Genomic DNA, 71,184 nt, shown 5'->3' with positions numbered 1-71,184 from the left:
AAATCAGATTATAGATTAAAAAAAAAGAATTAAATGAAATTAAAAAGGGAACATGAAATAAAGAAATTTTAAAAAATAATAAAGTAGAAAAAAATGAGTTAGAATTAAATATGAAATCGGATTATGGTGAAAAAATAAAATAAATAATAATGTGATTTAGAGAAAAAATAAATGAAAAAAAAGGAGAAAAAAGAAAAGGCGAAAAGAAAGAAAAGAAGAAAAAAGAAACAATTACCTATAAAAGCTATAATGGGTAAAAAGGGTAATTACTTTTGGTGTAGAAAGGTTAAGGGGTAGGGCTATGTAATTAGTTTGTGTTCTGTGGATATTTGTGTTCTTTTCCCAAAAACGTCCAAAGGAATTTTGATTTTCCATTAAGGGAGTGTTCGTATGGAGGAAAATGTGTTCTTGAAGAATAAGTGAATTTCTTACTTATTTTCATGTTCAATTGGTTAGCGGAAAATATTTCTTTGAAAAATACCCAGCTACGCCATGCCCACCCCCACCTCCACCCAAACTCACCCCCACACTCTACCCCACCCCACCCCACCCCACCTACCCCAAATTTCTATTTCATATTTTATTTCAAAAAGGTCAAAAATGTCTTTAAACTATGAGAAATTGAATAAAAATGCCCCGTTACTAGTTTGGTCCAAAAATGCCCCTGTTGTTACTAATTTGGTCCAAAAATGCCCCTATTGTTACTTAATTAGGTCAAAAATTCCCTTTTACTAATAAACATAGTGCTTCTTTTCCTAATATTTTTTCAAGGATTTTCTTGTTTTTTTCTTTTAAAATCTCTTTAACAAATAAAAAAGTGGCAAGTAATCTTTTTCTTCTTCTTAATCTGTTTTATTAAAATACAATAATATCATGTACTTTTTTGATTGATAATAAAGTCATATGTATAAGATCATAATAACTCTATCATTAATTTTCATTTAGATAACAATAATAAAATATGTAATATTTTATTTTCACTCATTTTCATTGTTTGAACCTTGATATGTATTCCCTTGTTTCATTTTGTTTGTCTTGACACAAAGTTTTAAAAAGTAAAGTAGAGTTTTGAATCGCGTGGTTATTAACTAAAGATATGTAGAAGGTATTAAAATGTTCGTTAATCTTGTGGTCTTAAACATGTCATGTGGAAAGTTGGAGTAAAAAGAAGGAAACATTATTTTTGGAAAGAACTAAAAAGAAAAGTAAGAGAACAAATTGAAACAGAGGGAGTATTACTGGAAGTAGGGGTGTACGTGGATCGGGTTGGTTCGAGTTTTTCAAACACCAAACCAAATCAACCGTGTCGGGTTTTTAAATTTATAAATCAAACCAACCAACAAAAGTCGGGGTTTTCGGGTAAAGTCTTCATACAAGACACATTTTTTGTGCTTCAAATATTTCTTTAGTTCTAACAAGATACAACTATCTAATTAAGACGTTTCTTAAAAATATAACACAAAATGTGACAAAAAAGATAATGAAAACCCTAAGCCATAATGAAAATGATCATAATTTAAAAGTACTAAGTCATGCTAAAATAAGTATTAATTACACGACTAAATATTAAAAAAACTAAATTAAATTGTTTATTTTCTCTGTCTAAACCAATAAAACTAAGAATAGATATCCAACATTATTGTTCTTCCTCATGTTAAAATTTAATTTCTATGTTAGTATTAGTATCAATTTAGTTTTGATTTGAACTTTAATTGATTTAATAATATCTATGGGCTATAAAGTTTATTGAACCATTCAAAGTTCTAAGTCAAATCTTGAAATAATATGTTAAAACTATGTAAAATTTAAAAATTATTTATAAGTTACATTATAAATAAATGTTTTATGTATAAAATATCTTTTAAAATTGTATACATGTAATGTAGGGTTGGTTTGGTTTGATTTTATTTTAGTTAAGACCAAACCAAACCAAACCAATTATGCTCGATTTTTTTTTTAATTTTAATACCAAACCAAGTTGAACCAAATCACTAGTCGAGTTTTTTTCTTAATTTGACTCCGATTATCAGTTTGGTGCGCTCTCTCGGTTTTATTTGTCCACGCCTAACTGGGAGATATGCGATAAAAATATGTGTTCTGCAAAAGAGAGGGATAAGACACTATTACCCTCCTGAACTATACCCGAAGTTGCTACGATACACCTTACCTTTTCTTGGATTTTATTACCCCCTAAACTTATTTAAAACGGAATAATTACCCCCTTAACGCCCATGCCCATTTCATATGAGAGAGTGACATACACTGACTCTCCTTGCTATATGTGTATTTATTTATTTCTCTCTATTTTTTTAAATTTTTTTAGCTTACGTGTCAATTGTTTTTTAAAAAATTTGAATTTTCTTTAAAAAAAAATGATTAAAAATTGAAAATTTGTTTTTTTTAAAACAAAACTAAAAACATGGATTAAAAAATTTTTAAAAACTGAATTTTCTAGAAAAATGATTTTTAAAACCCGTTTTAAAAAAAAAAAAAATTGAAAATTTGTTTTTTTTTAAAAACCCATTTGATTTTTTTTAAAAAAAAACAAAACTGAAAACATGGATTTTTTTAAATTAAAAAAACTGAATTTTCTTTAAAAAAGATGATTTTTAAAACCCGATTTTTTAAAAATATTTAAAAAATCTAAAAATTTGATTTTTTTTAAAACCCATTTTTTTTTAAACAAAACTGAAAACATGATTTTTTTTTTAAATATCGAAAAATGGATTTTTAAAAATATGGAAAACTTGATTATTTTTTTAAAATGTCTTAAAAAATATTGATTTTCATGATTCCATTTTCTTAGGACACTTTTATTTTTCAAATATAATTAGGAAAAAGTGTTTTTCTTGTCAAAATGTGAAAAAACGGAATTTTTATAAATCTTTTGAAAAATTAATTATTTTTTAAAAATGTGGAAATCCCGTTTTTTAAAACTAAATTAATTATCTTTTGAAAAAAGCGTTTTTCTTGTCAAAATGTGAAAAAAGGGAATTTTTATAAATCTTTTGAAAAATTAATTATTTTTTAAAAATGTGGAAATCCCGTTTTTTAAAACTAAATTAATTATCTTTTGAAAAAAGCGTTTTTCTTGTCAAAATGTGAAAAAAGGGAATTTTTATAAATCTTTTGAAAAATTAATTATTTTTTAAAAATGTGGAAATCCCGTTTTTTAAAACTAAATTCGGAAAAGTAGATTTATTTTAAAAATAATCAGTTTTATAGATTTAAAATATGTCCAAATTTTTAATAAGAACACTCAGTTTTCCAGATTTGTTTTCTAAAAATCGGATTTTTTAAAATACAATTCAGTTTTTCATATATTAAGAAAATACAGATTTTGTTTTTTAAAAAAATTAAATTTTCTCATTTTTTACGTTTGTCACTCTCTTTAAACACACACGTTACCCCTAGTCATTATACTATTTTAGATAAATTTAGGGGTAATAGAAGCCAAAAAAATTAAATGTGTCGAAACAGTGCCTTATCCGAAAAGACAAAAAGGATTTTTCCACTTTACTTGGCAAACTCTCCCCATTATTTTGAAGTCAAACACAGTGATGAGTTTGCACTGTTATCATCGTTGTCTGTCATTGCTGTTGTTGGTCACAGCGACGGCGGCGGAAGATCCGTCTACAGTCATATCAAGATTCCAGCAGTACCTTCAGATCAACACAGCCCAACCTCACCCCAACTACTATGAAGCTGCCCACTTTATAAGATCGCAGGCCGAGTCTCTATCCCTCGAGTCCCGGACCCTGGAGCTCGTCGAGGGCAAGCCTTTGATTCTGCTCAAATGGGAAGGCAAGGACCCCAGCCTCCCTTCCATCCTCCTCAACTCACATACCGATATTGTCCCTTCGGAGCATCACAAGTGGACTCACCCGCCTCTCTCCGCCCACTTAGATTCCACCACCGGCAACATCTACGCCCGGGGTTCTCAGGACATGAAGTGCGTGGGGTTGCAGTACCTGGAGGCCATTCGAAAACTCAAGGCTTCTGGCTTCCGCCCGCTGCGCACTGTCTACCTCTCCTACGTTCCCGACGAGGAGATCGGTGGAATTGATGGTGCCGGAAAGTTTGCTGATTCCGATGCCTTTGCCAAGATGAATGTTGGGATTGTACTTGATGAAGGCTTGGCTTCTCCCACCGACAGCTATCGTGCATTCTATGGAGAGAGGTCCCCCTGGTGGCTGGTCGTTAAGGCCGTGGGTGCTCCTGGACACGGGGCTAAGCTCTATGATAATACTGCCATGGAGAATCTGCTTAAAAGCATCGAAACTATAAGGAGATTCAGAGCTGCGCAGTTCGATCTAGTTAAGGCCCGACTGAAAGCTGAAGGCGAGGTCATTTCTGTTAATATGGTCTTCTTGAAATCTGGCACCCCTTCTCCCTCTGTAAGTAAGCCTAGCTCTTTCATTCTCACTTCATGATATTTTAGCACTTTGTGTACTATTACGAATTCGTGCAGTCTTTGTTTGAGCTTATTCATTCAATGCCATCAAGTGCTGAGTACTAGCCTGGAAAATACTCGTGTACTGAGATAAGGGTTTAAACGTTTTTTACAAAGTAAAGAAGACTTCAAATGGGTTTTATTGAACAGTTTAAATGTTAGTATTGACGTAGTTAAGCGAATGGAGATAAAGTCAACTCCTATGTGAATTTGAACTTTTTATTACACAGTTTGTCTTGATATGCGTTTATCCGAGGTTCAGTCTAACAAAAATTTGAAGTAATATAGCAGATTTAGGGTGTTTTATGGAACAAGCCTTTCTTGTAAATCAATGGCCCCTTTCCCTACACTTGAGAATCAGAATTGAAATAAGTTTAAAATGTGGACTTCTTTATTTCTGTGGCAGGGTTTTGTCATGAACCTGCAGCCATCTGAAGCCCAAGCAGGATTTGACATCAGAGTACCACCAACTGCAGATCAGGCATCCTTAGAGAGGCGAATAGCTGAGGAATGGGCACCTGCTTCACGCAACATGACTTTTGAGGTATTAGGAATAATCCTTGCTTCTCCTTTAATTTTAGAGCTGCGGTAAACGACCTGTAATGCGGTGACTACCTCAGTCCTTTTCCAAAGAAAACGGCCTAGAACAATTGACATTTAACTGTTTTCTTTGTGTTGGGTGCGGAGAAGAGGTGGATACACCAAACAAAATTTGTCTCGTACCTTTCTTTTCCTCATCCAATTTGGCATGAAGTGTTAGCATAGTGAGCCTATTGACCAGCAGTTTATCTGAAGCTTTCATTGAGTCTCTCTTTCAAGCTGCTACAGTTTTTTAAAATAAATAAATAAATCAAGTAAAGGTATTTTTATTCATAAACATGGCCAAACTAGCCGTATACAAGGGATATACCAAAAGGTAAAGCATCTACACAATATGATTCTCTACAAACTCCGGTCATCTACACTACGAGGAACTTTCTGGTTACACCAAAAGAAAATAAGTGAGCGGATACTCTCCTCAACTGAGAGAAACTCGACTCTACTCCTTCAAAAGCTCTCCTATTTCTCTCTCTCCAAACCACCCACATTAACTGTTATGTTTCCATCAACCTTTCTTCATTACCTTTCTGAGGGCTACAACTTGTTGTGTCCTTCCGTGTACATGCGTATGCTGTATCTTTCTTCTTTAATATGTGCATGGACGCATTTCTACTTCAATGCCTGCTACGCTTGAGCTGTATTATGTGAAATGCTAGTTACATGTGGATGTCTCATTTTAAAGGATATCCTTGCAAGCACAGACAGCCAGAGTTTTTGAAAGAGCATGAAAAACCCCTGAGTACATCTAGATTTGAAACATATAATTGATGTGCATGCTGAGGAAATTCGTAAATGAAACCACTGTCCTCGCGTGCATACTCTTTGAGATTTCATCTCCGTTCATTTCCCCAACCTCATCAATCCAGGATGCTGTTAAATAGGTAAGATTACGCGCCGCTTTATGGCTGCAGTTTTAATCATTTTCTGAAGGAACTAAAAAGAGTTTTTAGACTAAAGTTGTAAATGGAAATTCAATCACGTATTTAACTCATCTTGAGGTTGGAGACTGGTTGCTTCCTTTAATACATCTCCCAGAAGTTTACGATATTATGTCGTCATGTTACTAGTATTAGTTAACTAATTCTTATTTGTTAGATAACATGCTTCCTTAAAAGGTTAGTAAAAAGGATAAATCACCTGATCTGTTTTTCCTGTTTGTTTTGGAGAGGTGAATAAGTATCGTTGCGCTATGTTTTACAAAAAAAAATTGAAATAAGAAACTTTGCAACTTCAATTTTTTTAAGAGACAAATTAATGAGCTCAATCTTACTAGCGAAGTTGGTCAAATAGCCCCTCCAAAAGTGGAATGCGGGAAACAAAGCGGGATGGGTGGAAATCTCATGTCTGAAACTCTTAGGCTAGCTAATGTGAATGGACCATACCATCACTGCCTCTTCTAAAGTTTGTAAATGGATGGAAAATTCCTTGCCACTGTGAAAATCCACGTCCTCAACCATTCCAACCTTCTGAATTCTTTAGGTGGATAATAATAGTTTCTAAATTATCTTCAGGTATACTACTTTATAGAATTCCTCGCTGGTTATTGTTTGATTTCTTAAATTCCTTACCTGTTATTGTTTGACTTCGTGTCAGCAGTCTATTTGAACAATATTTGGATGTGCTGTATGTTAATTTAAGTGACTGGACAATGCCCTTGCTCTTGGACAGTTCAAGCAAAAGGTGTCTGTGAATGACAAGTTCGGAAGGCCAGCCGTTACAGCTGTTGACAGTTCCAATATTTGGTGGGCACTGCTTGAAGATGCTATCATCAAAGCTAATGCCAGACTTGGGAAACCAGAAATATTTCCTGCATCAACAGATGCACGCTATTTTCGGGAGCTAGGCCTGCCAGCAATAGGATTTTCTCCGATGGCAAACACTCCCATTCTTCTTCATGACCACAACGAGGTGAGCATTACTTAATATTGCTTGCTTGTTGCACATGGTAGTTTTGTCTCTGCATAAACAGACATACAGTTTTTCGAACCTCTTAAATATAAAGTTTTACTATGAGAAAGCCAAAAGAATAAGTTGAGAACTCCAGAAAAAAGGAAGCAGAATGTAATGCAATGGTACATGGTTACTGTTTACCAGATCAACTGTTTGGTGCATATAAGCAAACATTTACAGGAGGCCATGATCCAGAAATGATGTAAATTATGACCACAGCAGCTGAGAATTCACCACTTTTCCATCTTATGCATGTGATATAGTAACTTTGACTGGACTTGAAAATTGTGTTCACTTGTTTAAATAGTTTTGTTTTATCTGACTTTGGCCTTTAGTTAATAAACATTCTCTTTTGCTGCAGTTCTTGAACAAGGATGAGTATTTGAAAGGTATTGATGTTTACGAGTCAATAATCAAAACATATGCATCTTATATTCAGCATCCAAGAGATGATGCTTCGAAAGAAGAATTATGAGCAAATTCTATTGAAGAAAACTTGAGCCCCGTCTGGCCTTGTATTATATCGGTGAAGGTCGTAGAGCGGTTGGAAGACAGGGCCGTCTTCCCAACATCTTTCTGCTAGAATAAGTAGCATGGATATTTCACAATCATTGATTTGACCAAGATGATCAATGTGTAAAAACTCTTCTATGTGTGGCATATATCTTCCCGTATACCATATGGAGTTTCTCCGCCTATATGGGAAATAAAATATTGCAAGCAATGACGAGAACAAATTGGGTAGACAAACGAAATGTCAAAGCTTAGCGTGGCTTGGAAATGAATGAAAAGGGAATAAGAGGAAATGGAAGAACAGCGCGTTTATCAAAACGACTAAATATCAAACTTTTTTTTTTTTTTTGGCAAAAGTCATAGATAGCTCTCAAAATTTCCCACATTTTTCTCGTGGCTATTTAATTCTAAGATTGTTCTAATTTGATACCTAAACTATTCTGAATTTGTATCACATAAGCATCTTTTGCCCTTTTTTAAATAACACCTGGGCACGTGTATATACGCCCTGCTTACGTGTACTTTCGTTCCATTTAATGTCTCCCACATGAAAAATAAAATCCATTTTTTTTAAATGGTTTCCTAAAGTAAATGGGCCTACCACTAAAACCTAATTCTCAAATTTACACTTTCTCTCTCCTCGATCCCTCTCTCTTTCATGGCGATATAGTCGACTGTGATGATCACCGTCGATTAAGGTGTTTTTTGAATAATATCTTACGTGTAAGTGTCTTACACCTTTGTATCTCTCTAGATTAGCTGTTAATCGTGTTCATAATGGCTGTTTAAGCTTGTTAGGGTTTTAGTTTTTGAGATTAATTTAGTTTTTTTGGGGTTTGTTTTTTAAATATTTTGTCCCTTTCCGTTACTATATTTGTAGTAGTCGTTTCTCGGTGGTGAGTGGATTAGAAAGTTAGGATTTTAATTTTCAGATTTGGGGTTATGTGTTTGAGAATATTCCCTGCCCCATTTCTGTAAAATATGCCTTAAAAGTGTGCCCCTTTGGTCATTTTGTTGAAATTAATTCATTTTGTGATTTTTTTTCCAGGTTTACCTTACTAATTGATCATGGAGGAGGTCATATTTACACACATTCACTACGGTGGGACCTTTGTAGAAAATCCTGACCCTAATTACCATTCCTTTTTAGTGCCAGTCATCAGGTATATCGAGAAAGACTACTATTCCCTAATGGAATTGGTTTATTATACTAGAGAATTAGGTTATTTAACAGTTGATGTTTTTTTTTTTACCAAGATGCAAATACTAGAGAATTCAACGTTATTGAGTCTGACCAACATCTACTGGACCTAATAAAAGACTTAAAAAATGAGGACCCCTTTCATGTATATGTCCTTCATTCATTGGATACTACTGCCTTGGCTGAAAATGATGGGCCTGTTGGTCTCTTAAAAGGCCCAGAAGTTTTTTCTAGTCAAACTAGGTCATCAAAAGGGGTTGGAGCTGCTGATAACTTAGATGAAGAGGGTGTTGGGGCTGCTGCTGATAACCTAGATCAAGAGGGTGTTTGGTCTGCTGATGATAACCTAGATCAGGAGGATGTTGGGGTTACTCCTGAGTTTGTATATGGGGCTGCTAGTGACAAGTTAAGTGAAGAAGCATCTAATCTAGTAGATGTTGATGTAGACGGTAATATATATGATTGTGTGAGTAGTGATTCAGATCTAGGAAAAATAGCACCAGAAGATGGGTCAGATATAGATGAGGAGTTGAGAGCTATTAAACAAGAAAGAAGAAGTAAACAAATAAAGAAACAAAAGGCTGCTGCAACTCAAGAAATTCCAGTTGGAGAGGCTGGTGGTATAGATAGAGGGTTTGAGGATATTGGGAAAAATAAGTCTAACAAATATGCTGGGAAATTGGGTTAGATGAGGAATATATTGATAGCTCTGACTGTTGGAGTGAAGATAGTGAGGAACAACTTGTTGTAGATGCTGTAAGGGGGGTAGATTTACCTTCTAGAAGTAAAAGCAAAAAAGTTAGGTATGATGAAGATTGTGAGGTGGCAGTTTTTGAGCTTAAAATGGTCTTTGATGGTGTAACACAATTTAGAAAGGCTCTAGCAGACTATGCTGTAGAATATAATAGAAAATATGGGTGACTGGAATCTGGAATTTTCCAGATTATGTGACTATGCTGACATGATCAAGCAAACCAATCCAGAAAGTAGTTGTTGGGTTAAAATTGATAAGGAGACTGAACGTGGGAAAAACTTTTTTGTATACTTCTATGTGTGCTTTCAGGCATTTAAGCAAGGCTGGTTGGATGGGTGCAGAAAAATAATAGGATTTGATGGTTGTTTTCTCAAAGGAGCTTGTAAGGGTGAGCTATTGGTAGCTGTGGGAAAGAATAGGAACAACCAAATGTATCCTATTGCCTGGGCAGTGGTGGATACAGAGACTAAACATAGCTGAAATTGGTTCATAAAGTATTTGATTGTTGATCTGAATTTGGGAAATGGTGAAGGGTTGACTGTAATGTCAGATATGCAAAAGGTACCATTTCTGTTCCATTTACTTAAAATTTCAGTTTAGTAGAGGACATTTCAGCATGTTTAACTGTTTTTTTTTTTGTACTTTACATATTTTTGGAAGGGACTTATTCCTGTCTTGTTGGAGCTGCTGCCAAATGCTGAGACAAGGAGATGTGCTAGACATGTTTGGAGTAATTGACACAAAGAATGGAGATGAGAAGAAAGAAGGAAGCAATTTTGGAGATGCTTTAAGGCTAGCTTTGAAGTCAAGTTTAAAGAGGAGATGGATAAAATGGCCAAATTGGGTAAGCCCAAGATAATGGAGGATTTTATGCATTATCAGTCTTTTACATTTTGTAGGGCATATTTCAAGTTTCATTCCAAGTGTGATGTTGTGGAAAATAACATATGTGAGACTTTAAATTCTTGGATCTTAGCTGCTAGACATAAATCTATTATCACCATCTTAGAGGAAATTAGGCATAATATGATGAATAGGCATGTAGACATGATCAAATTTGCTGAAACTTGGATTGATGATATTGCCCCTATGACAAGAAGAATATTAGAAGAGAACAAGGAATTGTCTAATAGGTGTCATGTTCAATGGAATGGGGTGCATGGTTTTGAAATTAGAGATGGTGGGTTCACATTTGTTGTCCACTTGGATAAGAAATATTGTGACTGTAGGCTATGGATGTTAGGGGGTATTCCTTGCCCTCATGTTGTTTGTGCTTATTATTACTTGAATCTAGATCTTGATGCACATGTAGAGCATTGGTATAGGAAGGAAACATTTCTTAAGGCTTATAGTCACTTCATCCAACCTATTACTAATACGAGGATGTGGCCTAAGACTATAAACCCATCAATAGAGCCTCCAGTGCCAAGAAAAATGCCTGGTAGACCAAAGAAGAAAAGAATGAAGGATAAAGATAAGCCAAAGAAATATGGAAAGTTGTCAAAAAAGGGTGTGAAGATGCCTTGTTCACTGTGCAAACAAGTTGGCCATAACAAGACTGCCTGTGGAAGAGGAGTAAGTACAATTGAATTTGTCATATTCTTAACTTTAGTTTCTTACATATAAATCCCTAATTTTCATCCCGTTGTTTCTGTTTGCTAGCATGGAATAGGTGATCCTTGTCAACCAATACCCTCAACTGAAAGGCAAAAAAGTCAATCTCAACCAACTCCACCAACTCAATCTAGCTCTATTTGTAGTGACACAAGTTCTGTGCCAAAAGATGCCCAAACTGTTGCTCCAACACCAGCAATAAGTATATCTTTTAAAAGTCATTTACATCTTCATTTAAATTGCACAATTTATACACTTTGGATCATTTACATTTTTAATTGTGTAATATAGTCTAGAATGAAGGGTCCTGCATATCCAACTGCTAGTTCAGCTTATGCAACTACATAGTCAAGCCCAATTTGTGGTGACACAAGTGCACAAAAGAGGGCTCAAGTTGGAGCTGGCAGGGGAAGGGGCAGAAAAAAATTCACAAATGCAAGAGGGGTACCATTTGTGAGTGCAAGAGACTCTTCTTCAAGTCAATTGCCACCATTATCAGGCCACAAAAGGGCATATACTACTGCTAGTTTTGCTGCAGTTACTGGAAATAAAAGTAGGCCTACAACTGATTTTGGTGTATACTCTAATCTTGTTACTGGAGCACAAGTCTTTAATGTAAGTTCACTTTATGATTTGTCTTTATCTTTGTTCAACACAATTTACTAATGTTTCACATTTTAATTGAAGCCTGGTACATCAAGTGAGGGGGTTCTACATTGTGCAACAAACTTGAAGTGTGCTTCACCAACAAATATTGATATTGGTTATAAAGCTCGTGGACTGAAATGACAAGGAAAGGATGCAATGACCACATCACAACTATCCGAAATGAGAGCTAACAAGAGAAACCAAAACGCTGCATCAGTAGCAAGCAGATCTTCAGCAGAAGGAAGCTCCAACAAGTAGTTAATGTAGGAAATTTGTCACATTTAGGGTATTTGAAACAATGTCTTTAGTATATGTAAACTGCAACAGTGCTGTCTATCTAGACTTATTATTATGCATTAATTTGGTATTGGGCAGTTTTGCCAATGACATTAGCAATGGTACTCTTTGATTTGTGCCAATGAAATTTGTGCCAATGCTACTCTTCAATTTCTGCCAATGAGTCAAATATGCACAGGGCAGATTAACATTTGTGCTGGAATATAGACAGTTGTAGCAGTTGTGCCTATTCAAGACAAAAAACACAATAAATGGGTCAAAGTACTCAACAACCAAATAAATGAAACGGTTGGAGTCAAATACAACTAACTAGGCCATAAATCAAAGACCACATCAACCGAATTCAATTCACTCCATCCAACTTCATCCAATTCACTTAATATTCCATTTCAACCATCTATAAAACCCATTCACTTCATCCCATTCAAATTATCCCATTCACTTCATCTCATTCAAATTATCCCATTCACTTCTTAAAACAAGTTCATTAACCTAACAAATGTTGTCATATTTCGAGAAGAAATTAACATGTTCATACGGATAAAGTGATGATTTCGTGCGTTTTAATTTAGCATCCATGTTTCATTTGCTATTTTTATTACAATAGTTTAGTAATTTTTCATGGTTTTTTTGCAGATGCTTCCTAGTAATATTCTTGACGTTCTACTAACCAAAAAAACCTATGCCGTTGTTGCTTATGGAGATAAACGTTACGCTATGACCTACAAAACTGGAAAACACGCGTGCCTTTGTCTCGGGTGGAAAGACTTTGTGGAATCCGAGCTATTGACAGAGGGAGATATACTCTGTATTTGGGTTTGCGAGTGTAAGTGCACGAAGGGCATAGGATTCAATGTTCAAAAGAAGGAAGAGGTGATAGTTGTTGACTAGGTCTCTATTTTCTTTTCTATGTATGATGCTTGTTTTCCTTTTAATGAACAATTGCTATGTTTCTTTGCTGATTTATATTTGCAGCTTCTTTTCATGTCATATTTGTGACTAATTCACAACGCCAAACACAAGCTAAGTAATTCACAAAATCTAATAACCAAAACAGTACTACAAACATAGAAGAAAATCTTTGTAGGAACATTACAAACAGTAACTAGGAAACAATTAGACTACCCAAAGCTAATTTTTGCCAGTAATAAACATAGAAGAACAACGACAAGCCTGTTGAATTTGACTTTTGCACAGTCGCTTTCCTGCTTAATTTCCTTCAATTTTTGTTTCAATGAATCAAATTTGCCTCCAAGTTCCTTCATTTTATGTTTCAATGTATCCCTCTCTTCTTCAACCTCTTTAAGCTTCTCCTTCAAAAGCTCAACCTCTGGAGAAGGATCAATCCATCTAAAATAGCCACATTCACCTTTATCCTACATAAAACGAAAAGAAGATTATGAATACAAACAAATCCAAAAAAATGGCCGAAAATTAAATTTTCAAAAATCAAATTTTCAAAAATCAAAATTTTAAAATAGCTACTCACTTTTGGCATCTTGCAACCAAAAAATCTACGACCTGAGTTGTTAACTGTTCTCGAAGTTCTTAAATTACAAGAATTACCACAATTACAAATAACATTTTCATCTATAACCCCTGAATTTTGTGACATTGTTATAAAGAAGAGAGAACCAAGAGAGAATACACACAACAACAACTATAAATCGAGAGAGAAGAGAGAAGGAAGACAAAAATTGAACAGAAAGAAGAGAGAGAAACGGGGGAGAAAGAAGAGAATTTGGAAATTTGGGGTTTTAAATTTGGGGTTATTAACCAAAAGAGGTTAATATTAACATTGGAAGTTGCCATGTAAGCAACAAAATACCCCTTCACGCGCACATTTTGCGTGCAACACAGATGAGCTGCCATGTAGTCAAAAGCTGCTTATGTGGTACAAATTCAGAGTAGTTTAAGTATCAAATTGGAACAATCTTAGGTTTAGGTAGCCATGAGGAAAATGTGGCAAAGTTTAGGGGGCTATCTATGACTTTTGCATTTTTTTTCTTCCAATATATATTCCGTGCAAATATCATTAGTGCTAAGTGTAAATTTACATTGAAGTCTGTAAGTTGCAATCAACCAGAAGTGTTGTTAACTCATGATTTTGTGGCATGTAAAAAAGGCCGAAGTCAAATAGTACTGTTTAGACTAATCTAATTTTAATGTAGCAAAAGAAAAAAGAAAGATAATACTATCGAGGGAAAAGGGTCAAAAACACCCCTCTACTCTGAGAAAAGGGCTAAAAATATCCTATGTTATAAATTTGGGTTAAAAATACTCCTCCCATCATGAAAGTTTTTAAATATACCCCTGTCCTAACGGAAATCCCAATATAATCCGATTTATTTAAAAAAAAAATTCATTTAAACTTGACCCAACTAAATAAAAATCCATATAGGTTATTCACTCCTGTGCCTAGTGGCTCCAGATGTAGTACTCGGAAACAAATTGGTCACATATGAATTTTTTATATAGTTGGATCGGGTTAAATAGAATGGTTTTACAAGTGAATTCACGTTATGTTGGGGATTTCCGTTAAGACAGGAGTACATTTAAAAACTTTCATGACGGGAAGGATATTTTTTACCCAAATTTATAATGGAGGATATTTTTAGCCTTTTTACCAAAGTAGAAAGGCATTTTTGACCCTTTTCCCTACTATCAATGTAAGTTTAGTTGAAGTTAATTTGACTTCTAATTATATCGTATAATGCAATTTTATCTAAATCTCCAGGTACATTTATTCTAAACATTTTCTTTTAACCATAAAATCATCAATACTTCCGGAAACAGCCTCCCTACCTAAGGTAGGGGTAAGGTCTGCGTACACTCTACCCTCCTCAGACCCACATTGTGAGATTCACTGGGTATATTGTTGTTGTTGTTGCTGCTTAAAATCATCAATACTAGAAATAAACCTCAAAATAGGATAATGAAACTAGAAAAAATGGAGCAAAATGGTAGTCAAGCACTTCACGCCGAAATTAAGGTCATCTTTTTTTTTTTTTCCTAGTAACTAGAGAGCGTATCCCCGTGCTGTGCACGGGCCCAACACTTTGGATTATATATATATATATATATAACATTTGCTAATAAACATACATAAGTTTGCACTGATTTTGTTCAAAACACGATTAATATAACATTGTAGTTTGTGCTCTGTATCCAAAACTTTATTATATTAGTGTTTTCTACGAATACAAAGTTGGCAAAAATTTATTAATACTTTTTAAAAAAGAAGATTTGTTTAAAAGGAAAATATTTTCCTCTATTTGAGATAAAACAATAGCAATATTTAAGCATTAGTTGATACTTTGAATTTTAATTCGATTAATTTAAAGGTGCAAAATATTCTATTGTTAATGTATGTAGATTGGACCTAAACAATACTTATTATTTTTTTATCAAATTTTGATTTAGATAATTATAATTCAAATTATTAAATTAATTTTACATGTTTAAAACGAAATAAAGTAAAAAATTGATTTTCTATTTAAACGAAGAACTACTATTTTATATTTTTTGGTAAATATTATTGATTTAGCTCATTTTTCTTGTCATGTTGTATTTTGCATGATTTTTAAGGAAACGTTAATTAGAATTATAATTTGACTAATTTACCTTATTAATTATTTGATCTCCATTTAATATTATTTTTTCTTTTATGACATTAATATTTTTTCACATTTATTAGAGTAAGAATAAAAATAAAAAATTAATTAAATTATATCTTATTTTAAAATATAAATATTTTAAGTATATTTATTTAGTAAACATAAAAATAAAATATGTTTTTTTTACTCGGGATTTGGTGAAACTAGTATGGTGCACAGTGTTTTACGATTTTTTTATTTTGGGTGAGGCACAACCATTGTTAGTTTTTTTTTTTTAATTCAATTCCACTAGGCTGTTGAGGGCCTAGGGCTGCTTTTATATAATTTTGCTCAAAACAAATCAAAATGTCTTTACAAATGGGCCAACTGGCAAATAAAATGCAGAAATAAAATGAGAATCACCTTTGAACAAATTTATCCAAAGCTGATATTACTAATTGCCTGAAATTAAACTAAAACTTGAACCCAAATAACTGAATTCAAAACTGCTTGAAATGATTCCAGGCAACCTTGTATAATTCATGCACCTTGTATCTAATCTTGAATTCTGGAAATTCTGCAACCATGAACACTGCAGCTTGCATCAGATGCACCAGCAAGGTGTATATCAGTAGTATATTTTGCTGTATCCTGTACTCCTTGTACTGCAACATTGCACAAAAATGGCCAGGTGCCCAATTCAAAGTGGCATAACTGATGCACAAATTGTCCTTAATGTAGCCAAACCAGTCTTCATATGCTGACCTTTCCTCTGCAGATTGAGCACAAAGTGCTAATACCACTACATGAAGAATTGGCACCATATAGAGACTGATTGACACTCCATGAATTTGCCTTAATTCCTTGTCACCAGTTCTACAAATGAAACTGCATAAAACATACCATCAGAACCTGTTATATTCCTGTGACCTTTATGATAAGTATACCAAATTCCTGCACAATATAGCACATAGTCAACTGGTACTAACATGCTATCCTCCATAAGGATTTTGATATAAAGATATCTTTGGAATACCATGCAAAACTCAGTAGAATGCCTGAGTTAAGCATGCTTATTGACCATCCTGTAAATCCATCTTGAGTATTACCACACTTCTTCCTTGATGCCAAACTGTAGTGGCAGCAAGTGCCACACACTGCAATCTTGACAATAAGAAATTCATGTATGTACTTTGGATTATCATCTGCAGCTTCCATAATGAAAGAATCCATGAAAGCTAGCAAAGTCCAAACTAAAAACTAGTAATCTTTGATGTCTTGTCCATTATGATTCCTTGTCCAGCTTAGAATCCCACTTTGCATTAGCCAAATTGTACCTTTGATGCTCTGAGAAAAATTGCATTCTCATCATGTTCTATGGAAGAATCAATTCTCATCATGTTCTGTCATTCTGTTGGGAGTCCCATATCTATGTGAATGATGCAATTGAACTCTTTGCATGGTTTTAAAACTTTAAGTGCACATTCTTGTCAATCCCTGCAATCACATGTAAATCAGCAACTGTGATAGCAACATAACTAGGTAGGCAGAGTTCCATAATGGGTTGCAGATCCAAACTCTTGCTCCATTGAGATCAAGTGACATTTCTTGCATTCTTGTCAACAAGCACTCATCAGAATTTACATTTCCAGCGAGCTTGAAAAAGTCCAACTTCAGGATTGTGTACAAGAAAAGGGACTGTTCTCAACAAGAAATCAAGCTCAGGACAGCTTGGCTGAGAAAATATGTATCTTCCTCTTTGTGATTTAACCCATATAAAATTGACTTTTGTCCATTCGATTGAGCACAACTTGGTGCTAATACCACAAATTGAACATCCATCAACCTTATATTAATTAAAATCCCCTTTGAGGCTTTCCTGAGTTGGATGTAGATCATATTTGGTAGGCATCCTTTTTTTTTTTTTTTTTTTAATTTAATTTTTTTTTCTTCCTTGATTACACTGTGTTTCGCTGCTTATTGGTATTCCTTCAGTGTGGTTGTTCTGTGGTACCTGTTTAATTAAAAATCCTCCATTTATGTTAGATTGTGTACCTGCAACCATTAGCAAACAGTTAGTGTAAACCAAATCCTTCACATTCTCCTCCCAAAGGATTTGAGTGTGAGGACCTCCTTTTCTCCCACCTTCCCCTATATTCAGTCTCCTTAACATAATCTGATTCTTAGATAGGGCAGCTGTAATTTCTCACTGTTCACAATTCTTTTACAGTGGCTCTCCATGTCATGAAAGGAATTGAATTGTATGTCCCCTGTGTCCAAAACCATTGTTAGTTGTGACTTGTGTGATAGGATTATTTAATTGAATTTATAATGCGGGACCCACCAATCATCTCTGCTCCCGTTCTTCCCAATCCACTTTTTTTCTGTTCCTCGTTTCCCTCGCTCTTCTCTCTCCTCTTTTTTCACATTTTCTATTTTTCATCAAGGAACCAATTTTATTATATGGAGACCATAATACTTTTAAGATATTTTTGAGTAAATTTTATCAATAGTCTTCTAACTTTAACATTATTACATAAAAATTATTTTTTAAAGTTTTATTATAAAGGTCATGCAATTTAGAATTTATCAAACAAAAAAATTTTAAAAAATCGTTCAACTTTAAAGTTGACCACACAATTATTTTTTATTTTTTGTCATATAAAAGTCATTCAACGTTGCTCAAGTTAACTAAAAAATAAATTTTATCTGAATTTTAATAGTTTGTACAAAAAATATCGCATGACGCTCCAAAATAAGTTAGTTGCATTTAGGATAAATTCGAAACCCCTCTCAATAATTTGCTTCATGACACTAAATTAGTTGTGGGGTACGATATTACATTTTCTTTCCTAATTTTGATTTATTTGTGATACTTTTTACTTATTATCGTTAATATAAAAAAATATGATTTTAGTATTTTTCCCTTACTAATAAACTCAGTTGTCTAGTAACTTTCACAAACACCTTTAAAAGATAGAAAAATAATTTTTATATGATTGTTACACCTCGAAAAATTCCGTATGTGTTGCCTTGTGGATAGGCTAATGTGAACTTAAGGTGATTATGAAATCCTTATGAGATTAAGGGAAGTATTAGATAGTTTAAGGTGCATACCATAAGAGTTGGAGTAATACGAATATATGGGCCTAAGTTCGTTGAAGGAAGCGAAATGTAATTCATGTTCGGAAAGGTCTCCGCTATAATTGAGCTAATGTTTAATTAGAAATATTTTAAGGGGCTGCTATAGGGCCTATTGTATGGCTAATGAAGTATTATATAAGTGCCAAGAAGATTCCACGAGGATTAGAAGTCAAACGAATCAACGAGAGAAAGTTCCGCACAACTGGGAGTTATACGACCACTTATACGGTCCGTATAACTTTATACGGTCCGTATAAGAGGGGTCCGTATAACTCAACCTTTACAGAAAGGGGAAATTCCATAGTGGTGTTATACGGTCCACTTATACAGACCGTATAATATTGTACGGACCGTATAAGTGGTCCGTATAAAATCCACCAGGCAGATTTTTAAGTTTTATATAAATAGATGCCCTTGGTTCTTTTATTTCATTTTTCATCTTCTACGAGTATTGAGAGTTCAAAACCCTTCTCGAAAATTATTCCACCCCAATCCAAAAGAAAACAAAGATCAAGAGGCAAGAATCAAAGTGTTCATACGATTAGAAGGTTTCCTAGGGTTTGTAGGCTACAAGAGATTCGTGAGTATTAAAGCTAGGGTTTTCACATAAGTTCATAGCTGCTCCAAAGCTCATTCCCATGAGATAAAAGGTTAGTTTTCATTCTTATTTCATGCTATCATGAATGCTTAGTTGTTGAAGAACTTGGGTTGAAGAAGAGAGTAGAAAATGAGGGCTAAATGTAACTTTTGTGATGTTTTTAAGTAGTGAGCTAACTCGAGTCATGATTACTAGTATAATATGGATATAATCTTGTTATGGAAGGTAATAATGGTGATGAAGAAGCATTATATGAAAATGTGCTAAAATGGTATGAAGTTGCTAGTATGAGTTGAACATGAGGGTGAATATTGAAGGCTTAGTGTAATGTGATTACTTGATTTGGATATTATGAGTGTATTATGGATGCTATTGTGGTTGTTGGGAGTTGTTTTGTGATATGGTGAAAGTTGACGAAATAGGAGAAATGCTGCCCAATTTTCATTAGACTATGAATTATTCTAGTTTGAATTTAAGAGTATCATTAGGGCTTAACCATGGTATGAATCCTTCTAAATGTAGATTATTCAAGCTTCAACGGTGAACGTTAGATAGTTAAGAAGACAAAGAGGTATGTAAGACTAACCCTTCTTTCAATAAGGCATGGTTACTTGGTTATATATATCATTTCATGAGTTCGATAATGTCCTCCAAATGATTCTATCTCTAAAGCTACTGAAGCTCATGATCCTCGATACTTTCATGATTCCATTGCATCTTTTATATGATAGTTGATCCTCCAAGGATAGACGTAATAAAAACGATAATGGTAATGATGTTGATGATACTTATGGACTCTTAAGTATACGTATCTAAGTATGTGTGACTATTATGTAACACCGAGCTTATATGGCCGGGTATGATATCTATTGCGCGCACACCACTGCAGTTGGTAGGGCCAGGTATGTATGACACCGAGCATTGTCACGGCTGGGTTCCTTCATTAATATCTGTCCAGCTGTTATTGCCACAAATTGACAGTAATTAACAGTTTAGCAAAGTCTAAAAACCACAGAGCTGTCCCGAAATGCTCATCCAACTGTCAATTAACATACTACTTCTTGTAGCGTACCAGTTACCACTAAGCGTAGAACAACTCTAATCTAGTTGGCATACCCTGCTCTCACATGTTTACAATAGCAACAGATAAAAGGCTTTCCAAAATTTCTTCCATAATTTTAGTCTGTTACCTTGATCTTGCAAGTGATATCTACTAAATAGTTTTACAAGAATCTTTTGTTTGTTGGGTGTGCCTAATTGTCGGATATAAGTAGATATTAACTACATCATATCTATTCCAAGATTTCAGTATATTTGAACATGCAATCATAAAGCCTTCCTCCAAGAAACTCAACAACCTCTGGGTGCTTCACCTGAAAACACCAGAAAAAAGAAGGGCCGAGGTTCATCAGTATTATAATCATCAGGTGAAATATTTCCACCCCCCCCCCCCCCCCCCCCCCCCCAAATTATAGTGATAAGGCCCCTTAAAAAGGAGGTTTTTCTCTGCTTTTTGTCCTTTCTTAGTTCCCTGTAGAAACCAGAAGGCGAAGAGGTCTGGGTAGGGTGGGTGGGTTTGGCTTGCGCATCTGGTAAATAAGGCATTACCATTCCAATCTTCAGGGAGTCACATCTGAATTGAGCATATAGGTTTGTCTCTATACCACGGCCCTGGCAAAAGAAATCAATACGATAGCTAAACGTGAGTGAGGGAGAGAATTTTTATATGATGAAAAAAAAAAAGAGAGAGAGAGATTATATGGAAATTACAATTACTTAAATATGACAAGTTGAAGAAACTTGCATGTACAAAGGTGAACAAAAGAGTTATACACTTTGTTTTGATATTGTCAAATGCCTACATGAAAAGCTCGGAACAAAGTCATAGTAATTTACAAGTTCCAAGGAACCTGAGGAAGAACTACCACCTCAGTCTTATCTATGTGAAACGGACTGGTTGTTAAGTCAATTGCTCCCAGGTATAATTTATTGTTTTGAAACCTGAAAACACAGGAAAACACTACACAAACAATACTGCTCCAATCAGAGGTTTCAAATTAGGAAGGTAATCAGGGTATGTCAAGTGGAAACCGTCTTGCACCAGCCTAGAGAAAGGATGCTTTCACCTGAAAACATATGCATTCACTGGAACATGACACAGACTGTTGACTTCGGACCAGAGAAAAATATTAAAAGTAAAAGAATTACTGGGTTTTGAAGTATACAGAGAAGGAGAGAACTGAATAGCATCCCCCACACGTGGAAAATCAGATAGAAGACTCTTTATGAGTTAGTCTATTAGAGGTATGTAGTTTAACTTCTAGAAATGCCTACCCCCCCACGCCCGCCTCCCCAAAACAACAACAAAAAAGGAGAGGACTGTTTAGCAACAGAAGTTTTGGGAGGCAAAAATAAATTGACGCTTCATCTGTTTTTATGTGATTCCAGGAGGAAGAAACAGCATGAAAGTGCAGTGGATACAGGATGGAGGCAGGAGAATCTTGCAGAGACGCCAGGGGTAAGAGATACGTTCACCTACATAAGCATCACTGCTTGTCCTTTGCCTTAATCTAACTGCATGCTCTCAAGAAATAGCCACTTGCAACCAATAATACTGATGGTGTTGAGTTAAGAAACAAACGATGTGTTTCAATGACAGAGAATTGACAGCAAAAGGCTCACCGTGCCTTCCAGAATGACAAGGTCAGCATCACTCGCCAAGCTCTCGTGATATTCCCATAAGATCAATAACCTGTGGTTACAAAAAAGTAGGCCTGTCAATTATTGTGGAGCAGCTAGATATACTCACAAATTCTGGAGATAGTACCATTTTTTGGCAATTTAGTAACTTTACTTTTATTGTGTTAACTTCTGATGCATCAAATTTTGGTGAACAAATTTGGGGATTAACTAGTAAGATTTATAAATGCTGGCATCAGACTTCAAATTTACTTCATAAGAATTTGTGAAAGGGGTAGCTGCTCAAATATTAGCTCGAGCGAAGATTAACAAGCTAGGAAGTGGAAATTTTGTGCGGGCAATGCTCGACTCTCGTCAGAAACCTCAATTTAGAAGGGCAATCTAAGTTTAGAAATAAGTCACAGGATTCCACCCTTTTTTGCATTTGAAGTGGGGGGTGATGGGTGGGAGACAATGCATCATGCAAACGAAGCAGATAAGTGATTGCCACTTACCGGCAAATCATTTCCAGAATTTGCAACTAAAAGGTTGGATGTGTCAACACCCACAAGCCTCCTGTGCTCATCTTTCAACTGTTAATAAGCAAAAATACATGTTAATTAATCCTGAAGTAGATGAAATTGAAAGCATCAAAAGTCGAAACATAACATTTCTACCACCTTGGATATTATCTCCACCAACTCAAGGTAAGTAACATCATTAATAGAAGGTAAGTCATTAGCTGCCAAAATAACCTGCAAAGACCAAAAAAAAAAAAAAAAAAAAAATTGCCAACGTTACTAGGAGAGCTTAATTGAGTTGTGAGCACTCGACTACGGCCAGAGTCTAATCCAATATGACGAGAGCGACCACGGGATAGTGTCACGATGGACTTCATCACGGCACTGCCACTGTCCCGTTCCATTATGGTCGTGGTTGATAGATTCTCAAAGTATTGGACTGGAAGGGCAAGAGAGAGGAGCAAATAGAACTCAATCTAGAATTTCCACTCCTATAAACCCAAGTACGGCATTAGCAATTGAAGAGCTTAGTTAGGATGGGTGGAACTAAAACCCTTCATACAATTATCAAGCTTATGAATGTGAAAACTGTTAACTTATGATGAGGCTTCAATCATACCTAAATCTGGTCTTTAAGTATTTTTAAACTTTTAACTATATGGCAATAGCCTCAGAGATTGAGGGAATAGAAATAAGACAATAATGAAGACCTCAAGGGGCCAAATTTCTTTTTTCTTTATAAACATTTGGAATGCGAAGTACCTATAAGATTCTTGTAAGTATAGCTGATTGGGTCATCTATTATTCTTCGTAGATAATCGTATTTTGTGTAGATCCTCTACTTTACGATATACCACTTGTACGAAGCACTCCCCAAATTTATCAATATAAATTATTACCTTCTGAAGAAAAAAAGCACCACAAGTATGATTCAGGCATAAGAGCAGCACCCAAAAAAAAAAAAAAAAAAAAAGCAGCACCAAATATGGTACTGAAAAAGAAACCATATCCGTTTAACTGAATGCAGCTAAAAAAGCATCAGAAGAGGATAAATTCACTCTCATATGATACAAAACCGAGCATGTTAAAACATTTAGTGGTGTCAACTAAAATCAATATCTACAGAACTGAGCATGTTAACGATGCCCATAAAATGGCATTTTAAATCTTACAACGTAGTCTCAGAAGATTTTGTAACCTATCTTTTCTTATTCAGTTTAGTGAACTCTAAAAAATTCCGTTTTATGTGCAAGAAAGAAACAAGGCTCCCAAGTAAACCTTTGTCCCATGACGAAATAATTCTCTCGTAAATGGAAGAATGCCCAGAATAATATCTGCGCCGGAATTATCCACAAAAATTACAGCCTGTAGAGGAGTAAGCAAGTCAGTGAACCAGAATACATCAAATGCATCGGATATTTGTCATAAACAAGTATAACTTAAAGCCCAGTGGAGAAGATAAATTTCACATATGGTTAACTACTAACCTTTTTCCATGATTTTCTGCTCCATTTTGTTATGAAAGTATCCAAGTCATCAATTACCCAAGGTCGAGGAACGAGGTTTTGGCAACTAGCTAGAAAAGACATACCATCCCTTGAAAACAGCTCCGCAAGCTTCAAAAAATATTCATTAAGAACAATTGATTCAATCTTGAAAATGTTCATTTTCAAAATGCTAGGTTGTGAATTAAGCAAGATTTAGGATATCAAAAATCAACTTCGAAAGATTTTTAGCATGTGGAAGAATAAATTCTCTGTTAACTCAGGAAGTAAAAACTCTTCAGACTTAGATGAAGATGAACTGACTCTTTGTGATAGTTGTGAATAAATCATCGATCGCTTGCTCTTCCCACATTCCTATAACAATTTACTGTGAAGAACTTAAAAAATAACTTCTTTCAAAATGCAAAAAATGACAGCATGTGTTACAATTTAGTTCTCATATTACACCGCATTTGAAGAACTCTTGCCACATAATTGGTGTTTTTTCATATTTTGGCTCGACCCCTTCTTCGGACCCCGCACACAACAGAAGCTTAGTGCACCCCAAACCCCCTCCCGATAATGGTATATGAGAGCTCTTGCCCAATAAAAGGCACAAATGTTATATGCATACATTTCTTTATTCAGGAGTCATTCATGAAAGGGCATTAATGTTGAACACATACATTTCTTTATATATGAGTCATCTATGAAGCATTACCTACCTGTGCCGAGCCAAGATCAAATAGGTTTCCTGCAAAAATCCCTTTGACCAAGTTCTCCACACGCTTAGCTTCGTCCTCAATAGCATCATTTAGATGTACTACATCCTCAAATAAGGATATAGCCTTTGCATTTTCTTCGTCCTGGTGGATTTACATATGCCCAACAACAAAAAACAGTCAAAATCTTCTACAAATTTTGGTTCACGTGGAATAACGGATTAAAGAAACTACAAAAATGATTTTTAAATGAGCAATGAGCTTATTTATTTGACCTAAAATTCGATCCGCGAAAATTCTCAAAGGGGAACTGGGATTGGCTTATTTGAACAACAGCGACCAAAGTGTGTGTTTGCATAGTATGAAACCGTGTTATAGACTCATTCGTGGGTTACGTTTATGCAAGGCGGGGCCTCAAGTTGAGAAAGATTGTAACGCCAAAGACGATAAGGAGATCTGATGCACCTGACAGATTTTATTCGCATTAAAATAGGTAATAGTTTAGTTTTACTAGAATTCTTATATGAATAGATTTTCTATGTTAGTAGCTTCTTAGATTTTCTTAGAGTCCGTTTGGATTGGCTTATAAGTTGCTTATAAGTTGTTTTCAGTTTTTTTGAGTGTTTGGCTGGCCAGCTTAAAGTCATTTTGTGCTTAAAATAAACTTAAAAAATAATTGGGTCCATTTGACTTAACTTATCTAAAGCAGCTTATAAGCTGAAAACAGCTTATAAGCTAAAAAAAAAAAGTTAGACTGCCCCAACTTATTTTTTTAGCTTTTGCAGCTTATAGGCATAAGCCTTGTTGACACCCAATTTTGTCCCGCCTCTTCTCCGAAATACCTATTTACGCTTCTAATATTTTTAGAAAATTAAAATATATATATATATATATATATATATATATATATATATATATATATATATATATATATATATATATATATATATATATATATATATATATATATATATATTATATTTTACTATAATTACTAGCCTCTTATCAATACCGGCGTTTCATTATTCTATTACAGTTACTAGCCATTATTATCATTATTGTTATTGTTATTATTATTATTATTACCATTATTATTATTATTATTATTATTATTATTATTATTATTATTACTATTACTATTATTATTACTATAATTCACAATTTTTATCATTTCGGTATTTTACCAGCTTACGCACACGCATCGCATTTATCTTTGCATAATTAGATAATAGTGTTTATTTACTGTGAATTTTCGAAATACTATTGCATAGCTATTACAACGCCATTTTTATCTGAGCACTAATAATTGCATATTTTATATTAAGTAATATTTTAACACAAGTTACTTAAATAGGTCTTTTATTTAAATGTAGTAGCCCAATCAACTCATACTATTTTCGGACCAATGCACAAAACCAGTCCACATTTTAATTCACCTGGCATCATTTTAATTTACCAGCCCAATTTAATTCACCCCAGCCCAAATAATTAACCAACATTTTCGGACCAGCCCATTACCCATTAAACCCGATCCAGCCCACACCACCAACCCGACCCGACGGCCCAATTCGTTCAAAACAAAAAGGAAACCCTTAGGGTTTCCTTCCATTTTTTCAGCTGCCGCTCTTGTCTCTCTCCTTCTCCCTCCTTCTTCCCTCTGCTCCCCCACGTTACCCCCACTCTCTAATCGTTCCCTCCACGCCACTGCCACCCCACTCCGTCTTGTCCCCTCACGCTTCTGTTCCCCCCACGTTTCCTCTGTCACCTCCACTCCTCTGTCCCCACGCTCCTCTCACTCTTCTTCACACGAAAATCCTAACAATCCCCTATAAATAATCGTTTGCCAGTCGTTGACCAGGAGGATTTTTTCTTGATCGGAAACCCCCAAAGAAGAGAGGATTTTTTTTCGATTCCCCAAGAACGAGTTGTTTTAGCCGCCTGAAAATCCCTAAGATTAGAGGTTTTTGTAGTCGCAAAAAAGTTCCTTAGAAATTAAGATCCGGTCGGCTGCTCAAATTCCTCTAAAATATTAGTTTTCATAATTCTTTTTGACATTGATTCAAAATACTACACATCTTATTCCTGTTTCGTTGTTTCGAATCCGAGTGCGCGCAAATCCGGAGGTTTGTGGTGTTCGAGTGGATATCGAAGCCCCGCACCTGTTTCGCTGCACCCAAAAAAGGTAATTCCCCTTCTTTTTTTTATCGTTTACATTTTGTTCGGTTCTTTAGCTATTTGCAGTTTAGTTATGTACTATATTGGCGTGTTTTATAGTTAAGTATGTTTTGGTTTGTTGTTCAACTGCTATGTGGCATGGATTAAAGGTTATTCGTCTTAAATCTTACTAAGTACATGTTTGGTTAAAAAATCATCTGAATCTGGTCACCCGTTTACATAATTTAATAAGTTAAAATCAACATGTCGTATGACACTGTAGGGATTCTGTATGCTTGCTTCCATTGAACGTATGTTTGTTGCTTCTACTCGTGTCTGTTAAGCTAGGAGTTGACGTATAGAATTTGTCAGCTTGAATGTTGTCTGGTTTCAGTTTGTTGAATTCTAAAGGGTTTCCTATAAGAGCACACGTGAAAAGAGATTTAGTCTCAGATATAGGTCTGTCTTGTTTGGTTTTAAAATGGTCCAAATTTATTAAAGTCCAGTAGAAATGTTCATCCAGTGATTAAAAGCTTTTCATTTTAAGTAGTCTTTTTTTTTTGGCATATCAGTAGTACTTCCCCTTCTTTTATCACCATTCTGTTAAGGGTTTCTAATAATGGATTAGCACGTTCTCCTCTAAGGATTATCTCTGTGCTTAGAATCTAATTGCTTCCAAATTATGGACTTGATTAGTTTAAGGCAGTCATTTGGATAAACTAATGTCTAGTTAAGGAGAGGACTATCTTGAAATATATTTTGTCATAATGTAAGCTAAATTTGTTTGGGTTTGATTTCCTAGTTTTCAAAGTGCATTATTCATTGATGCTAAAAAATCTGGTTGAAATGTCAATCATCTATGCTGCTTTGTTGAAACCTGAAGCATATATCCATTTCCTTTCAAATAAATTACTGTAAACTGTATCGTCTAGTTCTCTCGCTGCTATCTGGATTAAGTAAATAGATTAGGGAACAAATATGAATAGTACATGAATCCGAGGATAAGTTTTATTTGGAATTTCGTTTTTTTTGTGCCTCTCTTGCAGCTGGTTTAAGAATTTGAATGATATGGCTAAGATAACAAAGGGTGCGTCCTTGTATTTTTATCAAATGAGTTTTCTGATCGTTAATATGCTTAATGCATGTTTAAGTTGAAACAGAGAGCAATATTTATTGGAATACCTGGAAATGATTTGTTAGATTTAAATGGGTTATGCTCTAACTCAAGATACATGATTAATAATAGATAAGTAGACATAATCCTTTTCTACTTCCCCTCTGTCATTTGTAAATCGCTGAATGTCAATTGAGATAGCCTTGGTTAAAAAATGCTTGCCTTTCCATTGGATTACCTGTGTATGAGTTTCTGCCCTTCAGATGACGGTGCAGTTGACCCTAAGTGCATGACACCTTGGTTCCCATATTCGCATCATTCTGTTTGACCCGCTGCAAGTATATGCCAAGAAATTTTGAATGTGCTACCTGCTCATTTCGGTATTGTCATTTGATATATTATCATTAGATGTATGACTTTTAGTTGGTTTGTTCAATTTGTACGAGCAGATTCAGAAATGAATTTCAGTTCTGTGGGCATATTATATTCCCTGATCTGTTAATTTCTACATGTTTAAATTATAAAATATACCATGTTTGGTCTGTGTTGAGCTTATATTTTTATATGTTTTACCATATTCATTGAGTGTATACTAATCCTTTCCCTTTTACCTTTCGCATGAAACTCGCATACGAGTCCAAGGGACTCGTTCTTCTCCTGCCTGCGTTGTTGGGCTAAAAGCCCAACGAAATCATCTCGAGTCATTTCCCATCAAGCCAAATCTGCAATATCAATATATAAAATTTATTGGGCCAAAGCCCAATAACATACATAGCGTGCAGCAGCTGGGCCGGGAAGATGGGCCAGATTCATTCAACTTTCTTCCCCTCTACTTTATTTTATTTTTGCGTATTTTGATTGTTTTTGTATGACTAAACTTATCTTATTTTATTAACTTAGATGAATCCTAATGATTTAGTAGATTTAGTTTTAGTAATGGGTAGTTAGTTTAAGAGAGACTAACAATCAATTCCATAAATTCCATTTTCTTCTTTTTATATTAAAGTCATTTATAGTATCCATAATATTTACTTCTAGAATAGTTGATAGTATAAAATTCATATTTTTTGAATTAAAGGAGTTATATTTTTATTATCTTAATTTCAAAACATCATTAATATGCAAACATAAATTCAAACATATTATAAATAACTCTTCAAGTTTGAATCAACCACGTTTATTTTTAGCCGAGTATAATTAAATAAATCAGTAAAAAGAGAGAAATTCATCATCTCTGCATTCTATTTTTTTTTTAAAACAAGTCTAGATTTCTTACGCTATTATACTGATATAATGTCATATTGGCTAGGTTTTCTCTTAAAAGCTTCTATTTATATACAAATCATTATATTTTGCCAGTCTCACTCTTATAATAAAAATTATTATTAACAACATTTATAAATTTTTATTTTTAAGTGGATTACTATGCATCTCTTCAAGTCAGTTTAAATAGCATAATTATGTTTTTCCTTTAAAAACCTCAATAATATTTATAACCTATTTTTCTTAAGAGTTGAGCATTATATTTAATCTGAATTAATTAACCTAAGTTTGGCCGGACAACCATAGTTAGCGGATTCTAAAGGATGCCTAACCCCTTCCCTTTAGGATAATATAGAACCCTTACCTAGAATCACATTGGTTAAGCAGACTATTAATGGAGGTTTAGTTTTAACTTTACCTTAGTTAATATTTAGGTGTCCTAATTCACCGTTAAATTAATTAGGTGGCGACTCCTTAAAACAAAATAAATAGGAATCACCAATATGTTGTACTTTAATTTAACCCGGTTAAAAAGGGGGTATGACAAGCCTATCCAAACAGGCTCTTACTATATTGTCTGGGACTCTTTCAAATGAGTCCTAAGGTTATAGGCTCCCTTCTAACAAGCTTATTTGTTTTCTTTAGCAAAATAGGTCGCTCACGGAATAAAAACAAGGGAAAGGATCTGTTAAGCACAGACTTTTCAGTGAATCACCCTGTGACAATATCCATATCGCATAGCCGTAACAACTTGGTACCAGAGCCAAACACGATGGGCGATCCAAGCAAACTTCAAGAGTTACAAACTTTCCTTCAAGAGGCGCAGCCTGCCAATGAAGCGCGAATCGCAGAAGCAGTGTCACAATCTGAATCAAGAATGTTTACTAAATTGCAACAATTAACGTTACAACTGCACGAGTTCATGGTCGGGTTTAGCAAAAATCAAGGAAGAGATTCTGATGTGGGAGTGAGCAACAATATAGGTAACCAACCCTACAGACCAGAAAATCGATCCAATCAATTGATGGGAAATAGTGTGTACCAAGATACACAAAGCTGGATTTTCCTACTTTTGACGGATCTGATGACCCATTGATTTGGCTACACCGCTGTGAGAAATTCTTCTCCAATCAGATAAGGTGGGATTGGTTGCATTCTGTCTTCTAGGTGAAGCACAATTATGGTATCATCAAGTAGAACAAAAGTATCACGCAGTTGACTGGTCGGAATTCAAAGAATATTGTACTCTCCCGGGAAGTAATCCATTAGGTCATCTGGTTAACTTGAAGCAAACGGGCTCAAGTGAAGAATATCAGCAACAATTTCAAGAACAGTTAGCCAGAGCCAGCAAGTATGTTCGCGTAGACCAACAAGTTAGTCTCTTTACTGCCGGCCTGATTGATTTCATTCATCTTGATGTTGAGATGCAGAGTCCACCAAATTTGATTCATGCCATGAATATAGCTCGAGCATTTGAGAAGAAACAAAAGGTAATGCGGGCAAAATCTTCTCGAAAGGAGCCTTGGCAAGGGATTAAAGGCTATTTCAATACTACTGCAACTTCAACAATTCCAAATCCTAAGGGCAACAATGCACTAAGTGGGATTATTGAATCAAAATCTGTAAGTTCATCTGCTTTTTTATAAAGAAATTGACAAGGGATAAAATGGAGGATAGAAGGACAAAGGGATTGTGTTATAATTGTGATGAACTGTATTCGACTGGGCGTCAATGTAAGAAGTTGTTTTGATTGAAACTAGCTAAACCAGATGATGAAAATACTGACCATAAAGATGTGCAAGAACCTGAAATTTCCTTGTATGCCATCACGAGACAGAAGAGCGCAAGAACAATGCAGTTACAGGCACTCATGAAGGGTCAAGCATTGTTGAGCTTGGTTGATTCAGGCAGCACACACAATTTCATTAGTTATACAGCATCACAACACTTGGGTATGCAAGTACAACTTGGGACAAGTGCCAATGTTTCCGTTGCTAATGGAGAAAAAGTTTAGAGCAAAGGAATTTTTCCGTGCGGTGTCTTTTTATATTGATGATACAATTTTTAAAGCCGACTTCTTTGTTATTCCATTAGGTGGCTTTGACATTGTTCTGGGGGTAATCTAGTTACAAACGCTGGGCCCCATTCTCTGGGACTTTGCTTCACTCACAATGAGTTTTACTTCAGATGGAAAGCAAGTTGTCTTTCATGGGCAGCAAACCAGTTCGAAATTGCAGCTTCATTTATTGCATGATTCAGGTGAGAACCCCACTAAATTGGAGCACTTTTGGCTGAATTCGTTGACTTATTTCAAGCCCCTACAGGGCTTCCGCCTATGAGAAATTATGACCATCGCCTCTGTTTGTTACCTGGTTCCGAGCCATTAGTGGTTCGACCATACCGCTATCCTCATTTACAAAAAGACAAGATAGAAAAACAATGTTAAGATATGTTAAATCAAGGGATCATTCGGCCTAGTAAATCACCATTCTCATCCCCAGTTTTGTTGGTCCGTAAACATGATGGAACTTGGCGTTTTTGTGTTGATTAACGCGAACTGAATGCCAAGACAGTGTAGGATAAATTGCCAATTCCAGTGGTGGATGAATTATTAGATGAATTGTATGGGACTAGATTCTTCACGAAGCTGGATCTGAAGTCTGGCTATCATCAGGTACGCATGAATCCTATGGATATTGAGAAAACAACCTTTCGTACGCATCATGGCCACTTTGAATTCTTGGTTATCCCATTCGGCTTATCAAACGCACCATCAACATTTCAGCACTTATGAACGAGGTATTTAAACCCATACTTGCGTCAGTTTGTGTTGGTTTTCTTCGACGACATTTTAATATTTAGCAAGGCATGGGACCATCATCTCTCACATCTTCGCGTAGTTTTTGAGTTGTTACGTGCTCATAACCTATACCTCAAGAAGTCCAAATGCTCCTTTGGAGAGAGACAAGTAGCATGTCTTGGCCATGCGGTGTCTGAAACAGGCATGGCAATAGATGCAAGCAAAGTTCAGGCCGTCAGTGATTGGCCTCAACCATATTCCATCACTACCTTGCACGGATTCTTGGGCTTAGCAGATTATTACCGTAAGTTCATAAAAGGTTACAGTCAATTATCAGCCCTTCTAACTAACATGCTTAAAAGGAACTCGTTCCAGTGGGATGATGCAGCTTTGGCTTCTTTTGACACTCTCAAAGAAGCACTTGTAACTGCTTCTGTTTTACAATTGCCAACTATTTATGATCCGTTTATAATTGAGTGTGATGCCTCGGGAAGTGGTATAGGAGCAGTGTTGCAACAGAATGGCCATCCAATTGTTTTTTAGTAGACAAATGTATGTTCGACACTTTAAATCGATTGCATTTGAACGCGAATTGATTGGCTTAGCTAAAGCAGTGCAACATTGGCGTCCTTATCTATGGGGCAGACCCTTCTTGATTCGCACAGAACATTATAGCCTTAAATATTTGTTGAAGCAAAGGCTGACCACTTTACCCCAACAACATTGGATTAGCAAGTTTATGGGGTAAGGCTGGACACCTGAACAAGGCTGTTGATGCTTTGTCTCGTTGCCCTACTATGGAGGAATCGGTGTATGCTATCAGTCAACCATGTGTTTTATTACTTGATGCGATTAGAGGAGACACATAATGACGTTTCCTTTCAAGAATTAGTCCAACAAGTGCTGCGGCACGAGCTTGATGCTTCCTGGTCAATCAAAGACGATCTACTCATTTATAAAGGTCATGTCTACTTGCTGCCTTCTTCCCAATTGATCTCGATAATTTTATAAGGATACCATGATAATGCCCATGGAGGGGTACAGAAAACATTGCAGCGCATACGACAAGATTTCTACTAGAAGGTAATGAAGTCGGTTATTAGGGATTATGTGGTTGCTTGTCTAGTTTTCCCACGCAACAAGGCTGAACACCTAATTCCAGCAGGGTTACTACAACCATTTGCCCTCCCTGAGCAGGTCTGGGCTGATATCGGAATGGACTTTATTGACGGCTTACCAAAGGCATGGGGCAAAATGGTACTATTTGTGGTAGTAGATCAGTTTTCCAAATATGCACACTTCATACCCATGTCTCATCCTTATAATGCAACTCGTGTTGCCCACATTTTCTTTGAGAATATTGTTCGCTTGCATGGGATACCCGAATCGATTACTTGTGACAGGGATGTAGTTTTTACGAGCACCTTGTGGAGAGAATTGTTTGGTCTATGTGGCACGAAGTTGGCATTCTTTTCTGCTTATCATCCTCAAACGAATGGTCAAACAGAGGTTGTGATTACTTTTGAAATGTATTTACATTGCTTGATTGGGGATTATCCAAAGAAATGGGTTGACTGGTTGCTATGGGCAGAATATTGTTATAGTACTTCCTTTCATACTGCATTGCAAACAACTCCCTTTAAGGTTGTTTATGGTCGAGATCCTCCTCGTCTATTGTCCTATGTAGTTGGTTCTTCACGAGTGGAGATTGTTGACAATTCCTTGTTTGATCGTGATTCAATTTTGCTTGAAATTCGCAGCAAGTTGCAACAAGCACAGGTTAGGATGAAAGAATATTGTGACAAAGGGCACCGAGAGGTTGCATATGATCCAGGTTCACTAGTTTGGCAGCGTTTACATCCTTATCGTCAAAAATCTGTTGCGGGTCAATTGCGCCACAAGCTTGCACCCCAATTCTTTGGGCCTTTTCCTGTGTTGTGTCAAATAGGAGAAGTTGCGTATGAGTTACAACTGCCCAGCGATAGTAAGTTGCATAATGTGTTTCACATGTCCCTCCTCAAGGCTTTTAAGGGTGTTGCTCCAACAGATCCTCTGACCCTGCCACCATTGGAGGATGGTCGTGTTGTTCTATGCCTTGTTCTGTTCTACGTGCTCGTCTTAATCGGGGAACTTGGGAAATTTTAGTGCACTGGTGTGGGTTTGATTTATCATATGCTACTTGGGAAGATGTTGCACATTTTCGTAACACCTATCCAGACTTTGAGCTTGAGGACAAGCTCTTTCCAGAGGAAGGGGGTAATGTTTCGTCAAAGAGGATAAGGAGATCTGATGCAACTGACAGATTTTATTCGCATTAAAATAGGCAGCAGTTTAGTTTTACTAGAATTATTATATGAATAGATTTTCTATGTTAGTAGATTCCTATATTTTCTTAATATCTTGTAATAGGGTTCTCTATTTAAAGACGCAGATGGAATAAAAGAAGGGGGGGGGGGGGGGGGGGAGGGGAATATCTATTGAAGAACAAGAGGTCTGGGACTCTCTCTAACGAGTCTTAAGGTTATAGGCTCCCTTCTAACGAGCTTATTTGTTTTCTTTAGCAAAATAGGTCGCTCACGGAATAAAAACAAGGGAAAGGATCTGTTAAGCATAGACTTTTCAGTCAATCGCCCTGTGACAAGATCCATATCGGATAGCAGAACAAATCTCACTTTTAGGAGCCGTTTGGACATACCGGCAGATTATAAGTGTCTCCGCATACTGGCAGATTATAAGCTTTGGTCCTTTCTGATAAGACGAGGAAACAATTAGTGGGTTTACGTTAAAATTGTTGGTAAAAAGGTAAAGGCAGCTCCAACCCACAACTTTGGAAACTTGGGAGACAGCAAAGGGTATACAATTAATATTCATATGCATTGCAATGTGTACAGCCTGTGGTCACAAAGGCCAGCGAGGAGCAAAAGAGTCTGATATTAATAATAAATGATAGAAAAGGAGAATATAACAGGCTGTCAATGAAAACGTAAGAATGTGGGGGTGACCACTACTTAGTTTATTACTCCTCTCCTATGCGCTCTAAGTTTTTAGTTGGGAGGTTTCATATCACATTTCTTCCCCGAAAGCCACATCTGAACTACATCAATACCCTCTTCACCTACATTCTCCCAACCATCATCATAATGAGCTCTCTTCTTCATAGTTTTCAGAGCAAGGAAGCTCTGCCAATGTCGCAACCTGCCGAAGAAACCGGACGAGAAGGACTTGGCGTCCGCAAAAGGCTGTCTGCTCTCTCCTTAAGGATGAACATGCGCACGAGGTCTGCTTGCCAACAACCCATCCTCTCATTCTACTCCACCTCCACCAACTCCTCCTCTTCATGGGCATTTCGCCGATCCAAATCCTTGTCGTTTTTATCGGCCGGAGTGGGAGAATACGCTGGCAGTTCCATTAGGAAATGGTGGGAGTGGGGAGTGGGCTGGATTATGTCCAAGAAGCCAACGTTTGCCGATGATCTGGAAATGAACGAAGAGGAGAAAGCCGTATTGGGATGTCACAGCAAGGGCAGCTGGAGGCACGTCTTTTACAAAGTAAGGTCGGAGCTGCGAAGGCTGGTCCGATCCGGCAACAACGTGGGTCTACCTCAAACCTTCCGTTATGACTCCTTCAACTACTCCAAGAACTTCGATGACAGCAAGCCTAACTTGTTCAGCAACAACTGATCATGGATATGCCTGCCCTTTCTTCTGGAAGCTAGCTCCTTTTGTGATGTTGGTTCATTCATTCATTGATTTCAAAATTGTTCATAGATTCAAGTGGTTGCAAAATAACTAATGTAGATCGGAGTTAAATGTCTCATAATGCAGCCACGTTAGTGCTATTCTATCCATGTTAAGGGTAATATTGCAGCAAGTACGTACGTAAATGTATAAATCAGTATAAAAGTGAATTAATTCATAGCGCTCCTGGAGGCATCATCTTCATCATACAGTCGATTGGTCAGCAGCTACACTACAGCCACATAATGCTAGTTGATTGAACGTGAATCCAATGCCAGCCTGAGCATGTCCTTGTATTATTTTTTTGTTTTCTCCTCTTCCTTGTCCTTGTAGTTCTTTTCACCATTTTTGTGTTTCATGTCATATTATGTACTTTTCTCCATTTGATTTATGCATAAATATAGATTTTGTTGGCCAAAATGTTGCCGTGGATTCAGCCTTTTGCACACCAAGTCGCAAAGCACGTCTTTTTAATCAAATGATTGGGGTAAATGCATCACAATAGTTTTTTTTTTTTTTTTGGAACTAGTTCGATCACGCCGTGTAAGGCTCACTTAAGTGAAAAATGTTTTCTAAAAGAATTTTTTCTATACCCAAAACTCGAACGTAAGAAATCTGATTAAGAGTTAAAATTTTATCTATCGTACCACAGTTTTTGTGTCTAAACGTTGTTTCACCATAGAAAGCGGGTGAAAGATGAAGAAAGATGTCGGCTGTGATGGTGGGACCAGTGGGGCAATTGAATAAGTAGTTGGCACTTGGCAGGACAATGAGTGCACATGGGGTTCCCAACTGGAATTCGATTACCGACAGCTATTTTGTGCAGTCTCCTCTTTGGCAGTCGGTGGCCGAATATATACGTTTTGGTCTTATTAGCGTCTTTCTTTCACTATATACTTGTCTCTAGGGCTGTTCAATGGAAAATTTAATCAAATCTATTAAAAAAATCGACATTTGGTTTGGTTTGGTTTGATTTGGTTTTAAATTTTAAAAATCGATTATATTTGGCTTGGTTATGGTTCTATTAAAAAATAATCGAATAAATAACCAAACCAAACCGATAAATTATATACATAAATTTTATAATTATTTCTATGTATAATATTAGTTTTTCATAAATAATTATAAATATTTTATACCTTTTAATCATTAATTTGATTTTTGATCTACTTATTTCACATGATTGTTTAAGGCCCATGTTTTAAGAATATGTTCAAGCCCATGTCTTAAAGTCTTTTAACTCTTTTAAGTGTTAAGTGTAAACTTACTAACAGAAGCTCACGTTAGAGTCTAATGTCTTTAACTTAAATTTTTAGCCTTTCTTTGTCAACCATTTGATTTTAGGTTGTTTCTTCTTCTTTTTTCGAATTTATACCTTTCTTTTTTCTTGTCTGAATGGGTCCTAAACTTCTAATTCTTTTCTTATGAAAATGACAAAGGTTGTAGATTTGGAGATTATAGAAGATACTTCAGTAACATTAGCATTTGTTGCAACTCAAGCACATGGTAATGTCCTAATACTTCTTCCGTGGGTAATCTTCCTAAAAAGCAGAAAAGAATAACTCCTTGTAATCGAAACCCTAGCCTTGGGGATAATGGTAGAAAAACATATAAAGTTTGGATCATTACACAAAGTTTTTTTAATAAAATGGGAGAATTGAGGGCCAAAATGAAAGTACTGCCCCAAAGTTTGTGATCATTACACAAGGTTTTTTTATTTCATATATTTTCATTTTAATTTTAGGTAGTCTTTATGTTTAATTATTATGTATGTTTGTAACAACAACTAAAAACTCCTATGCTCTACTTTATTTCCATGTATGTGTATTAAGATGACAAAAATAGTGCAACCACTACTAAGTTAGTTTTTAGCTCTATATGTAATAGTTTAGCAACTTTGGGTAACTTGAGTACTACACTATCACTAATAGTGAAAGTGTTTCTATGATGTATGTTCCACCTTAAACTATAAATAAAAGTTATCGTTTGAACAAAAAAAAAAAAAAAAAAAAAAAGGACATGTCTTTTTCAACTTTTTAATGTTTTACTAATAAGTCTTATGACTACTAGTCATAAATTGAAAAATCGAATCAAACCGAACCAAACCGACAATAACCAAACCGGTGGTTATTATTTTATTTGGTTTGGTTATGGTTTTAGACATTTAAAAACCGACTAAATTGGTTTGGTTATGGTTTTAATCAATAACCGACCCAAACCAAACCATGAACACCCCTACTTGTCTCTCCTTCCCTCTGCATTTCCTTCTTAGGCAAGACCAGGGTTCAATCTCAAACATCATATGTATTGCAATTCCCTTGAATATAATGAGGCCTAAATTATCAACAAGCATAGTGAAATTCTTACTTTCTACAGTTACTAATATCTCTCTAGTTGTCTTATTACTATCACGCTAGCAAACAAGTTCCTTCTGATTAGAACATAAATTTCTTTCAATTATTATGTTCTCTCAAAACGATTTTTTGTTTTCAAATATCAAACCAATTTTTTCCTTTTAAAAACTAAATTCAAGCGAAGTGAGTTTTCAAAAACTAGCAGCAACACAATCAAACATTATTTTCTCAAAAAGTAATTGGAAAATGCAACTTCTCTTCAAAATTATTATTATAAAATCTCCAAAACCTAAATCAAGACTAAATTCAAAGGCTAATTATGTGAATTACCCCATGTCAAGCAGTTTTACAGATTTAAGTAGAATATTACTGTTTCTAATCTCTAAATTTCGAGCTCTCAATTAGATAAGGAGGAAAGGTTCTTTGAAGATTCAACTTTAAGCGGCATTGCATCTTGTCACTCATGAAAGTGTATTGAGGAGCAGACGCTATGCGGCTTCGTCAACTGCAATTTACTAAAACTGAATAAGGAGAAAATCAGTATCGGTGGGGATTAATTAAGCTAGCAACTGTAATTGACCAACCATGTTCTGCAAATATAGCTTATGTAAATAGTTACACCAAATGGTGTACTTTTCCTTAAAGACAACGAAGACAATCTCCGAAAAGAGAAAAACTCATGGATAAAATACATAATTATGTAAATAAGACATGTGAATGATTTGAGAAGGATACACCGGAAGGTAAACCACCTTCTAATTGAAGCAAGCATGAAGCCTCAACTAAAGAACACTAATTAAATTTGAACACATCAAGTAGTAGAAAGGATTTCACACACTAAGGACCACAAAGATTTCAACATTTTGTTGAGGCACACAGCAAGTTGATAGCAGTCTACAAGCTCTTTCAGTCATCCTCTTCTACTCAAACTTGAGAGCAGGGCATGCTACTGTCAGAACTGCATAGCAGACACGTTATCTTGGCAGTTCCATTGCCTTTGCTCTACTTTCTGTAAAACCTGCAGACTAGCCACTATCAATTTCAAAATACCTTTTACAAGTAACATACTAACATGACCAAGAGTGAAACTAAATTTCACGCTCCAAACAAAAGATGCACCATGTTCTGTAATATTTAACCAAGCCTAGAATGCCATAACAGCATTTTCGCAGAATCGGTGAAAATAACAAAATACAAAGTATAGAACACCAACAAGTAAACAAGCACCTGTGAAACTAAAGGATAAAAACTTGTACTATGAATCAAGTAACTTAACTACGATAATTTGGCAAAAACGGCAGTTTACACGAGAACAAAGTACAAACTCTGATGCCTAACACATCGTTGGTGACAGAAGAATCAGCTTTCCTTATCAGGTTCATCTAAAGAAGAGAAGAATGGGGAGTTAATGAGTTTCACCTGGGCCTCTCAGGATGTTCTTTTTCTTCTCGATAAAATTATGTCAGAACTTGAGCAGTTGCGTTTCTCTCCCTCTCTCTCTCTTTTCATATTTTTCTTTTGGTGGAGGGCGTATGATGACGAAGATCTCTTCTAAGTAAACAGTTCTACAACGTAGCATCATTTCAGATAGGCGAACAGAGCCTAATGTAAGCAGATTATCCATGTAGGCAGTACCAACTAGTTGGCAAGAGTTAGTTGATGTTGTTACTTGTTAAGCTGATATTAGGTTGAGTGCTAGACTTTTACATTCCTGTAGGACTAAGTGTGAAACACAGAGGACCTTTAGTGTAAGGTAAACGATTCAAATATTGGAATGAAACGGAACTGAATAGAGCTACATGGATATAGATGTTTATTCTAAAAGCCAACCTCAACCAGTTGGGACTAAGATGCAGTTGGTTAATAAATATACCTATAGTTGGTCTATAAATATTCTACCTACATTTCAACTAGCTTCAACTTTGATATTCTTTTTATAGAAGTTAACTAATGGTTAGAAAATAGAATTAGTTCTACAAGTGTTTAAAACACTGCAGGAAGTTCTCGGATGACACATCATACTAAATATTCTAAAATGACTCTCCTTTGAGGACAAAGGTTGTCTTCAACCCAATTTGCACGTATTCTAGAATGGATTATTACCCATGCCTAGATCACCGATAAATGGAAATTTCATCGATCAGACCATTTCCTAGACTATTCCATCAGGGGTCTATATCCTCCCCACAAATGCAGGTCGTAATCTTGTCCATTGAAACTTAGACAGAGGGGAAGAAATCACCTAATTTCTTTTTGTCTGTACTCGGGTTTGAATTCTCTCATGATTTTCAGTCCTTCATTCATACCCTTAGGTGCATATTCTGAAATGACACTCTGAAGAGTCTTTGACACTTGTAAAACTGATAATATCTTTCCCTTTTGGAGCCCACTTTTGTTATGTGTCACTTGGAACACCCTGAAGTGTTTTTCACACTTGTACAGCTAATAATATCTTTCAGATTATTAATTAACTTACACAAGTTTAAGTTCAATAGAAAATACAAGTATACTTTACTACTCCCTTCATCCTAATTTATGTGGCGGTGCTTGATTGGGCACGAAGTTTAAGAAAAAGGAAGACTTTTGAAACTTGTGGCCTAAAACAAGTCATAGAAATTTGCGTGGCTATAAATCATCTCATTATGGGTAAACTAGAATACTTAAAGTTAAATTGTTTCTAAATAAGGAAGTACGAAATTCTTTCTAGGGCAAACTAAAACGGAAAGTATGACACATAAATTAGGTGAGAGGGAGTAATATTTTCTCCATTTACCTAAATTGTTTGTCCCCACACCTGGATAAAGGAAGAAGGTTGGATTGACAGCTAGCTAAAATAGTGATAATATTATGAAACTTCTAAAAATTGAATTCGGTGGGCGTATGTGCTCACTTAGGCACATTTCTCACATAGCCATGTAGGACAACCATCAATGTGGTATGTAAAACTTTTGCCAAAAGGAAAGAAGCCGGTAGTCCAAAAAAGATAAGAATGCAAAAGATTCTGAACTGAAATTTATTTTGTTTATGGTGTAAAATGAAGCATGTAGAGGTAGCTGAATCTATTTGTGACATGTTAAGAGTCCCTACAGGATTAGATGGGTTATACTTTTGCTGAATGTAATTTTTTGCTGAATGTATTCCTTGCCAATTCAATTTCTTAGGAAGGATAGAAGGAGGAAGATTTTCTTTAAATTCAGTGCCAAAGAAATGGTTACTTCAGAAATAAAAAGGAAAATACCTAAATGATTTGTCTATTCAAAAAGCTAATGAGCTCCCGGTGCATCTCTCATGCTGAAATTCAGACTATTTCGCATCGTTCGTCTTCCTATACATGGATTTCCTTTTTGCATCATAGCAACAAATTCTCCGTAGTCAATGCGCCCATCCTGAAAAGAAAGTCCATCAGGAGACCAACTAAATAGTTGGTTAAATGAAGAAAGAGATGAGATGCCAAAAGATCATTCCATGCATTTAAAACACAGATTTCCTAAAACATAGTTTGCCTGCATCAAGGCCACAGTTGAGGCCTTATACAAAGGCTCCAGAAGACTGATCAAAATACAACGAAGATTTGTTTGATTTGAAGAAAGTCAGAAATGTCTCTAGTGACAGTTTTTCATTTTATTATGCTACGATTGCTTAGTCTTTCTCCTTTTTTTTTTCCTTCTCTTTTGGACAAATATCTCAGCTTAGTTTTCTCATCATGCCTTTAAATACACAAACCAACTTGGACTATGAGCGACACCAAAAAGTGATTAGCTGGCATGAATGTAGTCACAGACCAAACAGAACGACGGAAAGTTCTTCAAAAAACAACTTTCAAAGCATCTTAGTGCATCTGAGCAAATATAAGCAAATCAGTAAAGCTGCAAGCTATGAAGAAATTAAGTCAAATTGTATTATCCCTGAAACATAACCATAACCTCCTAATATGTGTCCACTTTTTTATTGACGAGTAACAGCGGAAGAGACCTATTGTGACTGCTATTTGTTATTTGTTTCCTAGTTTTCAGGGATATTTTAATTTTCAACATCTTTTACTTGTTTTCTAATCTTAGGACTCTATTTCAGATAGGGAGAGTAGTTGAGACTTATACGGATAGTAGTTAGGGTATCATCCTTTATATACCCTGTCATGTATCACAGAATACATACAATAAATTTCAATTAGCCATTCCCTTTTATGGTATCAGCGCCACTGCTCACACGAGACTGATTTTTTTTCTCTTTTCTACAGTTCTCACACAATACCTGATCTGTTGTCTCAATGGCTCCTCCTACCAACGTTGTTAATGCTGATAACACTGCCGCAAACAACCCCATCGTCCAATTCAATCCCGCCACTCAATTACCAATCAAGCTTATTGGCAGTCCATAATTTTGCAACTTGGAAGGCTCAAGTTTCAATGCTCATGAATGGTCACAAATTATTTGGCCATCTTGATGGCTCCTCCGCTGCACCACCCAAGACAATAACTCAAGACAACCAAAGCACGCCAAATCCTGCCTACGAGACCTGGTTCTGCCAGGATCAACTTATACAAAATGCCCTCATGACATCAGTTGATCCAACACTAGCATCAACTGTTGCAACAGCAGCTACTGCTCACAAAGCATGGATCCTTCTCCATACTGCTTTTGCTAACAAGTCTCAGACTAGAATTTTTAGTCTCCGAGACCAGCTTGCTCGGCTTCAAAAGGAATCTCGATCTGTAGCAGATTATTTACGCGAGATTCGCTCACTCTCTGATGAACTCGCAACTGCCGGAGCACCAGTTACGAATGAAGAACTCATTGTCAAAATTCTGAGTGGTCTTGGCCCAGAGTTTCGAGAGATTTCCGCTGCTATCAGATCACGTGACACTTTTGTCACCTATGAGGAATTATATGAGAAGCTGATTGACCATGAACTTTTTCTCAAACATGAAGAATCTAAGAAAACACCACCCATAACCGCAGCAATTGCTCAAAGGACCAGTATAGCTTCTCCTTGCAACAACAACAACAACCGCAGGCAAGGAAACAATGCCTCGCCCAACAATCATCACTGGCGCCCTCAACAAAACAGGGAACAACGGAACCCAAGGAGAAACCAGCAATGGCAGCAACAACCTTTAGGCAATGAACTACGATGTCAACTTTGTGATCGTCCTGGTCACTCAGCAAGAGTTTGTCGGTCACGGTCCCATAATCATCTCCAAGCACTTGCCAACTATGCTGGACGTCTACTCCAACATCAGGAACCATGGATTGTCGACTCAGGAGCCACTCATCACATTACATCTGATGCTCACAGCCTAACTACTACACAGGATTATCACGGTCCTGAAACGGTCTCAATGGGTGATGGTAACACTATACCAATTTCCCACACTGGTAACGCTAATTTACGTGCATCGAATTATCAATTTACCTTACTTAATACTCTGTGTGCCCCTGCTATAAAAAGAAATCTTATCTCAGTCTCACAATTTTGTCGTGACAATCAAACATCTATTGAATTTTTCCCTTTTCATTATCTTGTGAAGGACCTGACTACGGGGGCGCCTCTGGTGCGCGGGCAGAGTAAAAGTGGACTTTACGAGTGGCCATCAGGCAGTACACGCACCCATCCTCAATGCAATGTGGCCATTCCTTTGCACCTATGGCATCGGCGATTGGGACAACCCAACAGTCGCATTTTAAATAAACTTTTGCAGAAGTTTTCTCTTCCATTTTTAGATTCAAAAATTTCTTCATTTTGTAATTCTTGTTGTTCAAATAAGATGCACAGGTTACCTTTTTCTGCAAATTCCTTGCAAAGCAAACGGCCTCTACAAATAATTTACAGTGATTTATGGGGCCCTTCCCCTGTGTTATCTGTTGATAAAAAACGCTATTACGTTTTATTTGTTGATCACTTTTCAAAATATATGTGGTTGTACACACTAAAATCCAAGCACGAAGTTGCCGATGTTTTCAAAGTTTTACATCCCTTGCTTGAGCGCCAATTTGAAACAAAAATTCTTTCATTTTATACCGATGGTGGCGGTGAATTTGAAAGTCTATCCTCATACTTAAAAACACAAGGTATTGAACACTTGGTATCCCCTCCTTATACGCCACAAAGAGTAGCTTTGGTTGAACGGAGACACTGACACGTTATTGAAACAACAAAGACTCTATTACACCAAGCTTCACTTCCATCCAAATTTTGGAGTTTTGCTTGTCACCAAGCAGTTTATCTCATAAACAGGTTAACTACACCCAATTTAAAAGACCAGTCCCCGTATGAGATTTTATTCAAAGCATCTCCAAATTATGAATCCATAAAAATATTTGGTTGTTTATGCTATCCCTGGACTAGACCTTATGCCAAAAATAAACTTGAACCTCGTTCAACGCCTTGTGTTTATTTGGGATTCTCTAACAAATATTACGGCCACCAGTGTTTTGATCCTGTCACTTCTAAAATCTATTTATCAAGGGATGTATTATTTTTTGAAGAAAATTATCCTTTTGAACACATGTTTTCCCAATTTAAAAATAATTCTAATACTAATGTATCTTGGGAAATCTGCTTCGATGAACCCAAATCAAAAGATAATAACTTGGATTTAAACTCTTGTTATGATCTTCCACCACCAGCGGTGCAACTGCCTCAACAACCACTTTCATCCACATCTGTCGCAAACCAAGGCCTCTCCAACAATTCAGGTACTTCTCCATCTTTATTGCCAAATACTTCTCCTAATCCATCTTCATCTCACTCTGGCAGTATCTATCCCACTGCTTCTGTCCCGCCACTATCTACATCCCCTTCAACATCCCACCCAACCACTTTTGCACCCATAATTAACCGCCCCCTCATCACCTATCGACGTCGTAACTCTCAGTCTGTAGCCAAACCTCTACCCTCTTCCAACCTGCCAACAGTCGCTCCCTCTATTTCTCCTTCTAAGCCATCACAAGTCAAGTCAACAAACCTATCTTCCAAACCTTCCAGCCATCCTATGATTACTCGGTCCAAGAGTATCCAACATCCCCCTTCCCAGTTTCTTATCACTACTGAAAATATTTCAATTCCCAGAACTCACAAACAAGCCCAATCTCAACCTCAGTGGAGAGCTGCAATGTAGGCTGAATTCGATGCACTTATTAGAAATCAGACGTGGAAATTGGTGCCCTATGACCCGTCAAAGAACGTGGTGGACTGTAAGTGGTTATTTCGCATAAAGCATCATCCTGATGGTTCTGTTGACAGGTATAAAGCTCGTCTAGTTGCTCGAGGATTCACTCAGCGCCCTGGTGTCGACTTTCATTCCACCTTCAGTCCAGTGGTTAAACCCACTACGGTGCGATTGGTCATGTCCATCGCAACTCAACATAACTGGCCACTTCATCAGCTCGATGTAAATAATGCGTTTCTACAGGGACATCTTGAGGAAGAGGTTTATATGCGACAACCACCTGCCTTTGAAGACTCTTCATTTCCTCATCATGTCTGCAAACTGAACAAGGCAATTTATGGTCTTAAGCAGGCACCTCGGGCTTGGTATACCGAACTCAAAACTATCTGATATCAGCAGGTTTCAATAAGTGCAAGTCTGACTCCTCCCTATTTATTTTTCATAACTTTGGCTTTACAGCATATGTGCTCGTTTATGTCGATGATATTATCATTACTGGCAATCACATTTCTGGTGTTCGTCATGTTATTAATGGTTTGTCCAATCGTTTTTCTATTAAAGATCTTGGTGCACTGCATTACTTTCTGGGAGTTGAGGTCTTTCGCACTACTAATGGTGTTTTGTTGTCTCAGCAAAAGTATATTATGGACCTACTGCATGATGTTCATATGCAGGACAGCAAAGGTGTGCCTACACCGATGTGCTCCACCACCGTTTTTGCTCCTTCGAAGAATGATTCTTCTGTTGATATATCCAAATATCGGCAACTCATCGGCAAGCTTCAATACCTATCCTTCACGCGGCCAGATATTGCATTTACTGTAAACAAGCTTGCTCAGTTTATGCATTGTCCTAACTAAGATCACTGGAAGGTGGTTAAACGCCTGCTCAGGTACCTTAATAGCACTTCCTCCTATGGTATTCGAGTGACTACGGAGCGAGATTCACGGTTGGTCGCTTATTCTGACTCTGATTGGGCTGGAGACCCTATTGATCGCACCTCTACTACTGGTTACGTGATTTGTCTTGGCAGCACTCCTATTTCTTGGTCCTCCAAGAAACAACGCTCAGTTTCACGTTCTTCAATGGAAGCTGAATATCGTGCTGTAGCAGCTACTGCTGCAGAACTTAATTGGCTAGTCAATCTCTGTCAAGAACTTCAGTTTCCTCACTGGAATTCCCAAAATCATGTGTGACAATGTTAGTGCAACCTACATTTGCCAGAACCCTGTGTTCCACAGCAAAATGAAACATATTGCAATTGATTTTCACTTCGTTCGGGAACAAGTGCAGAACAACACACTTGAAGTGAAACATTTACACTCTGCAGATCAGGTTGCTGACATACTCACCAAGCCGCTTCCGCGTGCTTCGTTTGAACGGGTTTTCAACAAGTTGAGTGTTGTCAATGTCATCACCAACTTGCGGGGGCGTAACAGCGGAAGAGACCTATTGTGACTGCTATTTATTATTTATTTCCTAGTTTTCAGGGATATTTTAATTTTCAACATCTTTTACTTGTTTTCTAATCTTAGGACTCTATTTCAGATAGGGAGAGTAGTTGAGACTTATACGGATAGTAGTTAGGGTATCATCCTTTATATACCCTGTCATGTATCACAGAATACATACAATAAAATTCAATTAGCCATTCCCTTCCTAAAATACTCCCAACTTTATCTTCAATTTAATGACTTACGTTATCCTGATCAACTTCGCTGATGATATCCTCCATGAGTACATCTGTAATATTATGATCTGCACACGCTTGCTGGAGCTCATCAACTGTAATATAACCACTTCCATCCTTGTCAAAATACTGAAATGCTGCCATGAGATGTTCCTCGCGGTCCAATTTGTTAAGGTGAATAGTTGCTGCTATGAATTCTCCATAGTCAATAGTTCCACTATTGTCCACATCAGCCTGAAAGCAGGAATAATAATTAGATAAAGATGCACAAAGCAAATACAATTAGTGTGCAAAAGGTTTTCTTACAGCATCCATAAGTTCCCGTATCTCTATATCCTTTAGAGTAGAGCCGTATTTTCTCAAACCAGCTTTTAGTTCATCAAATGTAATAGCACCACTGTTATCAGTATCCATGGCCTTAAACATCTCCTTAAGACCGGCAATCTCCTCCTCCGACAAGCTTTCAGCAATCACCTGAAAGCATAATAAGCAATGCATTGAACTATTCAGTTACAGGCCTTCCAGCAGACAGAATCGACAGTTTCTTGCGTAACTTCAACAATGAAGTTTATGGACACTGAAGAACCATAATTAACAGACTTGGTGCAAAAAATCTATGACAAGATCTGTGTACATACCCGCAGAGCCATCTTTTTTAACTTGTTCATTGCAGAAAAGTGTTTGAGGCGAGAAAGTACTGCAGGATCAAGTGCTCTATCAGGAGCAACGCCATTTTCACAAATCCAAGGATGACCTGCAGAGTTTTAGAGAAAACCATATCACCAGATCAGCAGTTGGTTACATGAAAGATGCCGCAGATGCAGGCACAGATATAAAATACAATTGAAAATTTGAGAAATACAATGACTTGATCCACTTTTATGCAGTGCAAATTGATCTTTGCAGCTTGTAGTCAAGACAATTTATTTTTTGAATCAGAAATACAGAAAACAAACCTGCTATTTCCAAAGGGCTCTAGATAACCTAACAAGTTATAGTTTAGGTATGAGAAACTCTTCTCTACTGTCAAATGACTCAAACTAACACTTCTCTTTACATAAATTAGACAAATTAGTAGTCAAAAAGGATTCCCATGGTCTGCTACCAAAAGCACAGTCCAGAAGACAGCTTACAGGGTTCCTATAACTCTGACAGAATAATAACATTGTTACAACGCGCTATCTTTTGATTTAAGTCAAAATGTAAGGTTACTATCACTTATAAGGTAAATAAACATACATAATACTTCATGAGCGGTTAACCGCTCTGAAGGTCGCATGCACAACATCTTCCGGATGAGATCTTTTGCACTCTCAGATATTACGGGCCAAGGGTCTGAGTCAAAATCAATGTGCCCTTTCAGAACTGCATCAAATATCCCCTGCTGTGTTTCTGAAGAATTTAGATGGTAGTTAAAAAAAGACAAAAATCAGAAAACTTACAGCTGTACTGTCTAAAATTGTAAACATTTTTTTTTTTTTTTGTCTAGGATTATAAATATACCAGCCCAGAATGGTGGAACGCCACTTAGCAGGATGTAGAGTATGACGCCCGCCGTCCAGACATCTGCTTCTGGACCATAATGCTTCAAAAGCACCTCAGGAGCAACGTAATATGGACTCCCAACAACATCTGTGAAAATTTGGCCTGGAGAAGGAAGCAACAAAATTCATCAAACCAACATTACTATATAAGGAAATACAAAAATGTGCCACCAAATCAATGTTAAAACCAGCCAAGTATTCATCTAGAATTTCCAGAAATGAGAGGCTGTGCGTAAAAGCATCTCCAAGATCATAGTTTATTAGTAGTGCCAGCATCCACATCAAGAAGTGTGTCCGTGGAAAACACAGCACAATTGAAAGAATAGTTGTAGTCTAGACTAGAATAATTAACTGCCTATCAGAAAAAAAATGGGAACAAGGTAAGTAAGATGGAGATTGACCTGGCTTAAAGAAGACAGAGAGTCCAAAGTCAATGGCCTTGAGAGAGAAATCATCATCCTTGTTAACTAACAAGAAATTCTCAGGTTTGAGATCTCTATGCATAACTCCAAGTGAATGGCATGCCTCAACCACACCAACAATAATCTTAGTCAATTCAGCAGCCTTTCTCTCGGTGTAGTGTCCTCTTTGAATGATGCGGTCAAACAATTCACCGCCACTACAAACCTCCATGACAATATGGACGTACAAAGGATCCTCATAAGCACCCTTGATGGAAACGATGTTGTTGTGACCAGCCAAATGGTGCATTATCTGAATTTCCCTCCTGACATCTTCGACATCCTCCTTCGAGATGAGCTTCCTCTTGGCAATGGATTTACAGGCGTACTCGGTACCTGAAGACAATTCGGTGCATAAATAAGTGGTGCCAAACTGGCCCTGTCCTAGTTTACGGCCGAGGGTGTAGAGATCGCGAATGTTAGGGGTCTTATGACCCAGCACGTAATACGCCTGGTTAGCGCTGGTGCGATTCATGCTGCTGTCTTTCCTGGGGCTCACAAGGGGCTGTTGCTCTTTCTTGGGATTGGGGGAATCGTGGGAGAAATTGTCTTGTTGGGGCTGAGAGCCCTGAAAAGTTTTGCCTCCGAAAGATCCACGGCATGCGTTGCCCATCAAACAATAACCTCAGCTCAGCCTCATCCAATTCACCTTGTTTCCTTTTTAGCGGAAAATAATGATAGATCTAACAAAAGGAAGAAGTCCGCCGGAACTGATGAAGACAATAAACGGAGGTCAACTCTAACATCCTACCCATCCACTCTCCTACTTGCAACCTTTTTTATCAATATAATATAATAATAATAATAAATTTACTCCACTGCTACTTCCCACTAGGCACTGCTTCCGAAAAAAGTTTACCTACACCACTTTTTTCTTTTTAAAACAAGGTCACCCATAAATAGTGCAAAACGACGATGCACAGGAAGAATGACTTTGTGAAAATGGCAACTTTTCACTATCCCTCACTTGTTCATTTTGTAATTCTATTGCCGACATCCCCCACCCCAGTATTTGTCCTTTCTTTATGCTCCCAAAATTAACTTTTTTTATTGCACTACTTTATCATACTAAAATATAACTAACATAAAAATATATATATTAACTAATCATATTATATTTGTTGAATTGGCATAAATATCAAGCACGAGTAAAAATTTTACAAAAAAATAGTTAAGTATATTGTATTTAATTTTTTATTTTATGAATATTTTTGAACCGAGGATCTATTTGAGACTGGAATAGCCTCTCTACATCTCAGGATAGGAGTAAGGTTACCCGGAAAAATAAATTAAAGTTGACTTCCAAGTTCACTAATTAGAAATTGTGACAAGTTTGACTAAGGTCAAACTTATCTTAAAAATATGATTAAGTTAAAATGGGATTGAAATATAATTTTTAAAATTTCTTAATCTTTTAAAAAATTACAAAAAGACCCCAACTTAATCCCAAAAAACCCATCATCCCCCCTTCTCCTCCTGCCACCCCTCCCCCCGCCCCCAAATTTTTTTAAAAAAAAAAAGTTTTGATATTTTTTATTTGCTTTTTCACCCACCCCCTCCTCCTCCTCCCACCCCTCTCCCCCCCTTCCCCCACAAAAAAAAGTTAAAAAAAAAATAATTTTCTTTATTTGTTTTTCACCCTCCCCCTCCCCCTCCCCCCGCCCCCGCGCCCAATTTTTTTTTTAACAGCCCCCACTCCTCCTCCTCCCACACCTCCCCCCAAAAAAAAAATTATTTTTTAAAAAAAGTTTAGAAAAGTTTTTCTTTTTGTTTTTTTTGCACACTCACCACCCTTCCAAAAAAAATTGTTTTAAAAAAAGAAGTTTTGCAAAGTTTTTATTTTTGGTTTTTTGCACCCCTTCCACCCAAAAAAAAAAATGATTTTTCTTGAAAAGAAATTTTGAATTTTTTTTTCTTACTTCACCCACCCACCCCAAAAAAAATTATTTAAAAAAAAAATTGAAAAGTTTTTATTTTTAGTTTTTTGCACCCCTCGCCCACTCCAAAAAAAATCTTGAAATGAAGTTTTTTTTTTTTTTTTTTTTTTTTTGGGGGGGGGGGGGAGGCGGAGGGGGAGGGGGGTTTAGGAAAAGTTTGGATAAAATTCAGGTTGTTGTTGTTATGTGTTTGTTTAATAATTTCTGTTTTTTTTTTTTTTTTGTCCTTTATGTTATTTGTGATTGATGTTTATGAACTTATTTATTTTGATTAGTTGTGGTATTTGGAGCCGAGGTGGTTGTTGAACAATTTCTGTTTATGAACTTATTTATTTTGCTTACTAATTGTTGCAACAGATGCATACAGTTATTGAAGAAGTTGCAACAAGTTACTAGTTTTTTTCAACAAGTTACTAATCTTTTTAACAAGTTGCTTAGTTATTGCAATAAATTACTCACCTTGTTGGAAAAAATCAAACAATTGCTTAAATTATTGCAAAAACTAAAAATATGTCGCAACAGGTGAGTTGATTGTTGCAATAGATCATATATTTGTTGAAAAAGTTGCAAAAAGTTACTAATCTGTTTCAACAGATGGATCAGATGTTTAAGCAAGTTGCGTAGTTGTTGCAACAGATTAATCACCCTGTTTGAATATTGCAACAACTTAATCATATGTTGCAGTAGGTATCTCATATGGTGCAGCAGGTATCTCTCATATGGTGCAACATATTTACGATATTGATCACATTGAAGTCCTTTGTTTATACTGAATAACATTGAATTTATTATTTTTTTATCACTCAATATGGTCGAATTAAGTACTTCACATCAAATCACTCTAATGATCACTCGATTTAGGAAGAATACACTTAGAATTACCCATCTAATCCATGAAATTACTATCTAATCCATTAAGGATGCTAGTATATATATATATATATATATGGGTGAATCAAGTAGTTCGCGTCAAATCACTCTAATGATCACTCAATTTAGGGCATATTGACTTAGTAGATCATCTCTCTTGAATCAAAATACATCAAATTGATTAAGTATTATACATTGATCACTAAATATCATTGATTTCCTTTGTTTATAACTAAATATGGGTGAATCAAGTAGTTCACATCAATTCACTCTAATGATCACTCGATTTAGTGCATATTGACATAGTAAATCATCTTTCCTGACTCAAAATACATCAAATTGATTAAGTATTATACATTGATCACTAAATATCATTGAATTCCTTTGTTTATCAGTAAATATGGGTGAATCAAGTAGTTCACATCAATTCACTCTAATGATCACTCGATTTAGTGCATACTGACTTAGTAGATCATTTTTCATGACTCAAAGTACATCAAATTTATTAAGTATTATACATTGATCACTAAATATCATTGATTTCCTTTATTTATCACTAAATATGGGTGAATCAAGTAGTTCACAGTGCATACTGACTTAGTAGATCATCTTTCCTGACTCAAAATACCATCAAATTGATTAAGTATTATATATTGATCACTAAATATCGTTGTTTTCATTTGTTTATCACTAAATATGGGTGAATCAAGTAGTTCACATCAATTCACTCTAATGATCATTGGATTTAGTGCATACTGACTTAGTAGATCATCTTTCCTGACTCAAAATACCATCAAATTGATTAAGTATTATATATTAATCACTACATGTCGTTGATTTCCTTTGTTTATCACTTAATATCATTGATTCCCGTTGTTGATCACTAAATATGGGTGAATCAAGTAGTATCTGTTGCAACAACTGTAATATCTATTGCAACAAGTGTAGTATCTGTTGCAACAACTGTAGTATCTGTTGCAGCAAGTGACATAGTTGTTGAACATGTCCTTACTCTTGTTGGATAAACACAACAAGTTACCCAGTTTATGCAATAAGTCACTCCACTTGTTGGGAAAACCCCAACATGTAACTTAGTTGTTACAACAAGGCCTGTCAATTGTTGCAACATATTGCTTAATTGTTGAAAATATTTTAGGAGTTGGATAAAACTCAACAAGATACTAGTTGTTGCAACTAAGTCTTGTTACTTGTTGGATAAAACCCAACAAGTTACAGAGCTGTTGCAACAGATTCATTACTTGTTGGAAACTGTTCAACAATTCATTAACAAGAATACACACATTTGTGATTTGAACACGATCAACATACCATATAAACCAAGTTCACAAACACCAAGAACATAAATTATCATTCAAAAAAAGAACAACATTAAAATGTCATAAAGTTTCAAAAAATAATTATTATTACAACACAGTGCAATTAACAACTATGGAGCATTTCGGCTTGGACATGTTGTTTTTTGTGCCAGCTGTTTTGCATAAGGAGCATTTGTTTTTCCTCGTTAGCAATGATTCCCCGATTCCACGCCTCCTCTTTGTCCACCTTCTTCCGGATTTGCTAGGATCGACATATGGAGGAGGTATCTCTCTCTAATTCAAAACTTCTTTTAATTTTTTTTTTTTGGGGGGATGGGTGGTACAAACAACAAAAAACAAAAACTTTTCAAAATTTTTTTGGTAGGGTTTGGGGGTGGGGGTGGGGGGCAAGGGGCAAGGGCGGGGTGAGGGGTGGTGAAAAAAAACAAAAAATCCAAATCTTTCGTTCAATAAACACATACCGATCTAAGAGTACTCGGATAGCTTAATTCAGAGTCTTTCAATGTAAAAAGTGATCAACTAGCTGCTGATTACGTACTATATTTGACATATACGGCATAGTAATCTATCTATACATAATAATAAGAAAGGCAAAAGTATAATAGGCTGAAGTATCAAGGTCTTGCATTTCAACGTGAGATTTTGGTAGCAATAGTTATCACCCTTCACAAGGTAAGGAAATCTTGTTTTGTATTTATTCCTGTGGAATGGTGCAGATGGAATTACTGCGTTTCTCATGTGCTTGCGTTGTTAATGTAGCAACAAGGTATACTATACATAGTCAGAAGATTGCCTGCTATATCACTGTCGAAAAAATATGAATATTCGAAGATGAATTATTGAGATGGAACTCAACAATACTGGTTGATTTAGTAGTTCGTATTTTCTGACACATTGATCTTGAAAATTAAATCAGAAGTTCAGCTGTAATTAATTGTGTGGACTACTTTAAAATGCCACATGTAAGTTTGTGAAAGGAGTAGATCTGGGATCTCAAAGACTACGGTTCACTGCTCCAAACAGGTAACGTCTTAGCCCTTTCTCTATATTTTTTTCCTGTTTGATAGGAGTAAGAAATTTTTGTGGAAACAAATCATGTGTCCGTTGTTGGACATCGTCCTCTAATAAAATATGGATGAGCGTTTTTGTGATAGTTGGACATGATTCCAATAATAAGCCTCTGGTCAATCTAAATGGGCAATATCTCTTCCTGTCTAATATATGTCATACTAATTTTTAGCTTCTGATTCATGTAGTAAAATTCACGTTCTTTGAGGATTTTATTTCAATTTAGAGATCACGTTTTAGGTGTTAACCAGTTCTCTATTTATGTTTAAGCATGGTTAGTTACAGGATGTATGTTCTCTTTGTTGAAGTCATGACTTAAAAGTTCTTTTTAAGCTTATATTCTAGATACACATAATACTCTGGGAATAATTCTTTTCAGAATGAGTTTAATATTGAATTAATCTTTTTATCCTCTGAAAGGAAGTAAGGAGAGAAATAAGTATCTTTTTTAGTAGCAGTAGCTATTCCTTGAATTGAATAAGCATGGAACTTTTTTTAAAATGATGGCTATTAGCTTTGTGAAGAATAACGTTTTGTGAAGCCATATTTAAAAAATATATGCTACTTTTAAGCCATATTTAATCTCCTTCAAGATCTTTTCTATATTTAAGGAGGAGGTTTGTCATAAAATGTTTACTTAGTCATATGTATGTTATTTTGAGGACTTGTGATAAATGGCCCTTTGATATACTACTGCAATTGCTTGATTCATTCTGTGTTATGATCCTAAAGGTGAGCATTTTTTTTTACTGTGCTCTCAAAATTACTTCGTTCTAATTCTTTCTCTTTTCTTCATCTTTGCATGAACACATTTGGAGCAACTTGGAGTCTTAATGCAAGACTCTCCATACCAATATTGAGTCATCACATTTCATCTTCTTTAGCTCCATTTGATTGCAAGAAAAATAGCGAAATTGCTTGGGAATACTTATGGTGCCTTTCTTCGTTTTCCTTTTATCATTTGTTCTGTCTACCTCTTTATGTCTAATTGTTGATGAATGTGTTTTGGGCACTGCGATCTTATGGACTCTGTGAACTTATGTCTAACCTGTCATTACTATACATTTATAAGATAATTGAGGCAAAATATTATAATGATCATGATCAATACGATACCAAAAAAAAAAAAAAAAAAGAGAGAGAGAGATCAATTTTCCCTCTTCTAACTTCTAAGTGCATTTGTTTTTGTTATTTACACATGAAATTCTGTTATGTACAACTGTAAGGATAAATTCTTTATACCCTGACCAGACGTAATAAGGAAATCTTCTGACTATGTCACTATCAAAAGAATATGGATGTTGAAAGGATATGATTTTTTGATATGGAACTTCAAATGATACCAGCTGGTTCAAAAATCCTCTGTATTTGAAAAAACATACAAAAACACAGCAGTTTTAAATTTTATTTACGGGCAATTTTTGTTTGAATGTGTATCAAACCAAAATCATAGATCAGTTTTAAAACTAATTGAATCTCTTCTCTTGCATATTAGTTTTAAAAAAGAACGTACAGTTCCCTTTTTCCTCTCACCGGAAAATTGCACCCCAAAATCGTTCTCTGTGTAAATTGCTAAGCGTCAGAATCAAATAGATTAACGCATTCTTCAATTCTGCATTTCAGGTGCAGTACTCCCTTCTGTTTTTGACTTTTTTTCCTTCATGTGTGAATGCTGAAAGGTTGTTATATTTTAAAACAACGCATCTATAGTTGCATTCTGTATATATTCCTGACCATCTACTATTGTAAAATAGTATGCTATGTTTTTCTTTTAACGTTATGGGGTGTTTTGCAGTTTTTTGTAGCTTCAGAGAGTTTCTCGACTATCAATCCTTACTGTGGCTATGACATGATCGATATTGGGGACATTCTATTTTCAGGTTTGCTTATATAAATTTCATCCAAAGTCAATAAAACGAGTGACCTGGTGCTACTTAATGGCTTTTTTCCCTTTACATCCTTTAAGAAAATTATAAATATTAATTAAAAATTCGAAATTGGCGGGGACAATAGGACGTTCATTTCAGAGGAACGTGTCTTATGCCCAACATTGGCTATTATTATGAGAAGAAGAATAATCAGAATCTTCCCAATGGCTCTAAAAAATGGTCGTAGGAGAGGTGAGGTGCACTCTCTTGAAGTCGAACACCATAACGAGTCCAAGATTACAGAAGTCTTCGCCACTTTTAATAGGCATAGCATTGCAAGTGTAATTGGCGCTATAAAGCAAGGGTGCTCAATCATTTTGACAACACATTCTATGGAGGAAGTTGATGTTTTATCCGATCAAATTATAATTATGTAAAAGGGCATACTTTGCTTCCTTGATGATGTGATTTCTACAAGTAATGTGATAGACAGGAAATGTAATGAGACTGTCAAAGAATTCTTCAGATACGTCCTTTTACTAAGATTTTTTCTTAATATGGTTTATTATTAATAAACTCGCGCTCTTGACTTAATTTTTTTGTTTGACTTGACTTGGATGCCACACCAAAAGAGGAAGATATTGCGTAAGGATATTGCATGGATTTTTGGTAGAACTTAATGATGTTTTTGGCAGAACTTAATGATGTTTTCGGCCAAAAGATCCGAATTTTCTCTATAACTGGACTAAGTAATTCAATTTACTAGGATTCATTTTTTTATATAGATTCAACACCATCGTGATATATTGTGTTTTTATCGACGTAATACAAAAACTTTTCCCTTCTTTAAAATCTTCAAAACTTATTAAGTTTTTGTTTGTTTCCTCGATTTAAATAGCGAAAGGAAGAATTTTTTTTCCAGAATTCTTTCATATCAGTTTAGCATTTATTGTTAGTAGATTGGGTTGTTCGTAAGAATGGAGTATTCTCATTCAAACTCATAAAGTATTAGGAATGATTAAACTACACGGATTAAGTGTAATGCAGGACTGTAAATGCAAAGAAACATTACCCTTTCAGTTAGTTTAGGCGTTATCTAACATATGTGAATGTAATATTGCTTGTCTTACTTCTTCAAATTATATCTCTATCGGGCAATATATTTCTCAATTTTCTCCCTCTATCTCCACTCAAATGTATGCATAAAGTTCTCATTGATGAGGATATTAATTTTGAAAAAGATCCAAACTCTTACTTAGACATGTACCCAAGTGTAGTAAATCATTACAAAGTCATGTAGATTTCTTTTGTCTCGTCATATAAAAGGTATTTTCGTGTTATCAAGTCTTACCAAAGTTCTTGGGCAATATACAGTACTGGAACATGAATTAGTTCTAGAAGTTCATGTGCAATTTCGGGATATTTTACTTATCTACTAGCTGCTAGAAGTTTATTCTTGAAAATAAATGTACATATATGATTAGTCCATTTATCCTCTTTGGCCTTTAGCGTCAAGGTTGCAACGTATCCTCCTCTATTTTATGTAATTTTTTAGTATCTGATATGCTTATAAGAATTCAGCTTTGTTGGAATATTTTGGTTGAGTTTTTTGCATCGAGTTGACAATTCAAGAACTGTGAAGTTATACAACAATCGACAACCAACAGCTTTGATTGAGGAAGACAGAAAACATACAAATTTACCCAAAGTTTGATCTTTGATCCTTACATGAATTCATTTGTTAGATGAAGTTTCTAACCAAAGAGCCAAGACAGAGAAAGGAGGCAATTTCATGGAAGTTGGTGTGAGAAGTGAAATCCAATTGCAATTGCTTAGATTCCCATTCCAGAGAAAGGGTGGAGTTCGAAGACAATGCTTTGTTTGTGAAGCTCATCATTTGCTTTTATTTTCTGTAATAAAATCAAGCTAATTGAACAGAGGATGTGCTTTTGTTGCATCTATTGTAGTGTTTTAGAATTGTGACTATTTTTGTTGTACCAAATACTGTTTAAGAAGAAGTACCTTTAAGTTGTTTACTTTCATTATCCAATAAAATGTAGTTTGATTACTTTTCATTACCATTTCAAGTAATATTTCTTATTATTTTATAATTTTTAATTAGTGCATCATACCATACATGTCTTTCTGGATAGTATCTTCAAGATCAAAATGTTCTGACTGTTTTAGCACTTCCATAGTTGTGATCTAGCAGAGATATGACACCATAGACTTAGGCCCAAAATTTCGGTATTCGGTAATACCGAAGCATCCCAAAGCGCGTTGCCCTCGTAGGCGCGCAACATTAAGTAATCCAAGTCAACCCACATTACTAACTAACGGTGGATAATCATATTTCTTAGAGGTACTAAATACAATTCCATGAATGAGCAAAATGAAGGTTGCATTAATGATAAAGATTTATGATATGGAATATTTCGACCTTCAGGTACTAGAGAGAAAAGGCCTTGTCCAAGACAAGCTTTTTGATTGAATCCGAACAGTATAGTATCTCGTACAGATTACCGAAACCGAATACCGTATTTTTAAATTTTTAATCCCGAATTCCGTATCGAAAACCGAATTACCGAAATCCCCGGTTCGGTTCGGTAATTCGGTTTTCGGCATTTTATGCTAAACTTTGTGGGGGACTGGAGAGGCGCGTAATGGCAATTGGGTAGGAGGAGACCACTTCCAGCACGACTATTCAACGCATCACGTTACTGACATTGAAAACCACTCTGTCTTTAACATCCAAACATTTCAACCAAAATTATTGGTCCACTGGTTTTGGCAATTGGCTCCAGTCCAGTAGGCCACCCTCTATTACGTGCATAAATACTTTACTAGTATTAGTACCCACTGTCCTCATTTACAAATTTCTTTCCTTTTTTTTTTCCCTCCAAATATGGCCTTACTTTTAGATCCATTACAACCCTCCGCTGCCGCTCCTCAACAAACCAAATACATTACCACAAGTCAAAAAGTTATTTACAGGAGACCTGCACTCACCGAGGACAATCCGTGTTCACTTTTCCCATTTGTTGAAAGCACCAAGTAGTTAAAAGACTCAGCATGGCAAGCGGGATCCTTAGGGACATGTCCAAGTAGTTAAAAGTCTTTCAAAGCAATTCTCTTTTCTTCTTTTGTTTTTGGGGGGTGGGAAAGGGGAGGTTTTTCTGAATCCAAATAAATACTCCAAGATCACAGTCTGTACAAACATTATCTTTAGAACAAACATATAGCATCATTTTCATACTACCACTAAGTATTTCATAAGACAGCTCCAAAGTACTAATTAGTTCCCCTTGACAAGGGGTGAAATGAAATCTGACGCATGTATGCTATACCCGATGCAGGTTACTAAAGCGTGTACAAGATGATGTGGGAGTTGCAAAGTCATCCTTTTCTATTTTCTCTTGTAAGTAATATTGCTTCATTCACAAGTCGCACCAGACGGGATCAGATTGCCTCACCAATGGAAATAAGTTCCATGGAGATGAACTGCAGATAAGTAGATCATCAAACAAGGAGACCTAACTGAGACTACTGAACACGCCGTGGAAGGTGATTGAGGCCACAATTCACAATGACTGAAATTGATGTTTCTTCAAAGCAAGACTTAAGGGAGCTGTTGTTTATTGTCGGAGTAAGTTCAGATCCTTCTGATGTCGAGTAAGCCCCCACTTGTCGGCCTACAGGTTAGACACAATAGAATTTTTAGCAGAACAGAGAATCAAGCATGTTTTTACAGGCAGCAAGCATCCAGTACTTCGATTCCACACAGAACCTCAACATTCTTATACTAGATCACCTACTTTCCTTTATTATTCATGAAATTTCTTTGCCCAAGGCTATCAATTCTCACATCAAGAAACTCTTATACCTAACTTTATGCAGTTGATTTCACGTTTCAAACATCGTAAAATCTCTGACTCTTGACGAACATGTTCAGCTTCATATCATAATTTATTTATGACTCTTTGAAGTCCAAAAGCACAAAGCCTGTTGTAATACCAATAACGACAATAATGAAGGAAAGGCATCCTTCCCAAATTCTGGCGATAGTATTCGAATAGCTAACTCATCCTTACTTGACAAATGGACAAATAAGTTCACAAGTGAAGGCACAGAAATGATCGAGCATTTGGTAAGAAAACTATACGAGAACAAGTACATAAAAAGAGCATAATACACTTACAGTCCAGTTAACACTTTAATTGTATCATAGAGAAACCATTGCAGAGTCACAACAGGCCCCACAAGTGTGAGTCGAACAGGAAGACTTCTGGTAAACAAATTAACAAATCCAATCTCCTTTATAGCCTGAAAGCATCATATCAATTTTTTTCCAACTAATTAGATTTTTTCAAATACACTTAAATATCATGAGCGTGTTGACAGAAGTTTTACCTGTCTTATTGTCTCAGCCTTTTTGTTGTAAAGAGATGAGACAATATTGTCAGCGGGATTAGATATTACAGTACCAACAGATCCAGCAGCATAGCCTGATAAGCATGTCACACCAAGTTGCTGGGCTCTTGAGCAATCTTCCTTCCTTTTTTGTATGACCTTCCGATACATCAGATCTACCGAGTGCTCAAATGTCGAAAACATGATCATAGAAACTGTCAACAGAAGACGAAGCACAAAGGGAAGTCGTCATTATAAACTCCAAAAGCAGAAAGCCACACATTAATAACCACAGTCGGTAATGTGATTATCGTATTTTAAAGGGCATCTATATTGCAGCGAGATTTCAAAGACAAATTTGATTAATAAGCACTTTCTAGAAATTGTAAAGTAGGCACTAAATTTAGCACCCAGTGCAAACTTGTAAAGTAGACGACGATAAAGAAAGCCAGACGGTAAATGAACTGAAGCAACGAGAAGATCCTATGCACAGCAGCCAAAAGATGCACAATGCCACATTTCAATGGTAAAGAACAGATAAATTGAAGGGCAAGACATATCTACAGGATAAACAAAATACACACTGATAACTCCACTCCATCCCACCCAAGGACACTGATATGAGTAAACTTTACCATGAAAGTTGCATAACACTTCCGAATGATAACATGAAAGAAAATAAGGGGAGATGGGTGGGCTAACAGAAAAAAGCTAAATTAAGTAAAGATTTTACATGGAAGATTACGCCCCCAAAGTGGAAAGAGTCCCTTGTAAAAGCTACAGTGAAGCAAAAACAAACTTCAGCGTCAATGTGCAAGGTGGACAGCAATAGAATAAACAATGCATACTTCTCGGACTTTACCCTGAAAGGCCTTCATTCATGTACATCTTGCGAAATCCATCAGTTAATCCCCTGGCAAAATAAGGCTGAGTCTGGACCTGAACTTTGATAGCTTCAAAGGGACAGAGCGCCACATCAGCAAATACTTGAGCTGATGCACTGCTGAGGAAGAATATAACACTCCTTTTTTGATCAACCAACAATTCAGTATAGAATCTTTTAAAGTATTCATAAAGACCAAACTTAAGTCCTCCTTGAACTCCATATCCGAATAGTTTCCCTGACCAGCCTCTCCAAAGAGCACAATGACCTTCCTCTCTCCATATAGTTATAAGCCCCGATGAAATGCCATGGTATTTGAGAGGGTTCACCTAAAGCAAATAAAGGTATTACCATAAATATCAGATTAGGCAAGTTTCTTTCTTTCCACCCTTTAATTTTAGTTTGTTTGTCATGAGGAGTGACCATGGAGTATACAGATTTGTTAAAAGAAAGAAGGTGTGTTCTAGTGCAAAGATATAGTAAAGAAATCACGAGGCTCTATGGCTTGAAATAAAGACAAGGATCATTTGAACAGAAAAAGTACAGGCATGTCCAGGACATGGAAATTCCAATTTTTTTAAAACTGATTTACATTTGATTTAAAATAATATAGTACCCCAACGTCCAAATACACCACCAGAATTAGGCGCAAAGGATAGCGAGAGGAAAACAGAGCAATATGGAAAACAGAGTGAACAAATAAACATTAGATAGAATAACAGAAGCACGCCATCAGAAAGAATCTTAGAGTTGGAGTTTGTTTCTTAATATATAGGTCCTGTTAAAAAAATATATATATATATTATATATAGAAGTCATTTATTAGTGAAAGTTTGCAAAATAGGTAATTAAACGCTCCATGAAAAGAAGTTATCTTTTATCCTGACTTAGGAGGCTTTATTCGTTTCTCTTTACGAGGTTATGATTAGTTGGAACAAGTTTTCTTTTATATTCTCTCTTTTTTGAGTCTATTAAGTGTCAGAAGATGAACCTATTGAAAACAATCCACAGAAAAGCAGAGATTGAAGTTTTGGAAAGGTAGTTGGCAACTATTCAACCCCTATAGACAAGGAAAGCCTCTCAAAAATACAATTCTTAGAAACCAGAATAGGATTTGGCTCCTGGACACACGAGCAATCCAACCCATAGGATTTCTTTTTTCATCTTCCCATTCTTACTTCTGTGGCTTTCCCGGTAATAGGGATATCTGCAAGAACTCTTACCCATATGAACCATTTCTTCGGAATTGTCAGCTCATAGCACGATGAAAGTGTTTGATTGTAGCACAGTATCTCAGAAGCTGGGATTTGATGGTCTCCATAGAGAGGATACCATGGGCTTCTCTGGTGGAAGCTGCTTGAAGATGATGTGATGCAAGTGAACATTTAAGAAAAAGTTGTGGTAAAGTTTCCTTCTTCGTTCCGTCATTGATCAATCTATCACTCAATCACAGACCGCTCTAATCACACTCAAATTATGTACCTACACATCGTATTTTTACCCATCGCAGCTGCATTCGAAATCTTCGGCTCACTGTCATAGCACTTTGGTGATTTCAATCGAGGAAGCCGCATACATCCATTTTTTTGTGGTGATGTTAGGAGTATTTAAAGACAAGGAGAGTGAAAACTGTAATGGACTGAGCAGTAACTAAAAAGTAATTACCACGATTTTGGGACGATTTTCTGGGTTTTCTTATTAACTGTAATAAATGGACAATACAAGTAAATGCTAAATGGAAATGAAAGCTAGAAAAGGAATATTCATGGCGTCAATATGCAGAAGAAGAGAAGAATACAGAAATTAGGGAAGAAGAAGGTGAGAAGAGAAATAGGGAGAGAATTTAGGTGCATTGAGAAGGAAGAAGTTTGTTACTAGATTCGATGTATGCCTATAGCTGCTCCCATTTCAGGTAGTTATAGGTTGTTACTCAGCTTCTAATCCAGGCCCTCGGATATCATTAATCGACGTTTAATCTGGAACGTCCACGTGTAATAATTCTGTGCAGCCTCATCAATTATTCTGCAGCTCATTTTTTACCATATGCAATGGTCATTACATTCCCTGCTGCTTCAAATAATCCTTGACCTCAAGGATGATCTCGAAAATCTGGAAATTGGAAACCATTTTGTGTATCAATACCCCCTTGTTGAACCGCACTCTTGTCCTCAAGGGCGGTAAATGCAGAACTGGAGTCACCAGGATCAAAAGGAACATCCAAACAGTGTTCTCCAAGCTTAGCGCGCAGAAGTTGCTTATCTCTGATTATATATTGTAGCAAGTAGAACAGGTAATATGTGTCCCATCCAAAAGCTTCGCTCCATTCCTTAAAGATTATCTCAACAGGAAGGTCCACCTTTTGTTGAGATGAATATACTTTCCAGCTCAACTCTAGAATCATTTGGTGTAAAAACAGCAAGGTGGCTCTAGAATCACTCTAGTAACAGGATGTTTTTATGAAGAAGCCGCCTGGATCAAACTGAAATTGATGTGAAAGACCTCGAGTGTTGAGCTACAGCAATCAGGTTGAATAGCATAGCAGTAAACTTCTTAATGGTGTCAATGGAGCCGCCTGAATCAAATAGAAAACAAAAATATGTAGCATCTAGCATGACAATCAAACATGACTGCCTTTTATTTTTCCTTATCCTTGATTCCATTATCTCGGAACTGAATTGAATATATGAACTGTAGGGACACCAATCGATCCGATGGAATGAAGGGACCATGCAAAATTGACTTTCGATCCTAGATTTAGGCTTCTCCGAATCATTCTTGGGCTGCGAAACATTTTCAGGTGCCTTGACACTATACTCCAATGGAGATCTTTTAGCAGACAACCTCTTTAATGGTTTGCCTAGATAAGCACTATTTTTTAGCATCACATTTGGCGAACCAGCTATCAGTTTCTGGAACTTGAGTAGTCGATGCAACTCAAATACTTGAACTGCAAGCATTCTCTGCTGGCTGGCAATAGCTCGTCTTGCTTTCCAGAAATGTTTTTGTCCAATTATTCTAACAACATCGTCATGAAATATGTCCATTTCAGATAAATACTCCACCATGGAAGTCTCTGATAAGTCACCACTCCAGTCCATTTCTCCTGTTTGTGATGATTTACATGTCTCGTCTTCCTGGGAGTCATTATCAACATCTATGACAAATCCGGAAAAGATAGTGAAATCAACTTGAGAACTAGATCTGAATTCCAACTGTACAATATTGGTCATATGTGATTCACCAAAGGTATTAACAGGATTCCCTCTCAGTTTAAAATGCAAGAGTTGATCAGTTCGCTTCAAAATACCTTCTCGCTTATCCATAGATAAAGTATCTGAGGTACCTTTACAATAATGCTCTGTGCTTACTGCAAACTCTTTGGACTCCTTAACGGTCCGGCTCTTACCATGCTGTCTCGTAATCAGACTCGTAATTTTTTTCAATTTGTTGTTTCCCTGATTCACCTGGGAGTTATGAAAATTGGGAACTCTAAAATCTTCCTTTTCTGTTTGCTTTTTAGACTTAACTTCCTGCAACAGAATATTTGAACCAGAACAACAGCCATGTGGCTTGTCAACTGGATGTCTCGAGAAAAATACACCTCTTTCATATTCATTCTCCAAAACATCATCAAATAACCTCTTTTTCCCAATCAGCAGTATACTAACTTCCATCAATAACCGCTCCACAAAATTCATAGGCAACTTGTAGCAAGATGCCTTTACAGCTTCTTCCCAGCAAGTAATTCGCCTTAGTTCCATATCCACACAAGGCAACTTTTTAACAGTAGCTGGAAATTTCGGAAATACACATTTCCATGCTCGTTTCTCCCCTAGAGCCTTCATATAGCAAGAGCTTGCAAACTTCCAGGGAATAGTATTTAAGTGGACTATTCTTACAAATAATTTGACTGCACAAGGTGTTCTCAGGCATTTATTATAACAGTCAAACAAGGGATTACTACTGGTTATAATGCGCGTACATGAACCAGGATCAAATACCTTGGCCGAAAGGACACGCGAACTTGCTACAGGTTGTAGTGAGCAAATTTATGCCAATATCAAACGAAACATTAAGCAAAATACCTGGGAGAATCACGTTTCCAGATATAATACTATTCGCATATACTCTATTACTCCCAGGCATGTAATGCTCTCTAATGCCAACAAGAACAAAAGAACCCAATTCTACCTTGAGGTCTTCAAGAGTTTGGAAAGAAGAGAGGTCTCCTTTACCACTGTAAACAGAACTATACGTTGGCATGACAGCATATAAACAGACAGAATCAATATGCACAACAGAAGGATGCATAAACCACTGCCATCCAGTATCCCACACTCTACTGATGTTATCACAAGATTTATGCATACAAAACATGTTAGTAATATCCATCGATAATTCTCAAACATTATTTGTGTGACCAACTAACTTCACGGTCTTGAAACCTATCCCTGGATCCCATGCAGGAACAATCACTCCATTTCCAGCTAGAGCAAGAGAGAAATTGCTCTTAATTCTTATGCATACATGTATTACTTGGACATGATCCCTTTCAGGCAGTTTATCAAACAAGTCGGAAGCAACTTTAGTTGTCTTATATTCTACACATTCCAGCCGTGTATTAAAGCAGACACTGGCCAAATCAAGATCTCTGAGTACAACCGAGGACAAGAGAATCGAGTTGTACATGTGGATCTTCAAGGACGTCGATTTGTCTCGAATTCATCGCATTTCAGACCTTCATTTCCGGGAGATGTGGCATCCGAAAGCTCCTCATATCAGGTTCATCCCTCTGGGGAATTTCGTCGAACACCTCGTCTTCAACTTCTGTCTACTAGTTAAACTAGAGTTGTGATTAAAGCAGACACTTGCGTACACCTTCATCGCAGTTTAAACATTCATTTCCGATACACTCACAATCAATGCTTCGTTGCTGGTATTTTTTCAGCTTTTTGATCACCGAATCTAACTGTTTTTGCACCTCCTTGATTGTCATGGTGATGCCACAGTCGCAGGAACAAGGCTCTGATACCAATTGTAATGGGCTGAGCAGTAACTAAAAAGTAATTAACCACGATTTTGGGATGATTTTCTGGGTTTCCTTATTAACTGTAAGAAATGGACAATACAAGTAAATGCTAAATGGAAATGAAAGCTAGAAGAAGAGAAGAATACAGAAATTAGGGAAGAAGAGAAATAGGGAGAGAATTTTGGTGAATTGAGACGGAACAAGCTTCGATGTATGCCTCCCATTTCGGGTAGTTATAGGTTGTTACTCAGCTTCTAATCCAGGCCCTCGGATGTCATTAATCCACTTTTAATCTGGAACGTCCACGTGTAATTCAATATTTTTTCACCACAAAAACAGATGGTGAGTCTTAACTAGTTAATTTAAGGCTTAAGGGATAAGTAGTTGTATAAAAGGCAAAAGGAGACGGGAATGAGGGAGCTAAACCTGTTTACTTACAGTAAGTAAAGTAGTACGTATAAAATAAAGATGAGAGGCGGTGTAACCTGCATGTTAACCTTCAAGACATCGAGAGGAGTAATGGCGAGATGAGTAATGCCAGCGCTGAGCATTCCTCCAGCGGTACAGAGACCGTAATACCCAGCTGAGAACTCCTCCAACAGCACCCTTTCTCCTTCTGCTCTTTTCATTTGTGATTTGTTCACTTTACTCTGACCTCTTAAGCCGAAGACGCTATGCTATGTAAATTAATTGGACGAAAACTTGGAACTTTGGAGGCCAAGAAATATTTGATGTTTCTCTCGCTCCAAACATGTCCACGTTTTCCCAGTCCAACTAATTTTATAAAGCATGCTCTCTACACTACATGGGCGCGTGGGAATATGCCCAAGGTCCATTCACCTTTAAATGCTCTTTTTTTCGGTGGAACAATTTACTCTGCCACGTCCATTTTTAGTCCTTAAAATATGATTTATGATACAATTTTAGAGAAGTTTAAATTAAATTATTTTACCCTGATACTACAAATTATTAGGAATTACATTTTTTTCTCTATTTTGTTTCTAGCTCTGAAATCATGACGTTTCGGCATAATTTGCGAGTGATCCAATAATGACAACTAGGTTAAATATAATATGAAGTCTCGCAATTCCGAAATGTTTTTTTTTTCTTATTTGTTTGTATATTGAAATGATGACAATTTGATATCATTTTTGAGTAATCCAACGTGATAACTAGATTTTGGAAAACCCTCAAATATACTTCAAACTTTTTGAAATAGTTCATTGATGTCACTCGTTAATAGTTGCGCTCATTTATGCTATTGCCGTCTTCGACATGACTCATCCATGTCACTTACTGTTAACAGCTCAAATGGCTGGTTTTAAAATATCATATTTTACACGTGGCCTCCAATTAAAGGTCCACATTGTCAAATTAAACTAGCCCAAATTAAAATATAACTCGATCCACCCATAACCCTTTTAACCCAAATGAATTTTTCAAAAAGTTTGTTGGCTGATGTTCATAACTTCTTGTTTTGAGTTGAGGTTTTGAAGATTTGTGGGGTTACGTGATTGACTTGTTGCTTTTATTTTGGTGTTCCAATATTATTATTCTACATTTGTCCACAATCTTTGTTTAACAAGTCAGTAGTAGTGTCTATCTTGAACATGTTGCATTTTTTGTGTGTAACGTTTCTTTGTTTCTGTTGTCGTGTTTTTGGGGTGGGTTGGGCCTGGGTCGGGTTTTCATTTAATTTGAAATTTAATTTGGGTTGGTTTAATTTGGCGATATGGATTTCTAATTAGAGATCACGTGTAAAATTCGGTATTTTAAAATCAATCATTTGAGCTGTTAACGGTAATTAGCATGGATGAGCAATTTCAGTGATAACGATGGCATAAATGAGCCCAATTATTGACGAGTGACATGAATGAGCCATTTCGAAAAGTTCAATGACATATTTGAACTTTTTCCCTTAAGTATATCATGAAGTCATACTATTGGTCTATTATAATTTCCATGCTATAGTTTTTGATTGAATTGCATTTATTCTTCTTTGTTTGTAACTTTGAAATAATGATGATCTGACATGATTTGCGAGTAATCTAATAAAAAAACTAGGTTGAAGATAACATGAAGTCATACCGACTATTATGATTTGCATGCAACAGTTTATCGAATTTGATTGCGTTTGCGGACGGCTCTTTACCACCAATAAACTTAAGGATAATTTAACCTAAATTTCTTATAATTTAACTTAAGGTGGTCAATTTCGTACAAATATCAAAAGCCTGGCAAATTTAAATACCGGCAAAGTATCCCTTATGTACAAATCAACCTTGGATTGATGACATAAAGTAGGTCTTAACCGCGTATTAGAGTGTGTTTCGTCCACTAATGAATTTCCTGTTTTGTGATTCTCAAAGTTTATTTTTTTTAAGCTAAAAACTCACACACCATAATAGTGGCAGTATATTAGTTATAATTAATTCAATACTTGAATTAGTCTAAATAATTACAGTGCAATTATTCTTGAGTACTCATTATTCTTTTCACCTTGTCATGTTGCTCAACTGACTCTAATATCACCGTAGCATACAGATATAAAAAATGAAAAATAAAATAAAAGAAAAGAGAAGTCGTTGCTACAAAACAAACGATAAAAGACAACTTATTGTTATTTATACTCTATTTCAAGCTTTTCTTTTCATTGTATATTTTGATCTTTAATACTACCATTTATTTGGAAACATTTGAGTTGCAGTATTGTAAAATAAGAATAAATGACTACCCATTAAAGTCATATATTACTCCCAAAGAATAAAGTTGATGGCATAAGGGCTAAATTTCACATTTACTATCAAAATATAGATTTGTGATTTTTTTTTTTTAAGAGAATAGGTGTTCCTATAGCTTTTGATTTATTTATTTCTTTATTAATTTTTTTTGTGGGTTCAAAATATAGCTTTTGAATTAACATGTTATAGCATTGGTCAAATGTACTCCATTATCGAATAGACATATGTAAGTTTATTTAGGTAAGACAAAATTCTACGAGTCGTAGAAAATACATATCATTAACATTGAGCTATTGAATCTTAACATAAATAGTAGGGGTAAATTTCACATGTGGTGACATAACTATGACCTTTATTTACTAAAATTACATAATTATGTTTTTGAATAGAAAAATTACAAAATTTCAGTGTACTAACAAAAAATCACTATTGCCAGGAAATTCAACTTCTGATGGGTAAAATCTTTTTTACACTTTTTTTTATTGGCCAAACCCATCGACAACCCCTCGTGGTCGTCAAGATTTTTACTTGAACACCTCAACTAAATCTTGTTTTATTTAGACAGTTGAGATAGGGCCCGACCGTGCCAGTTAGACACTTTTCGCTAACTCAGTCAAATATGTAAAGAGTGTGCGACACACTCGCCGATGACGTGATAAAGTAGCCAATTAACTGATTACATGTGGCATTTAGGTCCGAACTAATAGTTAAAAATGAAATATGAGAAAAATGAAAAAAAAAAAAAAAAATCTAAACAAACTTTTCGCCGGAAAATGAATAGCTTTTGCTGGAAAAATTTCCGGTAATTTTTTAAATTTTGTTTTAGATCTATTTAGATTTGTTTTTCTTTTTTTAGGCTGAAATTTTCAAAAAAAAAGGAGGGGTCGGTGAGAAGAAGATGATTTTGGGGGGGGGGGGGGGGGGGGGGTTTCGCCGGAGAAGAAGACGAACAGGGGGTGGGTGATTTTTTTTTTTTCAAAACCTAAAATTCATTTTTGATTTTGATTTTATACAATGTTCTCAAAGAACGATGGTCGTCTTCATTTTTTCCGGTGGAGCAGGGTAGTAATGGTGGAAGGTTTTTTAGTGGAAGAATATTAAGTGGAGAAGAAAGAGAAAAAAAATAAAGATGAAAAATAAGAGGAAATAAAAATATATTTTTTTAAAAAAATCTATTTTTATAGTCTTTCCACTAGCCTGTTTTGTGTGAAAATCATGCAATTTGCCAAGTCAGTAAAAAGTGTCAACGTGGTTTAGTTGAGATGTCTAAGTGAAAAATCTTGACGACCACAAGGGGCTATCGATGGATTTGACCTTTTTTATTTTTATATAAGAGAACCATATGTCCGCACCCCATCCAAAACCCATATGCAAGAATTCGAATACTATCCCTTCAGTCCATATTATTTTTTGTTTTGTCTTTGTCACATCCTTAAAGAAATTATTTACTCCTAAAAGTTAAAGAAAGATTTGAACTAAATTACCCTTTTAAATTTATATTTTGTAAGTTGATAAATATAAAGAGTGAATTCGACTTACATGATAATTACACTTATGCTTACACTCTTAAATGATAATTACACTTATGCTTACACTCTTAAATACCATTCAATACTTGGACTATTGCATTATTTAAATGTCACACCACACATGACCTGTTGAGGAACAAATTTATGTGAGAGCTTCAAGAAATAATTAAGACTTTTTGCTTCAACGGTTAATTAAGATTCAACGAGTGAATATTTCGATAGAATAAGTGTATTGACTTGAATCTCTATGCGTTATATATTTATACAAATGTAAGGGCCTATTTGGAAAGCCACCTGGTAATTAGAATTGGTGTAATTACTAGGGTGGTAATTACACAGTCTAGTAATTACAAAGTAGTGTAATTATAACGTAAATTCAAAATTCAAAAGAAAAAGTTTAACATAATACTCTTATGTCAAATTCCAACATTACATAAGTAAGTTCAACGTAA

At 35.9% G+C, this 71,184-nt stretch overlaps 6 protein-coding genes and 1 pseudogene across 10 annotated transcripts; 3 read left to right on the top strand and 4 right to left on the bottom strand.

The window, feature by feature from the left end:
- Positions 1-3,500: 3,500 nt before the first annotated feature.
- On the top strand, positions 3,501-7,758 carry LOC132599410 (uncharacterized). Its single transcript, XM_060312769.1, has 4 exons — positions 3,501-4,397; positions 4,860-4,997; positions 6,722-6,961; positions 7,365-7,758. The coding sequence occupies exons 1-4, from the start codon at positions 3,561-3,563 to the stop codon at positions 7,476-7,478; spliced, it is 1,329 nt and encodes a 442-aa protein (XP_060168752.1). The 5' UTR covers positions 3,501-3,560; the 3' UTR covers positions 7,479-7,758.
- Positions 7,759-8,336: 578 nt separating this feature from the next.
- LOC132599411 (uncharacterized) lies at positions 8,337-12,142 on the top strand. 3 transcript variants are annotated; one of them, XM_060312771.1, is made up of 4 exons: positions 8,337-10,032; positions 10,132-11,046; positions 11,134-11,700; positions 11,773-12,142. In XM_060312771.1, exons 2-3 carry the CDS (start codon positions 10,294-10,296, stop codon positions 11,374-11,376), a joined length of 996 nt encoding a protein of 331 aa, XP_060168754.1. In that variant the 5' UTR covers positions 8,337-10,032; positions 10,132-10,293; the 3' UTR covers positions 11,377-11,700; positions 11,773-12,142. The 3 variants fall into 3 exon arrangements, with proteins under 3 accessions (XP_060168754.1, XP_060168755.1, XP_060168753.1); XM_060312772.1 differs by having other exon boundaries at positions 8,337-11,046; positions 11,134-11,287; positions 11,377-11,700; XM_060312770.1 differs by having other exon boundaries at positions 8,337-11,046.
- Positions 12,143-13,151: 1,009 nt separating this feature from the next.
- On the bottom strand, positions 13,152-13,645 carry LOC132644769 (uncharacterized). The gene is made up of 2 exons (XM_060361374.1): positions 13,520-13,645; positions 13,152-13,406 (listed from the first exon to the last, which is right to left on the bottom strand). Exons 1-2 carry the CDS (start codon positions 13,643-13,645, stop codon positions 13,152-13,154), a joined length of 381 nt encoding a protein of 126 aa, XP_060217357.1.
- Positions 13,646-20,396: 6,751 nt separating this feature from the next.
- LOC132644768 (damage-control phosphatase At2g17340-like) lies at positions 20,397-24,927 on the bottom strand (annotated as a pseudogene).
- Positions 24,928-35,071: 10,144 nt separating this feature from the next.
- LOC132599408 (uncharacterized) lies at positions 35,072-36,262 on the top strand. The gene has a single exon (XM_060312767.1). The coding sequence runs from the start codon at positions 35,135-35,137 to the stop codon at positions 35,783-35,785; it is 651 nt and encodes a 216-aa protein (XP_060168750.1). The 5' UTR covers positions 35,072-35,134; the 3' UTR covers positions 35,786-36,262.
- Positions 36,263-38,784: 2,522 nt separating this feature from the next.
- On the bottom strand, positions 38,785-49,996 carry LOC132599409 (calcium-dependent protein kinase 5). Its single transcript, XM_060312768.1, has 8 exons — positions 49,001-49,996; positions 48,559-48,702; positions 48,295-48,447; positions 47,694-47,809; positions 47,362-47,529; positions 47,065-47,289; positions 41,435-41,582; positions 38,785-39,214 (listed from the first exon to the last, which is right to left on the bottom strand). Exons 1-7 carry the CDS (start codon positions 49,671-49,673, stop codon positions 41,460-41,462), a joined length of 1,602 nt encoding a protein of 533 aa, XP_060168751.1. The 5' UTR covers positions 49,674-49,996; the 3' UTR covers positions 38,785-39,214; positions 41,435-41,459.
- A 9,353-nt stretch (positions 49,997-59,349) lies between these two features.
- On the bottom strand, positions 59,350-67,248 carry LOC132599407 (mitochondrial phosphate carrier protein 1, mitochondrial-like). 3 transcript variants are annotated; one of them, XM_060312765.1, is made up of 6 exons: positions 66,948-67,248; positions 61,413-61,762; positions 61,284-61,327; positions 60,551-60,765; positions 60,339-60,463; positions 59,350-59,832 (listed from the first exon to the last, which is right to left on the bottom strand). In XM_060312765.1, exons 1-6 carry the CDS (start codon positions 67,089-67,091, stop codon positions 59,793-59,795), a joined length of 918 nt encoding a protein of 305 aa, XP_060168748.1. In that variant the 5' UTR covers positions 67,092-67,248; the 3' UTR covers positions 59,350-59,792. The 3 variants fall into 3 exon arrangements, 2 of the variants coding, with proteins under 2 accessions (XP_060168748.1, XP_060168747.1); XM_060312764.1 differs by lacking the exon at positions 66,948-67,248 and adding an exon at positions 62,657-63,302; XR_009566817.1 differs by lacking the exons at positions 59,350-59,832; positions 60,339-60,463; positions 60,551-60,765; positions 61,284-61,327; positions 66,948-67,248 and adding an exon at positions 63,309-66,925 and having other exon boundaries at positions 61,641-61,762.
- Between the last annotated feature and the right edge of the window lie 3,936 nt (positions 67,249-71,184).

The sequence above is a fragment of the Lycium barbarum genome, chromosome 6, assembly GCF_019175385.1.
Source record: "Lycium barbarum isolate Lr01 chromosome 6, ASM1917538v2, whole genome shotgun sequence".
NCBI lineage: Eukaryota > Viridiplantae > Streptophyta > Magnoliopsida > Solanales > Solanaceae > Lycium > Lycium barbarum.
Note: the sequence above shows the minus strand (reverse complement) of the source record. Positions and strands in the feature narration are given on the sequence as shown.

Bases quoted from the DNA above. Each gene is read 5' to 3' on its own strand.
- LOC132599410 (XM_060312769.1), top strand. From the start codon at position 3,561: ATGAGTTTGCACTGTTATCATCGTTGTCTGTCATTGCTGTTGTTGGTC. The intron at 4,398-4,859 runs GTAAGTAAGCCT...TTTCTGTGGCAG, and splicing joins CTGGCACCCCTTCTCCCTCT to GGTTTTGTCATGAACCTGCA. The intron at 4,998-6,721 runs GTATTAGGAATA...GCTCTTGGACAG, and splicing joins CACGCAACATGACTTTTGAG to TTCAAGCAAAAGGTGTCTGT.
- LOC132644769 (XM_060361374.1), bottom strand. From the start codon at position 13,645: ATGTCACAAAATTCAGGGGTTATAGATGAAAATGTTATTTGTAATTGT. The intron at 13,407-13,519 runs GTGAGTAGCTAT...CGTTTTATGTAG, and splicing joins TTGGTTGCAAGATGCCAAAA to GATAAAGGTGAATGTGGCTA.
- LOC132599407 (XM_060312764.1), bottom strand. From the start codon at position 62,818: ATGTTCACTTGCATCACATCATCTTCAAGCAGCTTCCACCAGAGAAGC. The intron at 61,328-61,412 runs GTAAAGTCCGAG...GCTTCACTGTAG, and splicing joins ATGAATGAAGGCCTTTCAGG to CTTTTACAAGGGACTCTTTC. The intron at 59,833-60,338 runs GTAAGTGTATTA...TCTAACCTGTAG, and splicing joins ATTAAAGTGTTAACTGGACT to GCCGACAAGTGGGGGCTTAC.
- LOC132599408 (XM_060312767.1), top strand. From the start codon at position 35,135: ATGCGCTCTAAGTTTTTAGTTGGGAGGTTTCATATCACATTTCTTCCC.
- LOC132599409 (XM_060312768.1), bottom strand. From the start codon at position 49,673: ATGGGCAACGCATGCCGTGGATCTTTCGGAGGCAAAACTTTTCAGGGC. The intron at 48,448-48,558 runs GTATATTTATAA...TAAATTCTTCAG, and splicing joins CGTTCCACCATTCTGGGCTG to AAACACAGCAGGGGATATTT. The intron at 47,810-48,294 runs GTATGTTTATTT...AAAACTCTGCAG, and splicing joins AACCGCTCATGAAGTATTAT to GTCATCCTTGGATTTGTGAA.
- LOC132599411 (XM_060312771.1), top strand. From the start codon at position 10,294: ATGGATAAAATGGCCAAATTGGGTAAGCCCAAGATAATGGAGGATTTT. The intron at 11,047-11,133 runs GTAAGTACAATT...TCTGTTTGCTAG, and splicing joins AGACTGCCTGTGGAAGAGGA to CATGGAATAGGTGATCCTTG.